The 66,069-nt window shown below is 45.4% G+C and overlaps 7 protein-coding genes, 1 long non-coding RNA gene, 1 other non-coding gene and 1 pseudogene across 19 annotated transcripts; 3 read left to right on the top strand and 7 right to left on the bottom strand.

The window, feature by feature from the left end:
- The first annotated feature begins 7,122 nt into the window (after nucleotides 1-7,122).
- Nucleotides 7,123-7,261, top strand: LOC112883676. Its single transcript, XR_003226930.1, has one exon. It is a non-coding gene; the product is annotated as a small nucleolar RNA Z247 (small nucleolar RNA).
- Nucleotides 7,262-13,929: 6,668 nt separating this feature from the next.
- Nucleotides 13,930-20,082, bottom strand: LOC112880717 (probable LRR receptor-like serine/threonine-protein kinase At4g20940). Its single transcript, XM_025945465.1, has 4 exons — nucleotides 19,791-20,082; nucleotides 18,086-19,384; nucleotides 14,848-16,392; nucleotides 13,930-14,680 (listed from the first exon to the last, which is right to left on the bottom strand). Exons 2-4 carry the CDS (start codon nucleotides 19,149-19,151, stop codon nucleotides 14,097-14,099), a joined length of 3,195 nt encoding a protein of 1,064 aa, XP_025801250.1. The 5' UTR covers nucleotides 19,152-19,384; nucleotides 19,791-20,082; the 3' UTR covers nucleotides 13,930-14,096.
- Nucleotides 20,083-25,143: 5,061 nt separating this feature from the next.
- LOC112880719 (photosystem II 10 kDa polypeptide, chloroplastic-like) lies at nucleotides 25,144-26,456 on the top strand. 2 transcript variants are annotated; one of them, XM_025945467.1, is made up of 5 exons: nucleotides 25,144-25,356; nucleotides 25,566-25,624; nucleotides 25,708-25,763; nucleotides 26,053-26,133; nucleotides 26,225-26,456. In XM_025945467.1, exons 1-4 carry the CDS (start codon nucleotides 25,200-25,202, stop codon nucleotides 26,123-26,125), a joined length of 345 nt encoding a protein of 114 aa, XP_025801252.1. In that variant the 5' UTR covers nucleotides 25,144-25,199; the 3' UTR covers nucleotides 26,126-26,133; nucleotides 26,225-26,456. The 2 variants fall into 2 exon arrangements, with proteins under 2 accessions (XP_025801252.1, XP_025801251.1); XM_025945466.1 differs by having other exon boundaries at nucleotides 26,053-26,105.
- An 85-nt stretch (nucleotides 26,457-26,541) lies between these two features.
- LOC112880718 lies at nucleotides 26,542-30,374 on the bottom strand (annotated as a pseudogene).
- Nucleotides 30,375-33,452: 3,078 nt separating this feature from the next.
- On the bottom strand, nucleotides 33,453-34,883 carry LOC112880393. The gene is made up of 3 exons (XR_003226309.1): nucleotides 34,753-34,883; nucleotides 34,067-34,133; nucleotides 33,453-33,942 (listed from the first exon to the last, which is right to left on the bottom strand). It is a non-coding gene; the product is annotated as an uncharacterized LOC112880393 (long non-coding RNA).
- Nucleotides 34,775-37,404, top strand: LOC112880392 (N-acetyl-D-glucosamine kinase-like). The gene is made up of 7 exons (XM_025944986.1): nucleotides 34,775-35,075; nucleotides 35,261-35,408; nucleotides 35,542-35,733; nucleotides 35,893-36,021; nucleotides 36,416-36,585; nucleotides 36,809-36,939; nucleotides 37,194-37,404. The coding sequence occupies exons 1-7, from the start codon at nucleotides 34,877-34,879 to the stop codon at nucleotides 37,275-37,277; spliced, it is 1,053 nt and encodes a 350-aa protein (XP_025800771.1). The 5' UTR covers nucleotides 34,775-34,876; the 3' UTR covers nucleotides 37,278-37,404.
- A 337-nt stretch (nucleotides 37,405-37,741) lies between these two features.
- Nucleotides 37,742-43,651, bottom strand: LOC112880390 (WPP domain-associated protein-like). Of its 5 annotated transcripts, XR_003226306.1 has the most exons (7): nucleotides 43,332-43,647; nucleotides 40,230-42,181; nucleotides 39,818-39,944; nucleotides 39,177-39,278; nucleotides 38,817-38,914; nucleotides 38,199-38,380; nucleotides 37,742-38,113 (listed from the first exon to the last, which is right to left on the bottom strand). XR_003226306.1 is itself a non-coding variant. In XM_025944984.1 (6 exons), the coding sequence occupies exons 1-5, from the start codon at nucleotides 43,347-43,349 to the stop codon at nucleotides 38,831-38,833; spliced, it is 2,283 nt and encodes a 760-aa protein (XP_025800769.1). In that variant the 5' UTR covers nucleotides 43,350-43,647; the 3' UTR covers nucleotides 37,742-38,380; nucleotides 38,817-38,830. The 5 variants fall into 5 exon arrangements, 2 of the variants coding, with proteins under 2 accessions (XP_025800769.1, XP_025800770.1); XM_025944984.1 differs by having other exon boundaries at nucleotides 37,742-38,380; XR_003226307.1 differs by lacking the exons at nucleotides 37,742-38,113; nucleotides 38,199-38,380 and having other exon boundaries at nucleotides 38,863-38,914; nucleotides 39,818-39,939; nucleotides 43,332-43,650.
- A 765-nt stretch (nucleotides 43,652-44,416) lies between these two features.
- Nucleotides 44,417-48,281, bottom strand: LOC112880011 (ferredoxin--NADP reductase, embryo isozyme, chloroplastic). 4 transcript variants are annotated; one of them, XM_025944461.1, is made up of 7 exons: nucleotides 48,119-48,281; nucleotides 47,968-48,030; nucleotides 46,912-47,244; nucleotides 46,208-46,427; nucleotides 45,667-45,907; nucleotides 45,188-45,486; nucleotides 44,417-44,678 (listed from the first exon to the last, which is right to left on the bottom strand). In XM_025944461.1, exons 1-6 carry the CDS (start codon nucleotides 48,143-48,145, stop codon nucleotides 45,228-45,230), a joined length of 1,143 nt encoding a protein of 380 aa, XP_025800246.1. In that variant the 5' UTR covers nucleotides 48,146-48,281; the 3' UTR covers nucleotides 44,417-44,678; nucleotides 45,188-45,227. The 4 variants fall into 4 exon arrangements, with proteins under 4 accessions (XP_025800246.1, XP_025800245.1, XP_025800244.1 ...); XM_025944460.1 differs by having other exon boundaries at nucleotides 44,417-44,689; XM_025944459.1 differs by lacking the exon at nucleotides 44,417-44,678 and adding an exon at nucleotides 44,689-44,709.
- Nucleotides 48,282-49,010: 729 nt separating this feature from the next.
- LOC112880012 (CCR4-NOT transcription complex subunit 9-like) lies at nucleotides 49,011-56,331 on the bottom strand. 3 transcript variants are annotated; one of them, XM_025944462.1, is made up of 9 exons: nucleotides 53,755-56,331; nucleotides 52,506-52,577; nucleotides 52,174-52,263; nucleotides 51,938-51,980; nucleotides 51,569-51,675; nucleotides 50,833-50,928; nucleotides 49,930-50,111; nucleotides 49,742-49,811; nucleotides 49,011-49,630 (listed from the first exon to the last, which is right to left on the bottom strand). In XM_025944462.1, exons 1-9 carry the CDS (start codon nucleotides 53,869-53,871, stop codon nucleotides 49,313-49,315), a joined length of 1,095 nt encoding a protein of 364 aa, XP_025800247.1. In that variant the 5' UTR covers nucleotides 53,872-56,331; the 3' UTR covers nucleotides 49,011-49,312. The 3 variants fall into 3 exon arrangements, with proteins under 3 accessions (XP_025800247.1, XP_025800248.1, XP_025800249.1); XM_025944463.1 differs by having other exon boundaries at nucleotides 55,937-56,329; XM_025944464.1 differs by lacking the exon at nucleotides 53,755-56,331 and adding an exon at nucleotides 52,664-52,738.
- A 266-nt stretch (nucleotides 56,332-56,597) lies between these two features.
- LOC112882075 (CCR4-NOT transcription complex subunit 9-like) lies at nucleotides 56,598-59,771 on the bottom strand. Its single transcript, XM_025947055.1, has 9 exons — nucleotides 59,726-59,771; nucleotides 59,185-59,257; nucleotides 58,938-59,027; nucleotides 58,709-58,751; nucleotides 58,326-58,432; nucleotides 57,748-57,843; nucleotides 57,271-57,461; nucleotides 57,094-57,163; nucleotides 56,598-56,978 (listed from the first exon to the last, which is right to left on the bottom strand). The coding sequence occupies exons 1-9, from the start codon at nucleotides 59,746-59,748 to the stop codon at nucleotides 56,772-56,774; spliced, it is 900 nt and encodes a 299-aa protein (XP_025802840.1). The 5' UTR covers nucleotides 59,749-59,771; the 3' UTR covers nucleotides 56,598-56,771.
- Between the last annotated feature and the right edge of the window lie 6,298 nt (nucleotides 59,772-66,069).

The raw sequence follows: 66,069 nt of genomic DNA on the forward strand, positions 1-66,069 counted from the left end.
ACTTTGTTGATAGTGACAATGAGGTTGAGCATAGAGATGATGATCTGTTTGTGGATTATGTTGATGATGATGTGGTAGATGAGGGAGTAGCTAAAGGCAACAGAATTGGGAGAAGAACTGTAGTAACACATGTTGAAGGAGAAAATGGATCAAGTGATGATGAAGGTCAGCACTTACCAGATGATGAAATGGAGGGTCAAGTTAATTTGAAATTCAAAAATTTTAGACAACAGGACTTGAGTAACCCTGCATTCAAGGTTGGGATGGTATTTGAGTAAGTAGAGTTATTGAGGAAGGCAATCACTGAGTATAGCATGAAGGATAGAGTTAACATAAAGATGCCAAGAAATTATCAGAGGAGAATTAGAGCACACTGTGCTGATGGTTGCCCCTGGAGTTTGTATGCTTCAAAAGATAGCAGGGTGAAGGCTTTCATGGTGAAGACATATTTTGGCCAACATAGCTGCCAAAACGAGTGGGTCTTGAAGAGGTGCACCTCAAATTGGCTGGCTGAGAAGTACCTAGACAATTTCAGAGCTGATGGCAAGATGAGTCTTGCCAACTTTGCAAGAATTGTGCAAAAAGAATGGAACCTAACTCCTTCTAGAAGCAAGTTGGCCAGAGCTAGGAGGCTTGCTCTAAAGAAGATATATGGAGATGAGAGTATGCAGTACAACCAGCTTTGGGACTATGGACATGAATTGAGGAGAAGTAAAACAGGCAGTACATTCTATCTAAACATTGTCAACGGTCACTTCTCTACTTGTTACATATCATTGGATGCTTGCAAGAGAGGGTTTGTTTCTGGGTGCAGACCTTTCATTTGTTTGGATGGCTGCCACATCAAGACCAAATTTGGTGGTCAGATCCTTACAGCAGTGGGCATAGATCCCAATGATTGCATTTACCCAATAGCAATGGGTGTGGTTGAAGTGGAGTCATTGGCCACATGAAAGTGGTTCTTGCAAACTCTGAAAGATGATTTGGGCATTGTAAATACTTATCCATGGACTGTCATAACTGACAAACAGAAGGTAATTTTTTGTAACACATTGTCTTTCTTATATTGTTTCCTTGATTGACACTAGTGTTATTTCAGGATCTTATTCCTGCAGTGGAGCAAGTATTTCCTGAGTTAGAGCACAGATTTTGTGTGAGGCATTTGTGGTCCAATTTTAGAGATGCAGGATTCAAGAGTGACATTTTGAAGAACCAACCATGGACTTGTGCAAGATCAAGCGTAGTGACCAGGTGGAATCACAATATGGAGAAAGTGAGGTCACTTGATTAGAAAACATTTGGGTGGTTAGAGAAGATGTCACCTAAGACTTGGGTAAGAGCCTTTTTTGCTGAATTTCCTAAATGTGATTTGCTCTTGAACAACAATTGTGAGGTTTTCAACAAGTATATCTTGGAGGCTAGGGAGATGCCTATCCTAAGTATGCTGCAGAGAATTAAACAACAACCGATGATTAGATACTATAGCAAACAACAAGAAGAAGTGGATTTTGTAGGCACCATTTGTCCCAAGATTAGGAAAAAAGTTGCAAAAAATGCACAGTATGCTAATGTTTGCTATGCACTTCCTACTGGACAAGGGATATTTCAAGTTGGTGAGAGAGAAAAGCAATATATTGTAGATATGAGGAAAAAGGAATGTGAGTGCAGAAGGTGGCAACTTACAGGCATCCCCTGTCAACATGCAATCTCAGGCCTGAGACATGAAAGGATCCCATCAGAGACTGTTGTTCACGAGTGTTACTCGGTGCAGTCTTTTCATAGAGCATATGAAACAATTATAATACCATGTAAAGATATGGCCACCTGGGAGAAAGTGAATGGCTCTCAAGTTTTGCCACCTGTATATGAGAAGAAAGTGGGCAGGCCACCTAAGTCTAGGAGAAAGCAACCACATGAAGTTTAGGAAACACATGGCTCAAAGATGACCAGACATGGAGTGATCATAAAATGTGTCTATTGCAAGGGTGAACGCCACAATTCAAAAGGTTGTTTCCTTAAGAAGATGGGAATAAGACCTGAAGACTACGTCCGTGATGTGCCTCCTATTGCTGCACAACACCCAGCTGAAAATGTCAACCTGCCTGAAGATGAGGTCCAGTTGCCTAAAATTGTCAACCTGCCTGAAGATAGGGTCCACATGCCTGAAGAGATCCCAATGAATGGCTTTGCAAGTTAGCCTTCTATGTTTACACAAGATAACCAGCAAGAGTCAAGTCAGCCTACAATGTTACTTTCACAGATGTCATCCACCATGCTTATGAGAATGATGGAAGAGGTACACCTAGTCTATTTTTAATTTTACAACCTCATTCATGCTCCACCAATTACTAACATGATTTTGTTTGCAGGGTGCACAGTCAGGCTACTCCAATCAACATGCTGGGCCTCTACCAGACTCTTACTTCATCAGCTCAAACGAACGAGTGCCAAGGCCAGAACCTCTGACAACTGCTACCAAGGAAGGGAAGGCAGCAACAAGAAAGAGAAAGGCTCCCAAGAAAGGCAAGGCTACACAGACTAGGGGAAAAAGCAACAAGGATTGATGGGAAGACATCTCCTCTTTTGTGAATTCAAGTGAAAGACCTTTTGTAAAGGCCACTTTTCTTTTGTGAATGGAAGTGCAAAACATAGTCACTCGTAGGACCATTAGAGATGTCGTTTATGATCTAGATATGTTATCTCCGAACACTTGGAGATGATATTTATGGTTTAAATATGTCCTCTCAGAACAATTGGAGATGATATTTATGGTATAAATATTTCCTCTCTGAGCTTTGTGTGCTTGTGCTTCCATTTGAAAATATATGCAGAACGAATGTGTCACAAATTGAGACGAAATCAGCCTTACTTAAACCACATATTGTCATTCAGTCTGCCCAGAACCATTACAGATTGAAAATACCTACAACCATTACATACTAAAGATGCCTACAACTATTACAGAATGTCATGCATTCTTACATAAACTCCACAGCATGACAATCCCAACAAAGGCAGATACCCACAAAATACATTTTAGCAACAGAATAATGTTTCTTCCTACTTCTTCAAAAGTGGTCATCTTCTGAAGAATCTAACCCGGCTCAGTTTGCATTGCCTTGGGGCTTCTTGCCACTTCATTTCCTCCCTATGCAACGATACCCCTATTCTGCACCAGTGGGAGATTGCTGGAGAAAATTGGTTGGTAGCTAGCTGGAACATGTCCCTTGGTCATCAAATACTGCTTGTACTCATCATCCCAGCGCCAAAACTGACATCCAGTTCCATCCCTCTGCACGCCATTCCACCTCAATCAGCGCAAAACTGAGCACAAAGAGAGGCAACCACAACAATGACTCACCTGGCGACTTGGGCAGACGAAGAAGAAGCGGCCAAAATTCTTCTCTGTCCTGGCCATCTTGCCCTTCAACATCCTACAGCGGCAGTCCGGGCACTGAATTAGAGGGAGGTCCGGCATCCCGTTCTTACGGCTTTCCCCAACGCTGCTCAAGCTCAAATCCATGGCCGCGGCTGAATTGGGGCAGAGGATAGGCGAATGGCAACAAGGGGGTGGCGATTCAATCCAAATCGCCATGGGTAGGGGGTGGGGGGGTATTTGATGGCGGCGAATGAATCACCGTCGGCACCTCTAGGGTTTGGCAAAAGGGGAATGGGCACGAGGAGGGAGGCGGCGAATGAGGAGGACAGGTCGAGCGGAAGGGGACACCTGGCTATTTAGCCATGCCAAGCCACGTCGGATCCCGCATGGAGGGCCACGTCGCCTTATGGGTTAGGCCGATGTAGGATCTAGGACACCGACTAGTGGGGGTGAATAGGCGGTTTGAACTAAAATCACAACACCAATAGAATTTGATTAGTAAAAATCCTATTTCTATTTATCTCAAATCTAGATGAAGGTTTGCAACCTAGGGTGACAAGTATCAATTCAATCTCTAAGAATCTAAATGCTCAAAGTAAGTTGCAAGAAATAGCTTGAGCAAGAGAAATAACCAAGCACACAAGAGACCAAATTTTTCCCGTGGTGTCAATGACTTGCCGGTCACCCCTAATCCATGTTGAGGTGGATTCAAAGCTCCAACCGCTCCTCTATCAAGTCACACTTGATGTATGAGCTGATTGGATCAATGAACCTCTCCAAACCTCGATTCCACTAGAGTTGCCCTTCACTGCTCCGGCGAGGTGAGCACAAGACCTCTCACAAGAACAACCGGGGCTCCTTCACAATCTCCTTGAAGGGCTCAATGGTTCCACATCTTCAAGCCGTCCAGGAGGCGGCAACCTCCAAGAGTAACAATTCGATGACGCTTGCTTGAAGACTCCCTAGTGCCACAAAGCTCAAACTCTTGATGCAATGCACTGTGATGCTCTTGATCTCACAAAGATGCAATCTCAAAGCCAAGTGAGTGAGAGAGAAGGAAGAAGGCTCAAATATGTCAAGAAAGCTTTTCAAAGTGCCAAGAGTTCTCACCCACGGCCGGGCATGAGGTATATATAGCTCCTTCCCCCGTGGCTAGCTGTTACAGTCAAATCCCATGAAAATAGAGCATTCGCGGACCATCCGCCTCACAAGGACCGGACGGTCCGCCTTTCAAACCAACAGCTATGTTCAAAGTCAAACTATGTCAGAAGTGACTGTTACAGCCCAGGCGGACCATCCGCCTCACAATCCGCGGACCGTCCGTAGTTCAATGAAGTTCCAACATAGAACAATCGAGTTTCTGTCATGATTCAAATTTTAGCCAGCTGACCGTCCGGCACCTAGGGCCGGACCATCCATCGTGCATGGTTAAAGAGCACATAGAAGCAACAAAGTTTCTGTCGTTGCGCAGCATCAGCCGGGTGACCGTCCGCCCCCTAGGGCCGGACCGTTCGCCGTTCACGGTCAAAAATTAGACAGAAACATTTGAATTTCTATCGACGCACAGCAAGACCAAGCGGACCGTCCGTCAGTACCAGGCGGACCATCCGCCATTCAACGTGAAAAGCCCACCCGAAACTTTGAAGTTTCTGTCGATTCACTCACATTAGCCGGCGGACCGTCTGCCCCCCAAGAGCCGGACCGTCCGCCATTGAAAACTTCGCCTCGACCAGACAACTCGAATTTTAGCTAAGTAATGGAACGGTCCACCGTACAAATGGCAGACCGTCCGCCTTTCAAGCGTAGTTAGCCATTTCCGACAAGCGTTTCCTCTCCGGTCTTTCCACTTTTTCAAATACGATTTTTCTATACGCATGCAATGCAATTGTTTGAGTAAAGTGGCACTATAGAACCATTAAGCAAATGAAATTGACCCCTCTTGATAGTACGGCTATCTAGCCTATTAATCCGGTCAAATATCATCCGTTAATCACCTCTTGACCGGTAAAATGGAAAAAACCTATCTTATACCTTTGCCTTGAGCCATCCATCATGCATTCATAAAGAATATCTCCATAGCACATATAGAGGCTCAAATCATCTCCGGGACAACCTTTGTCATTAATTATCAAAATCCAAATTAGGGATCTAGATGCTTTCAGCCGAGGCCCGTTTGGATGTCTGGTGGTACCCGAGCCAAGAATGTGGAGTAAATAATGCATTTTGAAAGTACAGAAACCTCGATGACACCACTTAACAAGTTTAGGGACCCACCATGAATTTTACTTCAAGAATAATATTTCATCTTGAAATAAAGCGTCTTTCATAGAAAAAATGATTTCACCATTGCCAAATTACACCGGGAATGGTCTCCAATGCTTAATTACTTGGTTTCTACTGCTAGAGGAGGGGGCTCGTGCTCCTAATGGTGGTTTGGGATGGCCGAACACTACAGTAAAGCTGATGGAACCAGGCTAGCCGTTAGAAAGAACGGTGAGTAGTGGTCAAGCGAGAGAAGATGATGTGGCTACCAATAATGGATATCGTGTGTGTGGCCAATCCATGCCTGAGATGCACTACATATTACTCACATCAGCTAACTTAGATTGCTTATGGTGGAATTTGCCCACTCGAGCTACGAGTCTTTGACTTAATATGGGTGTTCTCAATTACGATTAGTTATTTTCAGTAGCTTAGCTACATGTTTGTGAACAGCAAAAGCGCTTGTGGTAGCTTCTTTAGCTCATCTCAAAATTTTGCTAACCTAATTTCTTAGAGATGTTCATAAATAAGTACAAAGTACTGCCAAATAAATATGCTATATACTATAAGTTTGGTTAAAACTAGAAGAAAATTAGATCTAGAACAAAACCAAAGCATAAATTTGTGGATGAAGGTATATATGTGAAGTTTAGGAAAAAAGTTAGTCAAATTTTAAACTAAGTAGGTTGTTCTAAATGTTAAACATCTTGTAACTAAATATAGACATGTAACTGAACCAAATATGGAAGAGTCATGACCGGCTAAGGATTATAGATTGTCTAGGACTCTTGTTACTAAATTTAGTCTTTCCTAATTTTATCTCTAGCTGGTCATATCTCCTTCATATATATCTGTAACCGCACCATGTTGCGCATGCATCTAATTAACAAGTAGCCACCGTGATCTCTGAGTTTAGAGGCCGGTGTTCCACCCAAGGCTTCAAGTGCGACTCTGATTTAACATGGTATCAGAGCGTAGGTGATTCAAGAATCAAGATCTCCATGGCATCATCAAGCTCGACAACCAATCCTCTTCTCGGCGTTCAAGTCACCGGGAAGCTCACCCGCCAGAACCATGCGATGTGGTTAGCGCAGGTTCTCGCGACCTTACGAGGCGCGAGGCTGGAGCGTTATGTCAACGGCAAAGCCGTTGCTCCCTCTGAAGAAGTGAACGAGAAGACAACCGATGGCAAGGTTGTCACGGTCGTCAATCCAGCCTACGAGGAGTGGTTTGCCGCGGATCAGCAAGTCCTCGGCTTTCTCCTCGGTTCCCTATCTAGGGACATCTTGGCTCAAGTCGCCATCTCAAGGACCGCCGCTGAAGCATGGAAGGCGATCAGCGACATGTTCGCATCACACACGCGTGCCCGTACTACCAACGTACGTCTCGCCCTCGCCACGACGAAGAAGGAGAACATGACCGTAGCCCAGTACTACGGCAAGATGAAGGGGCTCGCAGACGAGATGGCTGCAGCAGGAAAGCCTCTTGATGATGAAGAATTGGTGATGTATATCTGCAATGGTCTAGATCCAGAGTTTAATCCTTTAGTCTCTGCTCTTATAACTAGGGTTGAACCTATCACCCCCACTGAATTATACTCACAATTACTAAGCTTTGAGACTAGATTAGAACTGCAGCTTGGCACAAGATCTTCATCAGCCAATTCGGCAGGAAGAGGAGGTGGTCGTGGCGGGAACCAGCAGTTGCGTGGTTCTGGCCGCGGTGCTCGTGGGCGTCCAAATTATGGTCGCGGCGCTAGCGGCCATGGGTCTGGTGGGCGCGGACAGCAGCAACAGCCACGCTACAACCAGCAAAACCAGCCGCGCAAAAGCTTTCCCACTGGTCCTACTGCAACCCACGACAACAATGGGCGCCCTATCTGCCAAGTCTGCTTCAAGACAGGACATACGGCGCTTGAATGCTGGCATCGTTTTGATGAGAACTACGTTCCAGAGGAACGACACATTGCTGCTGCTATGAGTCTCTACTCCATGGATCAAAACTGGTACATGGACACTGGTGCTACAGACAATATAACCAGTGATCTTGAGAAGCTCGCCGTTCGTGACAAGTACAACGGAGGCGACCAAATTCACACCGCAAGCGGTGCAGGTATGGAAATTAAACATATTGGTCATTCAATAGTTCATACCCCAACTCGTAATTTACATCTAAATAAAGTTCTCCACGTTCCAGAAGCTGCTAAAAATCCTGTTTCTGTTCATCGTCTTACTAAAGATAATTCAACTTTCCTTGAATTTCATCCTGATTATTTTTTGATCAAGGATCAGGTCATGAAGAACACCATACTTAGAGGGTCATGCCGCAGGGGCCTATATCCTCTTCCTCCTTCATCCATAATAAAGCAAGCTTTTGGAGTCATCAAGCCATCCTTTGAAAGGTGGCACAGTCATTTGGGCCATGCTTTTGCCCCCATTGTGTCTAAAATTTTAGTATGAACAATCTTCTGTGTTTAGGTGAATCAAATAAAGAGTCTGTGTGTGATGCTTGTCAAAAGGCAAAAAGTCATCAGCTTCCTTATCCAAAATCGCATAGCGTTTCCAGCCAACCTTTACAGCTTATTTTTTCTGATATTTGGGGACCTTCGCCCTTTTGTGTTGGAAGAAACAGATTCTATGTTAGTTTTATTGATGACTATAGCAAATTTGTGTGGCTTTATCCCCTTAAGCACAAATCTGAAGTTTTTCAGAAATTCCATGAGTTTCAAAATCTTGTTGAAAGACTCTTTAATCGAAAGATAATATCAATACAGACTGATTGGGGAGGCGAATATCAAAAATTGCATTCCTTTTTTGATCACATTGGCATATCCCATCTTGTCTCATGCCCTCATGCTCATCAGCAAAACGGGGCCGCCGAATGAAAGCATCGGCATATTGTTGAAGTTGGATTAGCTTTATTAGCTCATGCATCTATGCCTCTTAAGTTTTGGGAAGATGCTTTTATAGCCGCCACTTATTTGATTAATCGCACTCCCAGTCGAGTCATCAATTTTGAAACCCCTCTTGAGCGATTGTTTCAACAAAAACCAGATTATTCTTCTCTCAGAATTTTTGGCTGTGCTTGCTGGCCGAATCTTCGTCCCTATAATGCCCACAAATTTCAATTCCGATCCACAAGATGTGTTTTCCTTGGCTATAGTCCTTTGCACAAAGGATTTAAGTGTCTAGATCCTCCTACAGGGCGAGTTTATATCTCTCGGGATGTCACGTTTGACGAAAATATTTTTCCGTTAGCCCAACTTCATCCAAATGCAGGAGCACGTCTTCGTCATGAGATCTCTCTCCTTCCTTCTGATCTTAGGCCACCAACATCTGATCAAGGGGGAGAACTATCGAATGATCATATGTTTAATTCTAACAACTCATGTGATGAAGTGTGTGCAGAAAATAGGGTGGATGCAGCAAATTCTGAAGAGCCTCGCGAGGTGAATCCAGCAAATGGCGTTGGCACTGGTGCTGATGCCAATTTGGTTCCAGGACCGACCCTGTCACCATCTGGATCAAGCGGCATTGGCGCTGGCCCGCTCCAACCAGAGGCCGCCACGATGTCGACAGGAGAGGAGGAAGCCGGCGACGATTTGCCTACTCCAACCGGCACAAATCCCAGGGCGGAATCTCCTGCGCCGCATTCACCTGCCCCTGAATCCTCTGCTCCAATCAGTTCTGAACCTGCTGGTATGGCCCCTGCTGAGGAAATTACAACGCGTCCAAGAACACGACTACAGTCGGGGATACGAAAGCCGAAGGTATATACTGATGGCACAATTAAATACAGTTGCTTTACCTCATCAGGAGAACCACAAAATTTAAATGAAGCTTTTGGAAATAAACATTGGAAAGAAGCTATGGATTTAGAGTACTCTGCCTTGATGAAAAATAAGACATGGCATTTAGTACCTCCAAGAAAAGGAATTAATATCATTGATTCAAAGTGGGTCTATAAGATAAAAAGAAAAGCTGATGGAAGTCTTGACAGATACAAAGCTCGTTTAGTTGCAAAAGGTTTTAAGCAAAGATATGGTATAGATTATGAGGATACTTTTAGTCCTGTAGTAAAAGCAACAACAATCAGAGTCATTTTATCTGTGGCTGTGTCAAGAGGATGGAGTCTTCGTCAGTTAGATGTACAAAATGCCTTCTTACATGGAGTTTTGGAAGAAGAGGTATACATGAGACAGCCACCAGGATATGAGGATAAATCTTTGCCTAATTATGTTTGTAAACTTGATAAATCTTTGTATAGTCTTAAGCAAGCGCCAAGAGCGTGGTACTCTAGATTAAGTATGAAACTACAGAGTTTAGATTTTAAGTCATCACGAGCGGATACATCTTTATTCTTCTATAACAAGGGAAATATCAGCATGTTTGTTCTTATTTATGTTGATGATATTATTGTGGCAAGCTCAGTACCTAGTGCAACTACAGCTTTACTCAATGATCTTAATAAGGAGTTTGCTTTGAAAGATTTGGGTGATCTACATTATTTCCTTGGAATAGAAGTGAACAAAGCCTCTGATGGTATAGTTTTGTCTCAAGAAAAATATGCTTCAGATATTTTAAAGAGAGTTGGCATGAGTGATTGTAAACCGGTAAATACACCGATGTCAACCTCAGAAAAACTTTCAGTTCATGAAGGAGGTTTGCTTGGTCCTAGTGATGCGACACAATACAGAAGCATGGTTGGTGCTTTACAATATTTGACGTTGACAAGACCAGATATTTCTTTTGCAGTCAACAAGGTATGTCAATATTTACATGCTCCGACTACAGTTCATTGGTCAGCAGTTAAAAGGATTTTACGGTATATTAAACACACTATGAAGCTCGGCCTAAAAATTGGGAAGATGTCATCTCTGTTTGTTGGTTAGTGGCTTCAGTGATGCAGATTGGGCTGGATGTATTGATGATAGGCGCTCTACAGGAGGTTTTGCAATTTTCTTAGGTTCAAATCTGGTTTCCTGGAATGCACGCAAGCAGGCGACTGTATCAAGATCAAGTACAGAAGCAGAATATAAAGCGTTGGCCAATGCAACTGCAGAAATTATGTGGATTCAAATCTTGTTGTTGGAAATTGGAGTTCAAGCACCAAGAAAAGCAAAGCTATGGTGTGATAATATAGGAGCTAAATATCTCTCTGCAAATCCAGTTTTTCATGCAAGAACAAAGCATATTGAAGTGGACTATCACTTTGTTCGTGAAAGAGTTGCAAAAGGATTACTTGATATTGAACATGTGTCGACAAGGGACCAAGTGGCTGATGGATTTACAAAACCATTAGGTGCGCGACAATTGGAGATTTTCAAGGGCAAATACAGACAAGTAACCGAACCAAATATGGAAGAGTCATGACCGGCTAAGGATTATAGATTGTCTAGAACTCTTGTTACTAAATTTAGTCTTTCCTAGTTTTATCTCTAGCTGGTCATATCTCCTTCATATATATCTGTAACCGCACCATGTTGCACATGCATCTAATTAACAAGTAGCCACCATGATCTCTGAGTTTAGAGGCCGGTGTTCCACCCAAGGCTTCAAGTGCGCCTCTGATTTAACACTAAAGGGCATATATATATATATTAGTGAATGAAGGGGTATATATGTACACTTTGTTCCCAATACTGCTAGCGAGACAAGTAGCGAGATCTAAGACATGATGAACAAATTCCAACGTCCGTGCGCATGTAATATTATTATACAGAAAAGGATTTGACTAATGACCTTTCAGAAAAACGCTCGAGGTATGATTAGGAAAAAATTTCGAAAAAAGATGATTAGGAATTTCTACAAATAATAAACCGAAGGCACATCCTCTCTCTGCCCCAGTCCATTTTTGCTTGAGCTTGTTAACGGGCCTGTGAGATCCCAGATTTATTAACGGGCCAGCATCGGTCCAATTCGTAGAGCATTGGGCCATTGACGCCCTTTTCCTCCTCCGCTGCGTTTACCACCAGGTTGAACTGGGCTTGCGTTGGGCTGTGTCATTGGGCTTGGCTACTGCAGAGGATCCCTCCCTCCTCCCTGGCCCGGAAAAAAAAAAAGAAAACCCCCCTCCTCTTCCTCGTCCGCGTCTCCCGCACGAACTCGCGAAGGCAGCAGAGCGGTAATGGTCGCTTCCGCCGCCGCTCTCCGTGCCCTTCGCCGTCTCCGAGCAGTGGGGCCGGCTCCGGCACTGAGTTCTTCATCCGCCAAGGTTCGGCAATCTCTCCTTCGTGCTAGTAACTACCAAGCGTCACGGTGATCGTATCGCTCGGAAAAAAGATTCCTTTTCCTTCCGTCTCCAGGTTCCCGCCGCCGCCGCCGCAGCGGGCAGCCTCCTCGGTGCGCCCCGCGCGAGCCTCTCATCGCCCACGGCGCCGTCGCTGTTCCGCTGCTACCGGAGCGAGGTAAAGATTGCAGCTTGTGCTTGCTTGTGCGTTTCTCCGCCTATCTTCGCTGACAGAAGTTGCCGGCCGCATTGCTAGGGGCATGCCGCCGCCTTCCTCCCGGGTGCGCCCCACTAAGGCCTGGTCTCACCGCGCTCAGCGCCGTCCATGCTCCACCAGTACTTGAGCGAGGTAAAGCTTGCAACTTGTTATTGATGCGGGCATTTCTGTGTTTTTTTAAGGAAATTTCTGTGTTTACTAACTATCAATAATCGAAGTCGCTGACCCCACTGTTAGGGGGCCTGCCACCACCACCCCTGCCAAGGAACGCTTGGAGCTGCACCCTTTTCTCCTGGTGCGTTGATCGCACCTCCCCCTCTCAAATATGATTCTATTGGGTAAAATTGTAACTATGTAGCAGCATTCCCATTCATAGTCCGGTTCAGATCCTGTGATGCATAATATAATCATGGGTTGCAACTGCACACCTTTAGAGTCCTGAGCATGAAACATGTTCTTTTACTGCATCATTTTCCACATGAGACATGAACCATGTTGCCACTTCAGAAAAGAAAAGCATGTAAATTTTCTCATCGCACAAACTAATACCAAGATGAGTTCTTTTCTTTATAACTAAGGATGGATTTGTTACTGTCTTCTGTTAAAGTGTCTGATTGTAGCCTTTGGTTCATTTTAGTTTGAATTAGGACTATGGTGCTATCTGTGGTCCATGTCATGTCAAGTTTCTTTAGTATCGTCCAAACAAGCTGGATATGTATATTGTTCATTTGTAGGAGAGTTTTGAGAACCTAAAGCAGACCATAGAGGATGACATTCAACAGGCCAAGAATGACCAAGCAAGGCTAAGGAGAGAATTGGATGAACTCAACATGGAAATGAGGTAATGACTAAGGTTGTTACAGCTTAATTTTCTTTGTAGTATAGTATGTTTCATTAACACAGGTTCTTTTTTTTCCCTTCTCAGAAGGCGTGAGCTTCAGGACCTAGCAAGGAGAGTTGAGATGATTGCGGACATCACCTGTGCGGTCATACTAGTCGCTCAACTCATCTTGGTTATTGGGCACTAGATTTTGGTTTATCTGTTGGATGCAAGGAGAGGAACCAACCAAGCAAAAGTTTGATCCTTGTTTCTGTTGTAATTTACTCTAAAATAATCTTCATGTGGATAATATGATGTTTCATACACTTCTGTTGTTCCCAGTTGAACTAGACTTCTGTTGCTCCCAGTTAAACTAGAGGATGTTGGTATGAGCATCTCAGTGAGAGTTTTAAACATACTTTTCTTTTGCAGTAACAGAGTTCTTATTATGTGACTAGTATAATACTACTATCTTGCAGTACTCTTCACTGCTTTTATCCAGTTCCTTTATTGATCTTTGTTAGCACAGTAGAACTCTGTTAGCATGTCCCAATTCTTATCTTCAAAGTTCTCTAGCGTCTGTCAGTTGTTGTAGACTGACTTTGTGTTTATAACTTAGCAACCGAGAGTGCACACCTCTCAATATCTGTTTAAGTAATTAGCACACCTGATTTCGTAATTGACATGCATCCTATCATGCTACGTCTTGTTTTGGTGTTCAGAGAAACCTTGAAATTTAACCGTCCTAAGATCTAGTAAAGCGCACATTATTACGCCATACGCCATGCATCCACCATCCAATTTGCTCTCCCACCGTCCATATAAAACAAAGCACACAGGGACTTCTAAAAATCTTTAAAAAATTTAAGTAGATTCTACAAATCAACAACGATCCATTTTTTAAAAAGTTTACTTGCTTAGATGCTTTTGAGGGAGACCTAAATTGGCTCTCCACACCTAACAAGATTTGCCTTGCCAAACCTTGACAAGCAAGGCTAGTATGGGCATTATGGCACAATAAAATGAAACAGAAGAACACTTTGGCAACCAATGACATTCCATTTGAAATTGCTGGCATCAAGACGAGGCCAATACACTTGGATTTCCCTGCTACAGCAGTACTTAAGAGTTTCAGACAACACACGCGCTAACACACAGACTGTTAATCTAGCACTAGTGAATGCGCCCAGCTAGATTGAGGAAAGATCCTCATACACAGACTTGATCCCTGGCCTCTCGGAGACCGGCCGAATGCACCTCAGTGCAATGCCCAGGGCCTCCTTCATGCCCTTCACAGCCTGCGGGTTCTCAGAATCTGAGGCCATGGCTGAGTCAAAGCAGTCTGATCCCCGGCCTTCCGCCACACGCAACCGGACCCAATCGGTGAGGTCGACGCCACCCTCGGACCCCGACACGACATCCCCTGCGCACCTGCCGGTCAGGAGCTCCAGCAGCACGACGCCGAAGGCATACACGTCGGACTTGAACGAGGGGGATGGTTTCTTGGAAGCTGCCAGCTCAGGGGCACGGTAGCCCAGCACGCCCAGGTCGAGGATCTGCTCCACCACGCCGGCCTGGGTCATCAGGCGGTGCAAGCAGTAGTCAGCGACACGGGCGTTGAGGTCCAAACCATCCAGCAGGATGTTGGTGGCCTTGAGGTTTCCATGGGGCATTGCGCGGTCGAAATGGAGGTAATTCAGGCCACGGGCAACGTCGACAGCAATCTTCAGCCGCTGTGCCCAGGTCAATGGAGGGCCTCTCCTGCCCGGTCGATCTGCACATTCAGAGAAACATCTCAGCAGAGTTAGTGACTGAACTTATTTTTTTCTCTGATGAGTGTGAGGAAACTGCTAGTGTGATATGCAGATGAAGCTTATACAAGAACTCTTTAGTCAGATGTAGGTATCTGCAGAAACGGTAATCAGTAGATGATGGCATTACCGTATAAGAAGCTAGCAAGACTTCCTGGCGCAACATAATCTGACAGTATCAATTTCTCATGCGGTGTTGGACCCCAGTAGTAACCCCGCAACCCAACCACATTTGGATGACGGATGTTTGCGAATTTCTTGGCCTCCTTTGCAAACTCCTTTTTGGGCCTTGCAACACCTTCCCTCAGCCATTTCACAGTTAGGAACACACCATTCTCCAGTGTAGCCCTGTACGAAGTTCCATGGCTGCTCCTGCCTAGAACTTCAGCAGGCGCCCTTGAAAGTTCCTCTGGTGTAAGTGTGATTGTTTCGTCCAAGAAATGCAACTCCCCTGCTAGCCTGTCAGGTGATCTAACATCCAACCGTGCCAATCCTTCCTGACCATACGCCTCTCCAGAATCCGGTGACCAAGAGTAGCGGCTGCCCTTTGACGGTGAAAAGCCCCCAACAGCTGATTTCTCTTCTTGGCTAAGTGCTTCAGATGTAGAGCCCTTTCGAGGAGTTACAAGCTCATCTGCTGAGATTAAACCACCTTTGTTGTCCTTTCCTTTCATACTTGCAGAGTCTTTAGTAACCCTGTGGAGGTTCTTATCTGAAACCTTTTCTGAGCTAGGAAACTGCCTTGAGATCCGTTTGTAATGGCATATGATAGCAACAAGGATAAGGATGACAAGAATAACAATGCTAGCTGCTACAATTCCTATTTTAGCACCAGTACTGAGTGATTTGCCACCTCCAGAACCAGATGGAGAGTTTCCAGATCCAGATGAGCTAGCAGGATATTCTAGTTTTGAGTTCCCAGGATGGAAAGAAGATTCTGGAAACTTCCTCAAGTTCTCTGGCACGACACCAGAAAGGTCATTATAGGACGCATTGAAGGATAGGAGCTTATCTGGAAGATCCTCAGGTAATGGCCCGGTGAACTGATTTGTTGACATGTCAAGATCAGTAAGCGCCCCAAGCTTACTGACAGTAGCAGGTAATGAACCAGAGAAATTGTTTGTCGATATATCAAGAACTCGGAGGCCAGATAAAGAGGCAATATCATCAGGGAGGCTTCCATTGAAGTGATTTCCAGAAATATCAAGCACTTGAAGACTCAAATTTTTGGATGAGGAACCAGGAAAAGATAGGCCACCAAAAAGCATGTTATCTTGGATGTAGAGCTCTTGTAGCATGGATGAAGTGAGTAGATCAGCAGGAATAGGACCACGTAATTGATTGGAGCTCAGGTCAAGTACGGTAAGTTTGGGGTATTGAACAACAGCTTCAGGGATGGTGTCAGATAGAGCATTATGGGAAAGATTTAGGTAGTTTAGGCGAAGGAACTGAGAGCTCACATCAGGAATTGTCCCAGTTAGGTTGTTCTGACTAAGGTCAACATATTCCAACTCGCTGGTCCATTTGGCAATTACTGATAAATTCCCTCTAAACTTGTTATTTGATAGATCTAACACAGTGCAGCTCCCAGCAAGCAATGGAAGATCCCCAAAAAGAGCATTGGAGGACAGGTTAAGGATTTGCAACGTTGTTGATGTGATCATATTGATATGCCCTGCATAGTAAAGAAAATACAAAAGATAAGTTTGAATAGGTTTGTACCGTCATCACAGAGAATGTCATGCTAGGAAATGAAATATGCAAATGCTAGTAAATGCATTAGCGCACTTAATATATTGCTTAATATCCATGCTCTATGCATAGTTATTATTTTTACTCAAAGTAAGCCAGTGATTTGCAAGGCATCATATACTAATACCATACTATGAGATGCAACAGTTTCCAATCATAGCTTATACAGCTGCACCTGCTAGTCCTGTTACTTGCTGATGTTAGAAAGGAGTCCACACCATTTAAAGCCTAGTAAACATAAGGTGCTAGAGGAGGACAGGGCAACAACATGGCAAGATGTCCTAGTTTTTTTTTTTTTTTACTTTGTAGGACAGGGTAATTTTGAGAAGCTTAGAGTAGTGTAAGGTTCTAGTGGAGGACTGAAGGTACATGGCACTGCAACTCTATAGGACTATTACAGAAGAGAGTAAATGGAACAGCAACATGTCACATTCACATGTTACTTCCATGCATTATGTACTATATAAAGAACAGAAATTCGTAATACAGTTTAACTGAACATGACACTTATATGGTGTGCCTGTTGCATTATCTGCTTTCATCACTAAGAAATCTTGCCATCAGGATATATTCCTCAGCTCCAGAGCTCAACACAGAAATGTGTATCATCTCCACTTAACAGAACCTTTTATTTGTGTTGGCTGTTGAGTGATCTCCTTTCATTTATCAATTCTCAATCATGCTACTCCATAAAAATAATCTGTAGTTTCACTGCATCTGTAACTACAGTATCAAGCTTGCCATAACCAAACATTTAGATAAGACCCGATTCATTAGTTGCAGTGGAGAAGTTAATTAAGTTTTAGGCAATGCCACAGTAGGCCATATTATGAGCCCAGATTTGCAAAGAATCTTTTATACCGAATGGAAGCTCTACATAGAACTTAAAGGGGAAGAAACAGAATAAGCTAACTGGTTTGGCACATGCTTAATTTTTATTGGCTAGCAGTACTTTAAAGCCAATCACATGGCAGGATGGCCTAGTTCTTTACTTTGTAGGCCACGACAGGGTACTGAGTTTGAGAAGCTTGGAGTGTAGTGGGGTACTGTAATTAAAATGGTGGAGATACATTTCACTAGAGAATTAGTACGGAAGAGTAAATAAAAACAGCTACACATCACATATTCACATACTATTTTCATATGTTGTGTACTAGTACAACAAACAGATCAGTGAGAAATCTTGCATTCAGTATACATATCCCAACTCAAGTACTAAACAGAGAAGTGCATAAAACAGAACTTTTCACATTTCCTTCAATTCATCAATTCTTGATCATGCTACTGCATATAACTAGCCTGCCGCAGAATTAGCTAACTGGTGCAAACTCAACCAAATATCATCCAGTTCATATTTTTAGGAGTAATCAGCAGCTCAAATCATCATTTGCATCAGATAAATAAAACAACATAAAGGATCAAGTAAACAAAGTGCTAGATAAGAATTTATGTTCGATGTTTTTCACAAGAAGTGTTGACTAGCCTTACTTTTTGTCCTTGTTATTCTGAGAAAAGGAAGACATCAATATCACTAAATCTTCAACATGGGCATTACATGGCATTCAGGAAAAGGGAACAGGAGGACTGAAAGAACGATTGTTAAGTGGTGTTAATACCTGTCAGGTTATTAGCACTTAGGTCCAGCTCGCTTAGGACAAGAGAATCCCCCTTCAGAAGACCACTAGGTACAAATCCAGTGAATCCATTGTTTGCAAGTCGCAAAACTTCAAGATCATAAACATAATTGAACCCCGGCAGGTCACCAGATAACTGATTGTTGCTCAAATCGAGCACCTTCAGTCTCCCAAAAGTAGAGAGTTCAACCCCATCGATCAGTGACCCAGTCAGCTTGTTGTTGCTTAGGTTCAGATATAGAACTGTCTCTGAAATATCAGCTAGAAACTTGAGCTCTTTGGGGGTAGTGCTGGTGAGCAAGTTCCCGCTGAAATCAACATGAGCAACAGCTGATTCAATCAAGAACTTCCAATCAACACCACCATCCAATTGGTTCCAGCTCAGATCCAAAAACTGCAGGTTCACAAGGAGACCGAGCCCAGCAGGAATACCCTTTGTGAAGGCATTGCGGGACAGGTTCAGAGCAACTAAGCTCTTCAGACCTTTCAAACCTGCAGGCAATGGGCCAGACAAAGAGTTGCCGCTCACATCCAGCGACTGAAGCGACATAAGCCCGTCGATGGAGTCTGGCAGAGGCCCTGAGAAGTTGTTCCCAGCAAGTGACAGGTTCTGCAGGCTGCGAAGGTTGCCAATACCTTCAGGGATTGGCCCCGAGAACTGATTGTTCGAGATATCCATGAACTTCAAGCTCTTCAGACTGCCTACATTGCTCGGGAGGCTCCCTGAGAGGTTGTTGTTGGCCATAGTGAGCTTTACAAGCATGGTGAGGTTGGCGAACACAGAGATATCAGCAATGCCAGAGATCCCATGGCTGTCGAGCACGACCCCCGCGACGCTGGCGCCATTGCACACAATGCCGTTCCAGGACGCCGGGCATCCATTGAAGTCGATGGACTCGTCGTTCCAGGAGTCGGTGATGTAGCCGGAAGGGTCATGCGTGATGCCCTTCTTGAAGGCGAGGAGCGCGAGGATGTCCTGCGAAGGCAGCTGGCCAAGTACAGGGGACGCTAGCAGAAGCAACACGAAGAAACCCCCAAGAAGCCCCATCAGTCACTCACTCGCCTCCCACGGGTAGATTGGGTTGGGAGGCTACTAGGACTCAAGAACACAGCACCTGATGCATTTGCTGGAGGAAAAATGGAGTGAGCGTGCGTGCAGGGTAGCTATCACACAGCTGCTAGTGGACACTGCTACTAATATCCGGCCACAACACTTGTCCCTTTCACCTGATCTCACTTCGCCATAAAACGCCAGATTCCTTCGTTTCAACGCCTTTGGGCCTGAAATAAGCACAGAAATGTCAAAATAAAGACAGATTCCAGATTCAACAAACACCCCTAACGACCGAATCTTTGAGCACCGAGAGACTAGCGGCAAAAATGTAGGATAAATAACACAGAAAAAAGCGTGCCTTTCTGACAAAACAAAAATCGTCTTTCAGGACAAAAACAGTTAAACCCCTCTCCTTTAAGTTTAATCCCACAACAACGCCGGTAAAAGCGGTACCTTTGCCCACGGAAACAGCCACCCACCCCGCGGCTCGAACGCATAAACGCAGCACAAAAGCACGCGCCTTTTTCAGCTCTGTGAACCCACCCAACCAAGAACCCAAGAAGGCAAGAAACATCCAAGGAACCGAAGATGTAATATGGGAACGGAAGTCCAAATGCAATCTTTTCCCCTTACCAAGCAGTGAGACCGGGCGTTTAAGCGCAGCACCCACCGCTGCCGCCGCTCTTGGCAGCAGGGCAGGCAACCACCCTCGGAGCAAGTTGAATGAAGAATGGCTCTGCGTTGAGCCGGGTTGCAGTGGGGGAAGGGAAAGGCAACGTGATGCAATGGGGTCCGGCAGGGCGCCCTGGGGAAGACGGCAGATGCAGAACCCTAGCCCTAGCTAGCTAGGGATGGGCTGGGCTCCCGGCAGCTGCTGTGCGGCGGCGGCGAGGAGGGGAGGGGAGGCGGAGTCAGCAGGGGAATGGAGTGGGGAGTGGGGAGTGTGGAGGTGGGAGGCTGCCGCGGGGGGGGGGATGGGCGTGGGGTTTTCCCTGTCCTTGGTCCGCCGTCGCCTTTTGGTTTCGCGTCGCGGGTTTTTTATTTGCCTTTTTCGCGTCCTGGTCCTTTGGAGAAGCAGTAATTCCGGATTTTTCTACAGCGGGCGTAGCACTTACTACGACTAGCTTTGGATTTTTCGTGGTCAAACCGAGCTTTGGCTGGCTGAGAATGAGATTTTGCAGCGTGTTAATCCGTCTACTGTTCTGGTCTGCTCGGAGGGCTTTGTATTGCTGAGACTGAGATTTTGCAGCAGCATCCAATCCCCCAGCCGTGTGCACGGATCTTAAAGCAGCCTCGTACCCACGGGCGGATGGTGATGGAGGCGGAACTGGACATTGGCCCCCGCTTTCTCCACGCGCTGCTCCATCTCAACTCGCCTCTGCTCGATTTGGCTTCAGGCTCCGCAACTGCTCGTACCGGTCGGAGCAGCCCGACCCGTAGGCGTACCGGACCATACCAACCAGACGTCCAGGCCTGGCGGTGGCACGGGCGTACATGCACGCCAAGAAGAAACAAAGCAGAAGGCATCATGCGGTCGTGCGCGTACGGCGTCCAGGAAACCGGACCGGTCGAGGAGAATGTAAATACAGGACTCGGCAGGGGTGGGCGCACAAAACAGCAGTGTAGGGGGGCCCACTCTAGTCTGCTCCCGGTCCTTGGCGCCCCGCTAGGAGGGAGGGAGGGTTCTGTAAATTCTTTTTTCTTTGCCGGCGTTTCCCGCGAATTTCTTCTGCCGCCCGCCAAAACGGGGCAGCAGCGGACCCCGTCCCCAGGCCGGCGGCTCACTCCCCCCCGTGCCCGCCTGCCCCTCGTCGCGTCGAGGTCCCACCCCCACTAGGCGGGGCGGGGGCCCACGGAGCAGCGAGAGAGGAGCGGGCGGGCGGGCCGCGTGCGCGTCGCCCAGCCTGGCGGTGTGGTGGGCGGCCCGACCCGACCGGTCTCCGCGGTGGCCGGGGCTTGTTTAATGGTGGGCCCGGGGTCGCAGCCTCGTGCGCCGCGCCGAGAAACCTTCGCGCCACCCAGCCCACAGCCGGCGGGGGCGCCCACCCCAACGAAACGGAACAGCCAGCCCGGCGGGGGAGAGAGGGAGAGAGAGGGGGGGTCATATTGACCTCATCGGATCCCCTGAATCCCCAACTGTATCCGTATCCCTCCACCTGCCCTGCCTCAGCATCAATACCAAGTACATGCTGTACCATCCAGTATTCCAGTCTTTGGATCATTAGAACTCACATTCATTGGGTCACCTTCAACCTTATTTCTCCAAATAAATGAAAGTGTGTTTCTTCGCCAAATCTTTTGAAATAGGGATAAAAAGCTCAACATTCGGGTGGCACTTTCAATCTTTTCACAGAAAGAACCTCAGACTCGCTCTGAGCCACCTTTGCCTCCCTTCTCCCTTCAATTTTCTTAAACAAACGGGTACTCATCTTTGTGGCATCCAGTAAAGTTGGCCATGTGTGCTTTGACCTTCCTTCCACAGTTAACTCACAGCCCTTTGCGGCCCTTCCCAGCACAGCAGCTGCTACACAGATTCCTGCTGCTACATCTCAAAGATACTACGCTACCGCCCCCCTACAGCCAGTGGTAGTCTACAAGTGCATGATTTGAGATGTGAGATGAAGTGTGATTGAAACAAAATTTAATGGAAGGAATGGACCACCCTCATCCATCCTTTTGCAATGCCAATGGATGCCAGATCTTCATCCTGCAATTGCTAGCCTGCCCTGGAGACCAGTCCAGAGAGGAGGTGGTTAGGCCTTTGTAAGAAGGGTCAAAGGGCTCCTCAGCTCAGCAGCATCCCAAGCTCAAGGCTGTGCAGGCTTCAGGAGCTTCTCTCTCTCTCTCTCTCTCTCTCTCTCTCTCTCTCTCTCTCTCTCTCTCTCTCTCTCTCTCTCTCTCTCTCTCTCTCTCTCTCTCTCTCTCTCCCCCCAACTGAGAAGCCGTGGGTCATGATTGTCCACTGCACACTCACTGCTGGCATGCAGAAATGCAGTGCAGTGCAGGGCTGGCCCAAAGTTTGTTGAGCTGCTGCTTTAGAGGAAATGCCCCGCCACTTTTTCCCCAACTTTTGTTTTGAAGCTTTGGCCAAGCTTTCTAGGTGAATTCAACAGTAATTACCTAGCTTTAGGCACTTCTTTAAGCTCGGTCTGGATCCCGTAAGGGCGAGCCTTACTTTTACAGTTTTACTACCCCTGCCTCTGCATGCTATATCACAAGTCAGCAAGTGTTAGTCGGTGTGGTCAATTGAGTGCCCATCATGAGGGCCGTGAACCCTGTACAATCTTCTTGTCTCCTGGCAGAACTGACGGGAAAAGAAATGCGAATACTGCACAGTGACCTGTGAGCATCTGTAGTCTTATGTGTCACGGCTACAACAAATTCAGTAAAACAAAGAGCACACCATTTTTGTCCTAATGGCCGGATCTACTCAACTTCTAACATAGTAATTCTGAGAGATGATTGGTAACTGGTTAGGACAAGAGTGAGCTGTTGTTTATTGCTGACTTTACACGAGCGCATGCATGCTGCAGTTGTCTTTACTCTTTACAGCGAAGAGAGGACGCCAAATGTCCTGGCTTTGGGTATCAACAGTTTGCACGTACCAGTAAGCTAAGATGCGTGGTTAAAGTTGAGCAAGAAAGTATATGTGTTAAAGATGCGTGGTTACCAAAGCTCAGAAGGCAATACTTTCTTGCTCAACTTTTGTTTAGAAGGTATAAATTTTAACTCTGTTGTTGCTAAACTTGCTAAACTTTTTGTTTAGCAACAAGGAGTTGACTGCATATTAGGCTCAAGAAAGAAGAAAAAATAACTTATCTGAACACAAAAGGGTCCAGCATTGCTCACTGAAAGACCTATTGATTGGCAAAGAACTAAAAGATTATTATCATTTTATGCCATTCTTTTCTGTAAACTGTACTTTTCACAGACACCCGCCAACCTAATTCACATGTTGCAACTTGAACCAGTTCTACTAGCACATCCAACCACACCTTTTTTGTGTGTGTTCATGCTTGCCACACTTGCAACAGAAGATACATTCTGATCCATGCACGGGGCAATGGTCAAGCAAAACAATGATGGAAACCACAACAACCTCCAAATAGTATCGCTTTTCTCTTCACCTCTGCTGGCCACGTTGCCAAATAGATATTCTTCTTTTAGCAGAGCACGAATTGCAACCTTTCCAAAATAGAAATGCAAGATGCCAACCGTCTCATCACTACTAGCCCAAGGCTACCACCAAGCAAGGTTGGATAGGCACTAACGATTTTGTGTGCGGATTTTCTACTATGATTCTTGTATCTAGTCCCTAACCTAAGGGGCCAGGGAGATCATGAGCATTAAGTTGACAGTGCTTGAATGGTACACCGTGCGGTCCGACGAGCATCCTCAGGTAACTTCCCTATGACCTACACCACTACAAAATCGGTAATCCCGGTTTCTAACATTTTTGAGTGCCGGTTCATAGCACTGATCGGAACTAAATAGTGATACTTTAGTTTCTGTTGGTAACACCAACTATTAAAGAGAGGTTTTTAGTTTTAGTTGGAGGCTCCAACCGGTACTAACGTTCTTCCAGCTCCCTAACTTTTAGACTCGGGACTAATGCCAATATTATTGATGTCCCCTTCTGTAGTGGTGCTAGTCGCTGACAAGTGGGCCGGACAGCCGTGGGACCCAGATGTCAGGACCATGTCTGAGGATCCGGTTCCGGTGCAGTCAAGCACGAACCCTGACTAGGCTTGAACCTAGTGGACATCAGAGCTTCAGTCATCATTTTTCGACAAAAAGATAGTAAAAGGCAATGATCCAATAGAGTTTCGGTTAGGGGTAGTGATTAGGGCTTAGACAAGTTGGTTAATCTGATGGACCTCAGCACTCTACCGGGAGACAGAATCAGTAGCTAGCAATGGAGTGATTCATGATCGCCCTGCCCTGCCCCATCAGCACCACCACAAGACCTGCACAAAACACACCCGTGCCTGCACAGTCCATGCAGAAGAAAGATGCAGCTCCCGAACAAATCTCTGCCATTGATTTTTGGCTTTCTTGCACTGGTGAGAATCCTCACCGTATGTCCATGATTGCAAATGAAGACTAGAGTTTGTTGAGCTCATGATGATGCCCTCCATTTTTGTTCTCCAGGAAAGCTTGCCACCTATGCAATTTTTTTCGCATTACAACTTGTTTTTTCTATACTCTCGCATTACAACTTGTTGGAGTTGTTGCAAGATGCTAGCAGCTAGTGCCTGGTCAGTAGCATTTCGTTGCACGTGAGAAGAGGCTGCCATACTAAGCTGCAATCATGGATCTTCTGTTGGACCTGGTGGTGATGAATGGTTCAGGCCCAAATAGCCCAACAACACTTAAGAGTCATTTTGTTTCTTTGACCAATTTTTTTTGTTCAAGTTCAATTTTTTACATGCACCTAGTTGATCGTATGCTCTATTTTATCCATGTTTTTGTTAGCATTTTCATGCATATCTAGATACGTGTTTTCCACGCGATGACATGGTCAAAACTCAAAAACCAAACATTCTGGATTGCTTCACGGAGATTCAGGATTTTGATCCCTGCAGGCTGCGAGCCTACGACAACGTAACGGAACTGAAGGCAACAAACTGTTGAAATGAATGTATGAAATTGATTCTATGGTATAGATGTTCAGAAAACTTTCATTTAACAAAACTGACTCACAAAAGAACAAATAACATTTCCCAATCACTGGAGAAACCAAGCAGAGTCTCGGGATTATCCGATCACCAGCTAGACGTTTCCTTCAGATTCCACCATCTTCAGTCAGTCATGTGAAGGACAAAGACTGATCAAACACAGTGGCCCATGGGTCCACGGCACCGCTCAGCAACTGACACTTGTCAGACCGAGCTTAGTCACTGGTCACTTGCTGCTACCTCTAACCTGCCTTCGTGCTGTATTTAAAGCAAGAGCTGCATACAAGTTTGCCAAAGAAAGAGACTGACAGCAAAACGAAGGGAGTGATCTTGAGCCATTCATACAATCATTGAATCATACAACATGGAAGCCTCTGTCATGGCCTCTTTGGCCCTGAAACCATCTCCATCTCCATTCTTGGATCGATCGAGGTTCCCAGGCGTCAAGCCATCAGCAAGATCTTCAGCCTTCAGAGTAATGGCGAAGAAAGCAAAGAAGATCCAAACTTCTCAGCCTTTCGGTCAGTACATGCATGAAACAGAGTCTAGCATTTGGAACTAAATTACAGATGTTGACCTGAAGTACCTGCCATATTTTTTTTCCTTTACCCCCTTGATACGTTTCATGCATGCCCACACCATTATTAAAAGTCAAACTTTAAAGGATATTACAGGATGAACTAAACATTTGTACTGGAATTGAATACTAACAAGTTTTTTTAACATACAGGGCCTGCAGGAGGATTGAACTTAAAGGATGGTGTTGATGCATCTGGAAGGCCAGCCAAGGTAAGTGTTGAGGTTGCAAGAAAAAAAGAGAACATTAACAGAAAAGACGTCGCAGTCAGTTATTATGTTCCAATTTTGATCAGGGTAAGGGTGTCTACCAGTTCGCCAGCAAATATGGAGCAAATGTTGATGGGTACAGGTAAAAATGTAAAATTCACCCCAGACCAATAACCAACGCCACCAGCTTCTCTAGTTAGTTTTAAACTCTATGAACACAACCCTGATGTTATTGCTAGAAAATTACTCAATCTATAAAAAGTAGAAAGACAAGATTGTACAGATCTGGTAAAAAGAGAACTGTACTTTTCAGTAAGAAATAGTGACTAGAACAACGTTAAAACGAATAAAAATACTGAAAATGGACCAGAACAACATTCATAATTCATTTGTGGACTTTGAGTTTAACGAGACTAATCTTTTTCCTGTAGCCCAATATATAACCCAGAAGAATGGTCTCCAAGCGGCGACGTTTATGTTGGAGGTATGCACAGAAAAGACTAATCTTTTCAGTAAGAAATGCTCACTAATACTTCAAAATTTCAGATGTTTCAGTTTTCAAGGCACATTTTTTTAATAACCTTCCTTCCTTGATTCATGCAGGAAAGACAGGGTTGGTGCTCTGGGCACTCTCTCTTGCTGGAGTTTTGCTGGGTGGTGCTCTTCTTGTCTACAATACTAGCGCCTTGGCTTCTTGAAGCCTGGCTTCAGAAAATATAAACTATGGACCATGCAGTGTCGTTTAGTTTAGATATTTCTGTATTCAGCTATGTCACCCGTAGGAAATGTGAATGAAAAATCCTTAAATAAGTAATGTTATAAATAAGTAATGTTATGTGTTGTGGCAAAGAAAATAGCTGACACTTATGAAGTTTATAGATTTGAAACTCGATCGATGAAAGAATAGAATGATTAATTCCACGCAGAAATCTCTCAAGTAATGCTTACCATTGCATTTCTTTCCAGAACATTACAAAAGAATCAATCAAATTGACATAATTTAGCACTTTCTACATCAGCATAAGAACAAGTGAAAAGAAAAGAAAGAATCAACCCCACTGAACAAAAAAGAATTTCAGTATATTGTTGGGGTAACCATATATGGTGTTTACAGTACTGCAGATGGCAGTGCAGCTGAGCATGTTGTTAATTGGACACTCACCCTATTCAGTTGATTGAGATCAGCAATTCAAACAGCCCCTGGCACCTCAATTTTTATATCAACTGCTTGCCCATCTGCATCCTGACAGTCTGAGCAGATTCTTCTTCTTCTTTCATGCGCCGCATATTAGTTGATGAATTAGAGAGCTTCAGTTCATGTCCTGATAGACCATCAGCAGTTGCACTTTGCAGATGCGCTTGGTGCAACTGCAAAGCACTCTCTAGGTGCCACAGGACTTCACCCATTGATGGCCGGCTCCTCCCCTCATCTGCAAGGCATTTTTCTGCAATCTCACTGAATTGCCTGACGGACTCCAGTGTGTAATTTCCATCTAATCGAGGGTCAATTATAGTCTCAAGCAAGTTTTGCCTTTTCCACTTCAAAGCCCACTCAGGAAGGTTTATCTGATCCCTTGGCAAGGTCGGGTTGATGACTGGTCTAGCGCATAGCACTTCAAACAACACAACACCAAAAGAGTACACATCTGAGCTCTGTGTTAACTGTTGTCTCATAAAGTACTCTGGATCAAGGTAACCAAAACTCCCTTTCACAGCAGTACTAACATGAGTATGATCCAATGGTGGACCATCTTTTGAGATACCGAAATCTGCCATCTTCGCGACAAAATTATCATCCAGCAAAATATTGGTAGTCTTGACATCCCTGTGGATTATGCCCCTCTCAAGACCAGTGTGAAGGTAGTGAAGCCCCCTTGCCGCACCAATGCAAATTTCAAGCCTTTGCTTCCATGTAAGAGCAGGAAGGTCACTTCCATAAAGGTGGCTCCTCAAGGTGCCATTTGCCATGTGCTCATAAACTAAGATCATCTCATTTTGTTCATCACAATAGCCAATCAAGGACACAAGGTGCCGGTGTCGCAGCCTTGAGAGCATCTCAATCTCAGTTTCAAACTCCTTGACACCCTGCTGAGATTGTGCATGTCCCCTCTTGATTGCCACTGGAGTGCCATTTTCAGTTTCACCCTTGTAGACCTTGCCAAAACCCCCAACTCCAATCACCAAAGACTCATCAAAGTTCATGGTGGCCGCTTTGATTTCTGCAATACTGAATTGCCTGCCCATCCTGCAGCTACCAAATGTTCCAGTTGTGCGAAGAGTCGAGGAGGCTCGAGCATTTGTAGCCATTGGTGTAGCAGGCGGGTTGTCCTTGGTTTTGTTAGCTGGGGTATTTTTCTTCCGTCGCAGATAAAAACAGAAATAAACAGCACCAGCAGTTGAGATAAAAATCACCAAACCAGCAGCAGCACCAATTAGTACCCACTTGGGGCTACGCTTCGGTTTCACCATGCCACCACTCATACCCCCAATTCTAATTGTTGGATGGCCAAGATTTCCATCCCGGCTGACCTTAAAGATTTCCATGCCATTCAAAAGTGCATCACTAGCTGCAGCGCTTGTTGCAGAGGACTCGGAACCCAACTGAACCCAGAGGGTGTCCGTCTGCAACGAGGCATCATCAAGAAAATCCTCATGAAAAGCCTTGTTCTTGCCCCCAGCTTTTGCAAACACATCATAGTTCTCTGCAGCAATCTTGCTATTTATGTAGATCTTGAACTTGCGCTGCTCCGCCTTTTCATACTCCAGCTCACAGAAATGCAGCCGGACCAAGTAATCAAAGCCAGGGTCTATATTGAACCTCCATGAGACATTGAACTTCTTATCCACGACGAATGTCTCCTCCGTTACCCTGGCCGTCTCATAGAGCCTTAGAGGCGCAGAGGTTGAATCATCACCTGATACATAGCTTATGTTGGATGTGTTTTTGATAGCATGAGCAGCATTCAGAGAGAATATGTAGTGCTCATCTGAATCCCACTTCCTCCATAAGCGAGGGTCCTCCTTCCTCTCAATTTTGCCGCCTCCCACGCACACCCTGTACATGGTCTCGATGCCGCTGTCTCCAAGGCTGAAAGGGCCCTTCAACCCAACACCACCCACCTTGTTAACCGAATCGAAGACCGAGCTGCCGGGCACAGGCACAACCTCCATTGCATTGATGAAGGCGAACGACCCAGCATCAGGAGCAAACTCAACCTCCAGCTTCCCAGAGGTGACATTCAGAAGGTACTCCTTCACGATGACATTGCTGGTGGAGTTGACCTTGGAGTTCCTCCAGTAGACCTCTCCAGGGACACTGAGCTTGGAAATCAGCTTCAGGCCATTGGCCGTGACATCGAAAACCGATTCCTTGGAGCTGAGATTGCTGAAGAGCTGGCTGAAATGGAGCCGGAGGATGTAGCTTCCGGCGGCAACACTGAACCTGTAGCTGGACGACGCGTTGAAGACGCGGGCAGTCCTGTAGAGATCCCCATACACATCCTCCCCACCAGCAGCTTTCGGAGCCGGGGCAATGGCGCCTGGTGAACTGACAGTGAAGTTGGCGCCGTCAGGACGGGAGTCCCCCACCCATGTCCTGCCGTCGACATCGGTGCTGGCATCCGAGCCGCAGTTGATCAGGAGCGGCTTGGGTTGTGCTCGCGCATTACCCAGGATCAGGAACACCACCGGAATCAGCAGCAGATGCGGGAAAGATCTCATCTTTCCCGTCGTGCCGCAATTTCGAGGGATTAAACCCAGGCAGAATAACCAGGATCTCCCCAACGCCAAGAAAATGCAGCCTGCGAGAGTAAGCAGATGCGCATTGTCCTCTAAGGTAAGAAAGATTGAACAAGACATTGCAATAACAGGACGTGAGAGGAGGGTGAAGAACAGAAACAAAGGGTGGAAACAAAAATTCCTCTGAATAAAACTAGAAGAGTGAATAAGAATAAAACTAGAAGAGTGAATAAGAAGAAGAGATTTCCACTGACCTGACGGATTCTGCAGACGCCTTGTAGATTCCTCCACGACTCGGAGAGCTTCCTCTCTCAGCAGGAACCAGGGTTGAGCGCCGCCGCCGCCAGAAGAACTAGAAGCACTAAGCAAGAAGGAAGCACCAGACCGGTCACACAAGAGTCCAGCAGGGAAATTTAGGAGCGGAGGGTTGCGTTAGCCGGGTAGGCTTGAGCTCAACAAATGGCAGCTCCCTGGCGAGCTACGGAGCAGTTCGGCCTGGAGATGGACCCGAGGAAGAAGAAAACAGATAGCGCTACAGTGCGGCGTAGGCCCGCGGCCGACTGATTAATCGGGGAGGACAGACAGCGAGAGGTATCTGCAGCGGGGATCGCGAATTGGGAGATCGGCGGACCCGATTTTGCAATCTCCCCACATGACATGAGGTGTGGGCTCTGCGCCTCTGCCCCCTGTGTGAAACGGGACGAGATGATCAGACGAGCTGATGAGCTGCTGGTAGCTGGACGACGGACTGGGATTTCATCAGCAAGGTCCAGCTGAATCAGCTGATTGGTTGCATTGCAGCTGTCCGATGGAGGGAGAAAAGGTTTTAAATAAAAAAATGTTCGAGCTGGAAAGCGAGGCCCGGGGCAGCACATGGCGCTGTCCCCGGGTCCCGGGCGCGCCGGCAACGACCGCCGGACGGGGACGACGCCCAGCCCGTGGACGCTAGTAGCTCGTCTGCTACAGTAGGACGCCGTCCCGTCCCGTCCCGTCGGCAGGTCCGCGGGTCAGTATCGCCGCCGTCGGCAGTGATGATGATCCGTCAAGGGAGACGCACCGCCGGCCGCACCTGCGGGTACAGTAGGCCGTGGGCGTGCACTGTGCGGATCGGATTGGATTGTAGCGACAGTGGCGTCTCAGGAAGCAATGGGGTCGATCTTGAGCGTGAGGAGATTGATTGATTGCGGTTTTCAGAAAACAAAAGGAGGTTGATTGGGGCAAGAAGCAAGCAACGGGGTATGGGCGGTTCGTCCGTGACAGTGCTTGTTTATTCAGGCTAAGGGGTTGTTTAGGCTAAAATTTAGTCGGATGTTTAACATTAATTAAAAATTTTAAATTAAAAATAACTATAAAACTAGTTGCATATAGAGGCTAATTCACGATACAAATCTATTAAACCTTTAGTAGCATAATATAATTAAATTATAAATTAATTAGATTTAATAAATTCATCTCGCAAATTAGTCTCCATTTATATAATTAATCTTATTAATAATTAATTAATAACGATGTGACGGGACCAGTTTAGCTCCCTCCTTCCAAACAGCGACTAAGGCTGTCTCCAACAGGCGAGCTATTCGGCTAGACAAAGACAAAATGGCTACTGTGGAAGCACTGTGGCACCAGGCATCCATCTCCAATAGAGTAGGCATAAAGGCAAGACATTTTGGCTAGTAGGGGAGAGGGAAGTTAAAATGCATGCTCTGCCAGGCCAAGCCATCCGTGGCTCGACCAACGGTCAGTTGGGCGGGATGAGAGAGAAGGTTGTGCGGCAAGGGAGACTCGCCGGTTCAGGAGAAGAGAGATTTATTGCCGCCGGCCGGAGCCAACTACCGGTGGAATGCAGTATATTTTTTGCCTATGCTATCGGAGGTTAGAAAAAATACCTATCATAGCTACTTTTTAACTGATAGGCAAAAGGTATATTTGGCTGCTCCTAGCGGCTTTATCTGGAGACAGCCACGCCGGGCGATCTGGAAAAGGAGATGAGGCGAACGGCTAGGTTCCCGAGGCGAGGCCGATCGATCCGGCCACCGGCATGTTGCTTGCGGTAATGTTTGGGTCGCAACGGACAAGCGCGGATTCTGTCTAGTTTGGAGCCGAGCGCCGGGCAAGCAAATGCCACAGATTAGCAGATGGGATCAGCCTAGGGGGATAAAAAAAGTACTCCGAGATTAGTAGGGGAGTACCAGCAGCGTGCATCACCGTCACCGCCGGCCGCCGGACACGGCGCAGCGCGAGGTCGGGAAACGACAGGGAGCATCTCGGTTCGATCACGAGACGCGGGCGGTGTCAGCGAGCGCATGCATGTGATGAGCTAGCTGATGACGCGGCGGCCGCCGGGCAGGGCAACGGCAGCCGAGGACCAGGACGTGTTCAGCAGCGGCACTGGCGCTGGGGCCCGGCAACGAAACCGCATGCGAGGTGCGGCGTGGCGGTGAGGGCGGCGGACTATGGGTGGACTCTGGGTGGCTGCAGACGAAGCCGTGAAGGAGGGCGGCCTCTGCTCCTTTTTCCTGTGCGTCAACGCGGCGTACGGCACGCGCGCACGGGTGCGGCGAGGTGAGAGGAGATCCGATCATCCGAGCTGTGACGCAGCAGCGACGACGACGAGCGGACTTTACTGCCAAAAGCCAACGGAACCAGCTGCTCTGCCTGGCTGTGGGAGTGAGAGCCAACCAAAACCAAGGAAGGCCGCCGCCGCCTCCGTCAAGGCGTCAACAACATCGGTTGGACTTGCACACTGCTTCAAACAACGAGGAAAATCGCGTCACGACACCTCGAAAGTTGCTCAGAGGGCATTCTTTTTCCTTTTCTCTCTTTTGTGCTAAATAAAAGAAATAAGCAAAATTAACAAAGCAGTGTGAACGAAGGTTCCTTGCCTCGCCGGCAAGAACGTTGTTAGGAATTGCAAAGCGCTGCTGCTACGGGTGTGATTGGTTACTTATTTATTTCTAACCTGGCTAGGAGTTATACAGGCCAGTTTAAGCTAAATTTACGTGGTATTTTGTGAATTTATTTGGTTAGCTGCATATCTTATCTTGGTCAGTATAAGATTTTATTGAATGGCTACATTGCTCCATGAGCTGCACTGTTATAGTTAGGCTATGCAGCTTGCACAATCGAAAACGAGCCTCATTTGTATTTTCCACTATGTAGGCTGTACAAAGCTATTTGCGTAACCGAAGTTTTGCTAACTAATCTATCGAAACTACCGAACATCCAAACCTGTACTATGCAAATCTGGATAGACTCAAATGCAACCTGCTCATCACAACCTACACTGCATGGACACGGAGCCGCGCGCAGGACGACGCAAAGAAAGAAAGCAGCGGACAGGTCCACCGCGCATGTGCACCAGTCGTCAGTGCACGTGCAGTGCCGCGCGAGCTTCGCGCCCGCCGCGCCACGTGGCGACACATGGCAGGCTGGGGCGCGGCGGCTGCTGCTGCCGGGGAGCGGGAGCTGTACGAGCTCGGCTGGGTGCAGTGCACCGCATGAATGCACGTACAGTACGTACGTGTGAACAAGCATGTTGGTGTCAGCTTTATTTTCCTTTTGCGCCATCGCCATGCACGCATGCGCTGCAGCTGCTGTTTGGTTTTTATTCCCCTTCTTTTTATTTGTTTGACACAGAGGGGCCGGGTGAATTTCTTCTCGAAATCAAACGTTTAACCCACGCTCAAAAGTTTCGACTCCGCGTTACCCGTAACAAACCATTTCGGTCGATTTACGCGTAAAATGTTCGACTGGATTCTTCAGAAATGCCGAATTCGTTTTATCCGATGGCTGAACCACGTACCAGAAACCACTGAATATGTGATGCCAAATTGTTGAATTAGGTCTAACATTTTTATCAATTATTTCCATTTTCTAGTGCGTGCGTGCGTGCGTGTGTGTTTGAGGAGCACAAAAGTCGTAAAACCAACAAATATGTGCTCCGTGGGCCGAGGCTTTCCCTCTCGCTGGGCAGGCCGTACGCCTGAGGCCCAACCCTTGGGTCTTGCACACCCACGACGCCACAGGCCCACAGCACGCGATGAGAAAACCCGGTTCTTTGTTTGTTTGGAAACATGGCAGCACAAGCGGCCACCGAGGTATGAGGAAGCATGCGTTAGCGATGGAGCCATCTGGATGGACATCAATCCATCAGGTCGCCAACACCTATCCAGAACAACAGCAAAATTTCAGACGACCTACCACTCCCAGATCGCCAGGACAAGTTTCTTTTTTTCCTCCCTCCCTCCCTTGGTTGTTAGGATGCAAACCGGAGTCTCCCGATGTCACCAGTCCACTGTCCGCTTCTGAACGTCGCGTAGCTCCGCCTTGCCAGGATTCAGACGTATGGCGGGAGCAGAGGTCTTCAGGGGATCAGACCAAACAAATGGAGGGAGGCAACAAGGACCAAAGCTTATTATACTGCGTGTCGAGTAAAGAATCATTGGGAGATAGTGTAATCGTGGTGAAAGGGGCCGCGTGCCGACTGCCGAGCGCGGTAGGGCAGGGGGAAGTTTGTCCGTCACCGGTGGCAGCGTGTATCGGACCCATGGCGTGACCAAAGAGTAAACGGGCGTTGAACACACCTGCAGAAGCTCGACATTTGGAGCACAAAATGGTTTAGTTTAGGTTTGTGGAGATAACGGAACGAGCGCATGCCATCTGAAGCCTGAGTAAACTGCAGTGCTCAGTCTAGAATTGGGACCTGACCTGATGATCATGCTGTTAGGCCAGGCAACTCTGAAGCAGCACTGAAACGTCCGTCACCTGTGTGCACCTAAAAAATTCCCATGTAAAATCAACACGAGCTGGGAATAGATTCTGGGTTTGTTGCAATGTGCAAGGTGAATCTAGCAATACAATGATTGTTTAACCTGTCTAGCGTTCATGTCAGTTTCTACCGGGCTTGTCTGCAACACCTAGTTGCTTCATTGCTTGTGATATCTCCACACGTGTGATCAAGGGAACGCAGCTGCCAACACAGAGAGTCCAAAAGCCGCAGTAGATATAGAATGCCCACAAATTAAAATCGCCCAGTAAAAAAAGAACACCCAGAAGCTCGAAACCAAAATGTGCACGGCTCAGTTCTTACCAGTGCTGTCAGTAACATCATGAGCGCACGTATCCGGAACGGCAGTAACACGGCCCAGCAGCCGTGAAGAAACAGACATTTCTCTTGCTCTCACCAAGCGGCTAGACAAGCAAACAAACGCAAGCAGGCTGGAAGCGGAGAGGCCTCCGGCGAAACCAAGTAAACAACTCTGCCGTCGCGCCATTGGCCGCGCGTGCGGACAGCCGCCCTCCGAATTGCCCCTCCGTCGTCTTCCTTTCCTCCCCGTCCCTTTCGCCTCGACTAGACATCCCTAATACGTACATATATATGGAGCGGAGCTCACCTCAGCTGCAGACTAGCAGTTGGTGGCCGGAGAAGATACCTCTCCTCCTCCTCCTATCCTCCCCCTCCTCCTTCAGGGGGTCCTTCTCCTTCGAGTGTCCGGGGGAGTGAAGTGTTAGCTGAGGATGCAGCGGCACACGGGGCGGGACATGTGGGACGCGGAGGAGTGCCAGAGCCCGCGCATGGGCAGCGTCATCCTCGGCGTCGACGGCGGCGCCAGCAACACCGTCTGCGTCTGCATCCCCGCCGCCATGCCCTTCAACGACCCGCTGCCCGTCCTCTCCCGCACCGTCGCGGGATGCTCCAACCACAACTCCGTCGGAGGTAATAGCATCTGAACTCACTTCAAGGATCACAGCTGCTTCTGCACAAGTTTCCTGCAGCGATGATCAGTGATCGTGATGAGCAAATCAGTAAACAGTTCTGTGCAAGTTTCATTGCTGGTTAAAAAAGATGGACAAGTAGTAAAAAAAGGTTGCTGTTTCCTTTTTCTTGTTTCGATTGTTCAGAGGACAGGGCAAGGGAGACCCTGGAGAGAGTGATGTCGCAGGCGCTGCTCAAGGCGCGCCGAAGACGATCAAACGTCTGCGCCGTTTGCTTGGCCGTAGCAGGCGTCAACCATCCAATTGATCAGCAGAGAATGCTGGATTGGCTCAGGTCTGTCCAGCTCCAGCATGTATATCCAATCTAACAAACTTAATTCAGTCAGCTGTCAGCTGAAACCTGCAGTCCTGCTTAAGTAGTAACTCTGAAACTGAATGTGATCGACGAAACACTTCTTTTTTTCCAGGGAGATCTTTCCAAGCCATGTCAAGCTGTTTGTCGAGAACGACGCGGTGGCAGCATTAGCAAGTGGAACCATGGGCAAGCTCCACGGATGCGTGCTGATTGCAGGGACGGGGACGATAGCTTATGGGTTCACCAGGGACGGCAGGGAAGCCCGAGCAGCAGGTGCAGGGCCGGTTCTAGGTGACTGGGGCAGGTAAGTCAGAAGGGATTATGTTTTCTAATGTATGACAGTAACTTTAATGCAAGAGAACTGAATTGGTTTGTGGAAGCTGATTCATATCTATCTACTCTATGTGGCTGCTATTGGTGAATTTGTGTTGACTGACTGGTTTATGTGGCATTTCATATGCAGCGGGTATGGGATTTCTGCACAGGCAATGACAGCAGTGGTCAGAGCTTATGATGGCAGGGGTCCTGAAACGGTGCTTACAAACAACATCCTTGATTTTCTTGGGCTGGCATCACCAGACGAATTGATAGGGTAATCCAATTCGGCTTACCAGTTTATGATTTATCAGTTTCACTTCATGTGGAAAGAGCATACTTTACTAGCATAGTTTGTTCAGTAAATTGAAATGGGTCAACTTAAAATAAAGCAATTTGCAATAGTTTGGATAACAAACCTAAACACTGCCTGAATTACATCATCGACCTACCTGTGGGGTATTTTCAGAAGATGAATTAATAGGTTAATTTATTTTGACTACTTACTGGTCCTACTTTACGTAAAGGAGTATATTCATAAACAAGTGAGGTGATTCAGTGGCTTAGGTTTAGTCACGTCAATAAGAACTTGTCAAGTTACGATAGCGTCTGTGTTACTAATTAAGTGTAAATGACAACTTCTACTTACCTGTTCATTCTTCCAATGACAGATGGACATACGAAGACCAATCGTGGGCTCGCATTGCTGACCTTCTTCCGGTTGTGGTAGAATCTGCTGAGAGTGGTGATGTGGTGGCAAACAAGATCCTACACAATTCAGTTGGTGAACTAGCTTCCAGTGTCAAAGCTGTAGTGCAAAGGCTTGAGCTTGGCGGTGAAGGTAACACAACAATCCTCTCTGATTATCTTCCTGGATACATGTATAATATGTATATATCGAATGTATTGAGTTATCTAAGGTACAAAAAGAAAAATGACTTTTGGGAAAGAAAGCAGTGGTCTCACATAATACTAAACAAGTGTACAAGACCCTCGAAGTTGCATTTATCCATTTATGAGACTACTTCATGGAAGAAATTTCTTAATACGTTTCTCCTTCGCAGATGGCAAATATCCATTTCCACTTGTTATGGTTGGTAAAGTCCTTGAGGCAAACAAGAGGTGGGACATTGGGAAAGAAGTGATAGATTGTGTCACAAAACATTACCCCGGTGCTTATCCAATACACCCCAAGGTGAGCATAGAATCTAAGAAACATTCTTCAGATTATGCAATCTTAAACAAATAAGTAGCTGAACACTGGAAACAAATACCAAATATGTAGGAGAAGATTTTATTGACAAGATGAAGCAAAACTTGAGCTGTGTAAATGGCTATATGCTTGAAAAATACCGAATAAACACAGTTTACAAACTGACACATCTTCAGACCCTACCATGAAATTTCGTAATTTAATATCCATGCACTCATATCTGATTGTACATGCAGGTGGAGCCAGCAGTTGGTGCAGCATTATTAGCATGGAATGCTATAGCAAGCGAATTAGATGGCGGTATTAGAAATGTTCAATAATGAAACTTTCTACACATTATTGTATATTATGTTAGCGTAAAACTTTCACCTAGCATTATCCATTGGCTGTAACAGATTGCATGAAAAGCTTGTAACCTTGTCAAGAAAAGAAAGTTTTACTAAGAAATCTGGTTTAATGGAAGTTTATTTGACAAACTAAGAGTGACAGAAAGAACATGTGTGCTTATGGGAGACTTTGCTCGAGTAAAATTTGGAAACTGTGATAGCAAGCATGCTCAGAAATATGATGCTCTAGAAGGTAGCAGTAAGCAAAGCAGCTGCACTTACCACAATTTCAGTCATCTGCTGCTCATGCAAACAACCAAGCAATGAACATAGTAGCTATAGCAGTCAGCCATGAATACATCGCTCAGATACTCAATCACCATGGAATTTCAATAATTTTTGAGAAACAAATGTAAATTAGGTCATAATTTTGGATCAAGCAAGTTGAGATAACTCTGTATCCAAAATAAAAAATTATTGCCCTGGAGAAGTTTTTGCTTCCTCGAAAAATGAACAAATGTAGTACATAAGAATATCATGTAGACGTTCATAAGACCATTAATACAAACCAGGACTATAAAATTTATAAGGAGAAAAAAATAACTATAATCTAGTAAAGGTACCTTAAAGTAGTGAATGCTTACAATACGACTATGGCTTGTATAAGAGTGAAATCATTTCTATACATGCTGCTGACAAAAATGCTATCACTCTCGCAGTTATGAACTGAACTATCATAATTTGTACATTAGAAGGTGTATTCACTTCTATATACACCATAAAGGATGTGAATCTAACAAATCCTCGCGGAGTGAGCAGCGAAGGTACAACTGCATCCATTACCAATGATGTTTAGACAAACGCATTACTACAATTCAGAAAGATATTGCAGTGCAATTGCCTCGACATTCATACCCTTAGTTTTCAAAATTCAGTCCAATGGACCACCTCAGCTTCATTGTGGCTGCAGATTTGCAGGGTCCATTTGGCCATGGATCGATCTCATAGTCTTGTGACAGTATGCTGTTCCTCCACCAGGAAATTAATACCTCGCTAGTGGCTCTTAAGCCACTCAACTAATTCTGGGCCTAAATTTTCTGTAAAAAGACAAATGTTAATCAGCAGTAAGCACCATTCAACGGCATTTCATAAAAATAATCTGTTCTAATGAAAGCATGAAAAATAAAACATAGTATTGAAGATTGATAGGGTGCGAGTCATACATTCACATACGTTTTGTGACAAATGCATATTCCTGATGGAGAATTCCAATGTGTACTAGGTGGTTACGATTAACTCCTTTTGTTTTCCTCTAAGTTACGTAGTGATGATGTGAGATGAATAAATAGAATCTAACGTCACGATAATTTGTAATGGACATTTAGCAAAAGAAGAGTTGCAAAGTCATGATGTGATACGTAATATAGGAGTTAAGATCACAGTACTTCGTGGTCAAGATTTAGCAATATCAGAAATCCAACCAACTGGGTTGGAGCCTGGCTTCTATGATTGATAAACAAAATGCCAGCTTACCTAGCTGCTCCAAATTATGTTGTATCTTGTAATTCCTCTTTTTGCCTGCTTCTTATACCTGCAACAAGCTTGCATGTCTTCAAGAAAGCATCCAGTAACTGCATACACAGCATCAATTATGAATTACCCTTCTGGCTATCAATGATTCATCGTAAGGGACCATGTACAAGCATTTCATTATGAACAGAAAAATCATATTGTGAGTTCTCAAGTATAATAAAGACAAAAGAAAGAACAGGTACAAAATTTTCAAAAAAAAAAAGAGGCAATTCACATGTAAGAAGCACCAGCTCGTGGTGTAGAATGATTAAGAACTAGGTAAGATAGAAGAAATTAACACAGGGCACTTGAGATAATTACCACAGGATGATGCTGGAAAACAGAAGAGTAGTGCTCAAGAGTTACGTATATCTTTTGAACAAGGCTTAAGAGTGCATTGACCTTGTTTCCCAAAATATCAACCTGAATCAAACAGAAAAAAAACATTTAAAGAGGTTGCAAGAAGGATTTGGAATGGCATGTGTTGATTTAGTCAAATAGAAGCATACTCTAACAAAAACCTATTATGAATAAATACTAAAGCAGAAGGGGTTCATATCAGCAGTGCCTCACTTCCATGCTATCAGAAATGTCTATAAACAATATTTTGCTTGTCAGTTAGTAATTTCCAAGCTCAGTGAAAATATAAAGAGCATTCATTATTCTGAATAGACATCTATGAGAATTACTTTATAATGTGAACAAAATGTCTAAGAGATAATAACATTAGAAAAAAAAAGGCTTAGAAGGAACCAAATCAATTTGATTGTCTGCAGTCCTGTATCCTGTATCCTAACTCCTAAATGCAGTTGTTTGACACATAAATGATCATGAATCTTCAGTAAATATCCTTGAATGTTTGTATGCACGATTACAACAGAGCAAAATCACTTTGTCCTGAAATGTAAGCAAAAAAAAAAGAAGCGCAAAGCATCTGATTTGAGCAGACTCGGAAAACATACCTCAGATTCAGCTTTTTGAAGCTCAGAACGTCTTGTGTCAATCATTTGCTTGTACCATAGGCCTTTCTTTGTCAATACAATGGCCTGTTGTACCATATGGTTGCATCGATCATTCAGGATTTCTGTCCTGAATTCAACAACATTTATCAGTTTGTGCTAGCATCAATGGAATGGATTATTCCACAAACAAATGACTATGGACTATATATTGATGAAATCTTATATTACAAATTATCTTCATAGTAAGGATTTTTACAAGCATTATTTTTCATCCAATTTTCCAGAAACAACAAGTGTTGTTGGGTTCTAAAAAATCATTAAGCATACCACTCAATCATAAAAAAAACATGCTGAAATGTATTGATTTATGTTCAGAGAGAGGGATTGAGATTCAGAAGATAGATGCACATACTTTTTCTCATTTCCTTTTATATCTTCTGACATTTTATATTCAATCTCCACAAATTCTTTTGATAAACCCATGATTGATACCAGAATGCAGTCTAGCTGCTCTTCTTGCTCTCTTTTACCTAGGATATCACTGTAATCTAACGTTTTTGTTTCAACTTCTTTTAAGGTGGTTGAGGCAACCTCTAAAGTCTGATTCAGCTTGATGAGCTCCTCATATGGCATGGCCTGATCAGAAATCTCATATGATCTTTGTGGTGCCACATGAGGCTCCATCTCAATATCACGAAGTATCATTTCCTCACTCTCTTCCTTGTTTAGCTCTGGATCTTGCTGGTTATATTGGATAAAATGCTCCTTTTCTAGTGTTGACAACTTTTCCTTTAGCTTCTGATTTTCTTCATTAGATAAACACAAGGCCTTGTCCTTTTCTGAGAGTGCAGCTTCATATGAGGACAGTTTTGCATGAAAGTTTTGGGCAGTATCCACCAAGATGTTCCTATGACTATCAATCAATTTTCTTATAACGGTTTGGTAAATTTCATTTCTGATAGTGTTTTCAACATAAAGATCCTCATACTCTTCTTTAGTGTTGTTGACTTGTCTCAAAAGTTGTTTTTCTAGAGAATATTGAAGTGACATTTTCCTACTGGCATCAGATACCTGGCGTGATAATTCCTGAACATTCTTCGTCTTCTCTGCAAGCAAACACCGAAGATGCTGGTTGTCATGGTATAGTGAATCAATTCTACTATTCAATCTGCTTCTTTCATCAAGTGCATCACTAGTACTGCAGGTTGTAGGTGCTGTCATTCCATTAGACATGATTTGGTCAAATCTTGAAATGACCTCAGGGAATTTCTTCCTTAAAGGCTCGAATTCTACATCATACTTAAGAGCCAATGACCATTTCTCTCGTTTGAATTTGAACAGCTCTTCTGTTTTCTCTTGCAAATCCAACTCATGCAGCCTTTTTAATTTACTGATCTCAGATCTGAAGTAGTTAAGCATTTCTTGTCTATTCATACCCTTCAGATGTCGGAAATCAGATTTTTCTGAAATAACTTCACTGGAACTTATAGATTTCTGTGTCGCGGAATTTTGGTTTTGCTCGGAGGAAGATAGAGAGTGATCCTGGTGTGTTCTCTTTCTGAAAAAGCTGAACTTCCATCTGTCGCTCCAGTTACCCAAACTTTCATGCCTACAAAGGGGAATATGGGGTTCCTCTTCTGAAGGTAATAGTATATCAGAAATAGCAATCAGGTCTTCACGGATGGAAGCACACTGAACCACAGTTTCCTGCCAGTTTTTCCTTAGACTCCTCACTATGGAACTTTGCTCATACAACTTCCTCTCTAGCTCGTCCTGAAGACCTCTAATGCGGTCTCCAATAATAATGCCAGTAAGCTCTAACTGTAATTCATGTTCGCACTGAAGATCACGAATCGAAGCATTGACCAATGTGAGCATCTCTCTAATTTGTTGGAACACCACAACCAGCAACACCTTCAAGCAGTTGAACCCCTCATCTATCTCGGTTAGCTTCCCGACATGGCAAGCTGTAGAGCATGAACCATTTGCATCATATTTATGGGTCAAGTTATAGCTTTTAAAGACCCTTATATCCTCGGTGAGCTTATTAAGCCGCTGATCAATTTCTACTTTCATCAAATCTAAGTACTCTGTATAAGTAACTTCAACATTTGCATCCAGAAGGTGTTGACGCAACCACGACGCTACCGTTGCAAATGGTTCAAAGCTGTTTGGGACATCAGATGGCATAGTTGTATCCTTGAACTCGATAAAACTGTTGTTAAGCTCTGCAGAAGAAATCCTAGCGTCAGGGAAAGGCCCATTGAACAAGGACAGGCCACTCTGAGTAGTACACCATGATTGGTCAATGGTGGTTGGTCTAGTCAATCTACCAAGAAATGGGTCCATTCTTTCATCCAGAACCTGCAATATTTATTATATAAGAAAGATTAGGCAGCTGATGGCAAACTCAGAACGCCAATTAGTTGCTGCAGCAGGAATTTAGAATTGATGCAAATAAACTCGATGGCTTTCATGAAAACAAGAGATACTTCATTTCTAGGAAATGAGACTAGCAACTTAACCATGCAAGTTTCTGTCTTCGTTAAAAGTTTAGTTCCTGATAGTACAAACACAGTAGATCTACCAGAGGTAATATGCAGGAAACACGTATTCATCACGAACGTTATCCACTCAACAATACTCAAAAAGTCAAATGGGCTTAGAAAAATGTTGATGATAGAACGATGCCTCAAGCTGATCTTATTAACAAGATGCAGGTGTCAGATTGGCATGTTACCATCCCCTACTCCCCTAGCATGTACTAAGGTATTTATACCAAAGGAAAAACAAGAAAACCTCATCTATGCTACACGCTTCAGCAGAACACCCAAAATGTACAGCCCGATGCTGAATACATTAAGCGACCTACAACTCTAGTTGATCGAAATTTCAAACGCGTCACTGTTCTCAAATTTATTGGCCGGTAGCATCCACCCTTAACCCTTTGGTTATCAAACACCAATTCCGTTACTATCCAGTAATAAAGTAATAATAACGCAAAGCAGATGACCTGTGGTGAAGGATGCGGAGTAATAGCCAACAGCGACAGTAGCAGGACGGGAACGGAAGGGCAGTACTATGGACAACTATTGCATTCCCCTCCGCGCTCAGCCACACCAACAACCAGCCAGTTGCGGTAAACATGCGCCGGAGTAACCAACGGCAGTGAACTACCGGACACTGCAAGGTGAGCACTGAGCAGAGCAATTCACCCCCACCCCCCCCCCCCCCCCCCCCCCGCCCTGCTCGCCTCCCGCACCAAAAGCAGAGCGCGCATGAAGCCACTGGGTTCGCGCATCCACTTCGATTCCCCCAAAACGGCCAAAAACCCAAGCGAAAACACCCTCGAAGCGTCCCAAACTGCAGCCACGAACCACGGCCACGCCAGTCACCATCGAACAACCCGATTCGAACCGCACCCGCCAATTCGAGCAACCCAAAAGCCCCAGAACGGCAGAATCACCGCGCACAACCCGAGCAGCACGAGCGCGGCGGCACCGGAGACACTTACAGGCTGGATCCGCGCCATTGGCAGGAGCCGGAGCAGCCGCTTCAGCGACCCCTACGCCGCGGGGCGGGGTTTTCAGCCGCTCCCCCAGGAGCCCTCCGCGGGTGGCCGGCGCTGCCCCACGCTGGGGCTTCGGGATAACGGCCGCAGGCCCGCGGCGGGAGGGGAGGGGTGGTGGTGGTGGATCGGAGCCCGCCCGGCCGTCGCGAATTGGTTTGGATTCGAGCGGCGATCGCGGCGAGGATTCACGAGGAAGACGACGACGCGGCCGCTCGCTCTCTCGCTCGCGACCAAAGCTGCCAGAGGAACGGACAACGGGGGAACGGGCCGGGAGAGGGGAGGGTAGAAATGGCACCGGCCCGGGCGCGGAGTAGCGGGCCCGCCACGTAGGCGGTGGCCTCCTCGTATGGAGCGGCCGCCGGTCGGTGGGCCCGCAGGAACATGGGCCCTCGAGGCGGTGGGAGTAATGCGTGATGGGCGCGGGAGTGGGAGCGCGTGGGGCGCTGAGCTGGACGGCTCGGGGGGGGGGGGGGGGGGCGCCTCGAGATGCGCGCGGGATTTGAGGGTGGCCGTCGGATCGGATGGGGCCTGGCCGGCTGCAGTAGCCGCCGAGCCCGGGCTTTCCCGGGACAAGTGGCCAGAGCTGGTTTTTGTTGCTTGCTTGGCGTTTTACATGGCTTTCTTCTTCTCTCCCGAAAATGACGAGACAAAAAACTTCAAAAATCAATCTCAAGAGCTTCAAATTTCAGAGTAAAATGTTCGTGTGGAAACGGAGCTGAGGAACAACACAGATCTCAACTACCACACTACTACTTGGCAAGCAAGCGGAGCAGAAGCATGCACACGATATGGGAGTTGGGATCTGATTTGTTTTAGCTATTCTAGTAGCAGCGGATCACTCGATCTGGAGGCTTTGGCACTTAGCACGTTTGCATCGGCTGATTGAACCCTCCTAGCAGAACAGATGTGACAGGAAGCTAACCACGTGGCCTCTTTAATTGCGCAAAATGAAGAGAATGTACGCGGTTTCTGTCACCAGGTGAGAGGTGATGAGTTTGATTCCAACTTGCAAGGTTAAAAAACTTAAGAGTCACAACTATGTCACTAAATTCCTTGGTGAGATAAACATTTGAAAGAAGTAACATTGGGTGCTGTTCACAAATTTGCTTGATAACTACTCGTGTTACAGGTCATGGATACCACGAGGAGTGTGAAAGCATCAGGTGAAACCAGCTCTTCTTTTTGTCACATCTCCGTCGCCGCATCCCAACTTCGGTTGCAGTCGTCCGTAGCAGCAGCGGAAAAGGGTGGCGGAAAGGCGGGGAGTTCGCTGAACGTTCCCTCTTTTCCCTTATTTTTACCTGAAACTGCTGCTGGTGATCTGGGAAGGACCAGACAAGGAACCATAAAATAAACCGGCAATCATGCAGGAATGCAGGACCATAGAATTAGCATTAGTGTAATATTGATTCTTCTCCCCAGCAGAATAAAGCGAGGCCCAGTGGAGATGGTAGCCTTTGCTTTCTCTGAAAAACGATTATGTCCTCTGATGTGGGGGCCAGAGTTGACTATGCTAGGATAGTTAATAGACCACAATGGATAGTACAGTTCAATAATGCATCACAGGTGGACAGTCAAAATATGCAGAAAGCATGAGGAGATGCCCTTGAAAATAGCTTAGCAACCGATGTGAAATGAGCAAGGAAAGCTGGTACTGGTAGTGCTCTTCAAGAAATAGCAACACCAACTCAAAAGCATGTGCTTCATTTTATTCAACATTTGGAGCAGAAGCTTATGAATAAGATCCACAATTTTACATTGCAACAAGAATCGTTTCAATTATATGTCCAGTTTCTCACCTTGTCGCGAAACAATCATAGTCTGTGGCATTTTCACAACCTAGTAAACCTCCACGTGCCACTGCTTGTTCTTTTTCAGCTGGGACAGCTTCTGGTCCCAGCTCTCTCCTCTCTGCTCGGCCACCCTCTTCAGCGTGTCCTGGATCCCCGGCATCATCCCCTTCAAACCACAGAAGTAGATGTGTGCTCCGCTGTCCAGGAGCTTGAAGATTTCATCGCTGTACTCCTCAATCTTGTCCTGCACGTACATCTTGCCACCGTTCTTGTTCTTCTGCTCCCTGCTTAGTGCTTTGTCATACCTGCAACGCCGACACTTGGATCAGTTCAGCAAGAACCATTCAGCTATACTTCAGCCAATTGAACTATGGAAGTATGTAGCCACCACAGTGAAATAAACAAAGCATTAGATTGTAGCATTCTCAGTTATATCATTAGGATAGAATGACAGAAGACGATTAAGCTTGAAGAACACTCAAAACCTGAAATTGTCTGGATACTGCTGAAGGTAGTTAGTGAACTCTTCATCATAGAGAAGGCTGTCAGAGTTAGCAACACCAAGGAAGAGCCACGCCAGACCACTGAATTTAAAAGTTGGGACATCTTCCATGAACATACGACGTAGGTAGCCACGGTAAGGAGCAACACCAGTGCCAGTGGCAATCATGATATGAGTTGCATTTGGATCATCCTCCGGAAGAAGCATAATTTTGCCTGAGGGGCCTGCATGAAGAGAAACCATTATGAGATGCTTAGGACAGGAATAACCAGCATATGCCTTGAATGATACAATGAGTACAGTATCGATTATAAAAAAGGACAAAATAAAAGATAATCAAGCTAAGTATATCCTCTATATGTGATCATACAGAACAGATTTCAGTAACATAGTTTACGACTCCATGTCTCCATGAACTCAAGGAAATGTTGAAAGGGCTATTTTTGCGGTTAGAAGCTACCATTTATTGTTGGAAAACACATAACAATGCTTTTATACATGACATCCAAGATAAATTTCTGTACCTGTGATCTGCACTTTGTCCCCTGGTTTTGAGTCACACAGGAAGTTACTGCAGATACCTTTCTTCGAGGGGTCTTCCTTTCCAGTTTCGGGATCATAGTAAACAGCACGGCGAACACATAAGCTTGCTGTCTTTCCATCAAAAGAATCACCATACCTAGTAGAAGCAATAGAATAGAGCCTAACAGTATTTGGAGATCCAGGTTTCTTCGGATTCTCTCCCTGGCAACAAATATATGAGGCCATATGAGAAAGGTATTATATGTAGGAAATGCTGGTTCAGAAAAGAAAGTAGATGCAGATAACAATGAAATTAAAATTAAATTTGGGGTGTTAACTAGTCATTTGCACAAAAGGCCTAAATTACCGGTCTTGTTAACAGAAACTGAGCTTGAATTCTGACAAAGCTTTACAAGTAAATTTTAAGTTTTAATATTATTTGTCACATTATCAGCAATCGGAGAATTGAAAATACTGGATACACTTTCTCCAGGTTTTTAACAATAATTTCTGGCAATAGATTTAACCATAATATTGACAACATATATTTAAATAATATCTTATTATACCAACAATGAATAAATAATCTTTTGAAAATCCAATTACACACTGGCAAAAAAATGGAAGGAAAATGTGTAAAGTCCATAAAGGAAAACAAAACTACAGAGGTGCTGCATTATGCTTAGCAGAACAAGGAAGTACTTACCGGAGGAATGACACCATAACTCTGTCCTTCCCAGTATGGAACATTGCCACCATGGTCAATGACAATGTGGCATGTTTCACCAGGAGCTTTAGGGCCTACAAGCCTCTCAACTGAGACAATCGTGGCTGTGTAAGGTTCCTTTGGTTTGTATAAGTTAAGTGGTGGCTCCTTTGCATTCTCCAATTCAACAGGCTTAACAGCAACTTTGCTTTTGCTTGCTTGTTGAACAGACATGCAGAAGACCTTGTTCAAATGCCTCGAATGCTGGGTCTTTTCCCATGCTAAGCTCTTCCCAACCCATGGTTTTCTCCGGAAGTTTAGACTACCATTACCCTGAACATAACAATCGAATCCTGTAAGGCTAATATCATATAGCATCAAGTAGGAAAAGCCGAAAATGCAGGAAATTCATCGTCCGCTACCTACTCAAGCAGGAATATTGCAATATTAAATGTATAACTATAATGTTCATCCTACAAACTTCCCCTGGAAATTCCTAGGGTCCTATAGTCATGCTCCGGGAGAAAATGCAGTGGTTTCTGCCCTGAGTCATGTCCAATACCACTTTACCCTTACCCAGATGATCTGAACAATTAGCACACTAGTGCGAAAGAACACTTAGTAGGCATCGGCTACTTCATACATAGGTTGGCACTGGCTGAAAACAACTAAAATACATTCAAACTCTTCCGCGCCTAATTTAGCTACTTCACTAAATAACAGTACGGTAGGTAATCTGGGTACTGGTCGCAAATCAAACTAACAGTATCACCGAACAAAATCCAACAAAAGTTCTAGCAAGCTACTTATATCTTTAGCAACCAAGGAAGACCATCCTGACATGCATTTCACTCCAAATCGTATTAGTATAGCTACTGCCCGTCTGCCCCCCAGAACTACATGAACAGAATTGAGAAGTTCCGCCTCTCTGAACTAGTGTTCTACAGTGCCAAGTGCCAACCACGCTGACCCAGCCCCGAGATTCCCCAACAGACACCCCAAAAATGAGAGCAAGTTCTAGCCTCAGTACGCAACCAACCCATCCAATCCAAGTACCTTGAGCGACGAGCCCTTGCGGAAACCGTCCGAGCCGACGGGCGCCAAGGCTGCTGCAGCAACCTGCATGGGACCAAACCTCAAATCAGCACCGCACGCGGCGAAAAGATGAGCCCGGCATCGCGCGGCGCGCGGCGGGGGGTGCACGCACCTGAGCTCCGAGCGCGGCGGAAGCCATCACCGGCCGACCGGGCCGCGAGGGGGGAGGGGTTTGGTAGGGTTTTGATCCGCCGGAGGGGAGGCGAGGCGAGCGACGGGGAGGAGAGGGACGGGTTTGGCAGTTTGGAGAAGAGAATGCTGAAGAAAGGATGGGAAGGCTCTTCGCACCCACTCTGACAGTGACTGCCGAATTTGTGGTGCTCTGGCTCTGCTGCTGCTGACGGCTACAGCATTGCCACTTCTGCTACGTCCATTGTTCGTTAGCTTCATCAGAATCTTTCAAGCGGCTTCACGTTTGTTCAAAATTATAGATCGGCCTGAGATTTATGGAAATTTGATCAGTTTGTGTCAAATCTCGTAAAATTCGTAAACATCTTGCAAGTATTTGCTTCTTCCGAACACAACATTGAGGCAGAATGATTGAAGCAAAATGTTGACTTCCGCCGCACAAGAAATGCAGCAGCCATTTCTTCCACGGTCTTCAGTATGTCCACGGCGTGTTCCAAAAGAAGGAACATGTGCGAGAGAATGGTAGCAATAGCAACAGCAGCAGCTGATTCGTGCTCAGAATGTCAAAGTTCGTGGCCACGCGCCACGACCAATGAATTTAGCAGTGCTGCATCAGTGTGGCAAGCTCTGGCAGTTTTCTCAACCTGCTCTCTGCAGAGTGCAGACCAACCAGGTCCAATCTAAAGTCAAACCCAAATTATACTACTCCTTTTCTGCTAGTTAAGCCGGTCAGCAGCAGATCGTCATTCGCCGGCTTCTCAGGCCATTGCAGAATTCCATACTTCACAACACATTTCACAGTGTTACCCTGAAGAAGCTGTCCAGCATGCTCCGCATGTAAATCATACCAAACATCCAAAAGGGGGTGGGGGAACTGGCAACCAAGGCATCATATGAGGAGCTTCATATAAAAGGGTACTCTCCCTAGGTTTGTTCCGTCTTTATTTTGGGTGTCCAAAATACCAAAATGCATAAAGCAGTACTGGTGCAGGTGCTGCAAACGTTTGCAGCGCTTACTATTACAACATACAGGGTTCAGTTTTCGTTGAAACTGCAATAAACGGCATCATAGCGTTCTATTCCAGAGACGCACAGGGTTCTCCGCTAGCTGTAGTTCACAGAAGGATATTCCATAATTGCGGTGAACTCTGAATTGCAGCGACTGCATCGGCTCACATCAACGGCGCCTGCGTCTCGGCCCTGCCTGAGAGGATCCTCCCGGTCTTCCACCCGCCACAGGGCCTGGGCCGGCATGTGGTGCACCAACCTCTGTGGGAGCTGGGCTTGGATGAGCGCTACTCGGCGAAGATCCTCCAGGGCTTGCACCTGCCACAGGGCCTGGGCCAGGATGTGGAGCACCACCTGCCGCAGGAGCCAGGACTGGATGAGTTACCCCAGCTGCTGCAGGATCTGGGACTGGAGGAGGTGCTCCACCCGCAGGCACAGCCAGATTATCCAGCAGTTGTTGGAGGTAGCGCCTTGCAACAGCATCATCCTGTGTTTGCAGTAACAAAGATATGGTTAGTACTCGATTGAAACCTTCAATCTAGGGTAAGTGGGGTAATGGTCGATTAGAGGCAGCTGACGAATCGAGAGCAAGACTCACCCTAAGGCCGTTGTCAAATGTCCCATCTCTCAGAGCCTCAGGAAGATGAATTTGCAGTGCACTACGGGCCCTGCAACAGAGTAAGAGATGAGCATCTTTTTTTTTTGAAAAGGAAGAGATTAACATCGTTGTGTGGGAAGAAATGCTGCATGTTATAAAGTAAGTTCCCAGTAGAAATGACAGCACACCTGGGATCATCTGTCAGCCTGAGGTAGCAGCGGACAATGTGCTTCAGCAATCTGGTCGAGGGCTCTTCAGCTACCATTCTTGCTAAAACAACAGCTATCCCAAAAAAACATTCCGGGGTGGCACAGATGTACTGTAACCCAGCTTCATCTATAATGATCTTTTGGACAATGAAAGTGGCCACCTGCATATGCATTTGACTGATTAGTGAATTAAAGCAATGGCTATCAGATTAGTAGTTTACATTAACTCCACTTGCAAAGAGAGACCTAGGCTCCTACTCAACTTCTTGCGGTTTTTGGAGAAGAGATGTTAAAAAGAGGTTAGAAGTATTTATCTGCCAACCAATATAGCAGGTGCCATCTCTTGCTGTTCTCCTTAGAGAAATACATAGAACTTGGTTGGCAGATATATATGCTACTGAAATTAGCAGCAAAAGATAGTTGCTGAAAAAGCAACAATTTTGAACAGTTTTAGAACCTCCTTTCATAAGCCTCATTTTATGCTTCGAAGTTGTAAGTTGATTGGTGACTTGCTTGGCTACATTTTAGAACATACAGTCCACCTCATCTAAACAACATGTAAACTATATGATATGTTGGAAGAAGGTAGCATACTTGTACCATGCGAGGTAAGCTACTCAAGATATGGGCAACACATGGCTAGCAAAGCCAGTAGATGGACATTACAGTGAAGAATCATCTCAATTAACAAAGCTGTAATTATGTATATCATGTCAATATCTACGTGACTGTTGGAGAATGTGAACTTACGCCAGGTGATTGAAGATTGTGTTTCATGCAAATTTTAGACAGCCTAGCATACTAAGGAATATAACATGATATGGCATGGATGAGCAGAGGTAAAAGACGGTGACATTCCACGCAAAAGATGATATGACATACTGTTTTTGAAAGTTCACTGCCTGTCTCCATGATTCGCAAGCATAGAGGAATGATGTCACCATTAAGCAGGGTACTGACAACATCAGTATCATCTATCTGCATGTATCACAAGGCAAAGAAGCTTCTCTCTCATTTGCAGAATTAGTGTTTGATAAAAAAACAACAAATGGACCTTGACCGTGAATTTATCGCTGTTAGGGTAACAGCTCCTATTGTTACCAAAATAGCAAGATTGAACATGAGAAATGTTCCCACTGAAAGAAACCTGACAAACGTTCCACGAATCCTTAAGCATTCTTGCATGTGGGGCATGTTGTCTTTTTCTTTTTTGAAAAAACTAGTGGGGCATGTTGTCATGTGTGCCTTCTGAATATCACAATTTACATGGCATTGCTTTCGAGTAGCCATTCTTGATTTCGTGGTATCTAGATGGATTAAGGGCATTCTGCTAAAACCATGACAAATCATTCAAGAAATGGAGCAGGGAAACATTAAAGGTTTACAGTAAACCTGCTTGATAAAGTTAAAGAGTTAGTTATCTTTTACTTCCGCAAGGAACAAAAATGGTTGCCTCAGAACTTTCATGGCCATCTAAAGAAGCTGGGGAATATGAACATGGATCCTCACTGATTATTGCATTGCATGTTTAGTGAAGCAAATCCAGGCTTCTTTACTCATGTGTTGGAGGGAATGTAACAAATCTTCTCAGTTGTGTAAAATTCTATGTATAAATTACCTTAACAAGAGCACCAAACACACCAAGTGTGGTGAGGCGCAGGTACTCGAAAGATCTGGCATTGCTGGTAGTGTTCAAGAATGGGTATAAGTACTCAGTAATTTCAGCTGCAAAAACAAAGGATCAAATGAGAGGGAGTGAATAACTAATGATAACATAACCAGGAAACAAAGTTCCATAATAAAAAGTAAAAAAAAATCCAAAAATACTTCAGAATATTTACTACAGCAGCTAACATAAACCAAACTTGTATCAACCACTACATGATAATGTGAAAAACCCTGAGAGAGAACATAGGATAACTAGCAAAGCACAGCTTCAGTGCATTTTAGCTTCAACATACAAAGGATAATGATAATTAGTCGTTACCTTTTAAAAAGGGAATCCTGGTCTCAGGGTGTGATGCAACAGACTGCAACAAGTTTAGGAGAGGAGATGAATAGAACATACGGTACGAAATCTAAAGTAGGTAGCTTAAAATGATCAACAAGAAACAGAAGAAAATGCCCTTTGCAGTAAATTATTGCGATGTCATGGGATGGTAAATGGTTGCAACCAGCAGCCAACTTTTCTGCTATGAAACCCAACTTTTTCTAAAACCATACCTGAAGAAGTGCAAGAACGTTGCAGGCTCTGTTCGATACACTTGCAGATAACGTAGGGGGTGAAAGTGCAGGGTAGACTGACACAATTTCCTGTTTTTCCAAGTAGCCAGACATACTAATTAAGACCAAAAGGCTGACCTATGAGATTGGTTTCAACTTCACAAACATATATTAAGAAAACTGATATAGCCATGAACTCGAGGATTGAATCGGGAATGACTAACATAACAGACTGATCATGGAAACAGAACATGACAGAATACAGTCAAAGCTCCTATTAAGCTTGATCATACTATAAGTATGCATAGAAGAGCACAAGGGTTGTAACATACCTGCAGCAGCACAATCATTGTGCCAAAAGAGTGCCACATTAGTGGAGCCAAATCTGGAAGCATCTCCCTTTTCTGAAAAATAGTTGCAAAAAAAAACATTACATACTAAATTTGTTGCCTCCATAAACGATGTGCCGTGCTAATGACTGAACATGCACCTACTACTGTCACTGCTGAATAGATCAGCTACAGAATGACTAACGATTTACTTTGGAATGACTCCATACCCTTCACACCTTAGAAAAGCAATAATAGCATGCAACTCAGCATTCAGCATGTTAATATGCATATAAAGGGAAATAATACTTGTTTGGCAAATCTACTAAAGGTATTTTGTAAAACAAAACACATCCATTCTGCAAACAAACTCTTAAATTGCAACTGAAATGTTGTCAAGTAGACGCAATGAACCACCAGCACTTCAAGATTTTCCATCATTATCATGTGCGGTAAGCTACAGCCATCTGAACAAAAGGTATCAAATAAGACTCTCAAATTTTCTACTTACAAATACACTAACTCTGTTCAAAGTACAAATACTACTCCTTGTCATACATAAACATCATGTCAGCCGCTGCATATGAATGTGTCGAAACTTGCTTTACTACTTGTCACACAAACAACTAAATAAAAGATGAAAACATTTTTTATCCTAATCAAACATAATGATAGATTCCACACCAGAAGACCATTAACACAGATCAAATCGTCACTGTTGTTAGTCAAAATGTATCAGATATCATGGATATGAAACAGGTAGTGTATGTACAGCAATCCACCTCAGATAAACTCAAAACTGGACGAGAAAACCAATTCTCAGGATAAAACAACGCACACACCAGAAGTCCAGCTATGTACCAAACTTAAGACATCACATATAAAATATACCTAAATTTTTTTTATTTCCAGATGTAGCAGTCAGAATGAATCAAAAGATGGAAATCACACAATATAACCATTGATCCTCATGATAAAATTCCGCAAGAGATCAAACAGTGTACTCTTTGGAAACCAAGAACCAATCGGAGAGGAATGCTGTTAAATCGCCACAATTATACGCCAACCCCCATACCCAATCAATAAAACAGAACCATCCTAATCCTGGAAAACCACACAGCATCACAAGATGCGGACTCTTACTGCTGCGGCAACAAGAATTCCTGGCGAGCAACCTCGCTAGAGATCGAAAAGGCCAGATCTTTAATCACAGATGTATAATCTGCAGATGGGGAAAAGGCACAGGAGTGACCTTGGAGAGCTCAACGAGGGCATTTCCACGCAACTCAGGGTTGCAGAGGTTGAGCACAAGCTGCTCCTCCAGCTTCATCTTAATGTCAGGCACCACGGCGTCGCATCTTCCTGCCATGGAGGGAGACGGAGGCAGCGCCTTGGGGAGGAATGGGGTGTGTACAAGGAAGATCGAAGATTTTCCATTTCAAAGAGGCCAGATTCAGCGTTCTACTTAAAGACCATTATGCCCTTTTCCCCTTGTTCTTGTAACGTAAAAATAAATGCACCCTTATATTTACCCTTTCCTTTTGGGTTAGTTTCTCTAATAACTTATCATTTGTTTTAGCTTTTGTATCTTTTGTATTTGGAATGTTTTTTAGACTCCTTTTTGAATGATATCGTGTTTTGAGTATTTATTATTGTTGTTAGGAAATAGTCTCTGTGATTTTGGATGCAATCAAGTCTATGTTATGTAATTGTCTTTACAACAATAGCAATACACCATTCACATCTTCTAAGCTAGACAGTACTGGTCTTTCAAGTACGGATTTAAGGTGATAAGATTGACATTTCAAAGTTAAGCAACGTGTAACAAGCTAATGCTTATGCACACAATTTTATCTGTAGTGATGAGCCATCTCAACCCATGACTTTTATTTTCAAGAAAAAAAACTCATGATTTTTTTTGTCATTAATGACTCTTGAAGAAAAGAAACATGCATATTTCAAGTGTCTGTTTGGTAAGTTAGGCCTTGTAAGCTGTAAATTGTTTCATGAGCTTCATTTTGACGATAAATCTTCCGATTTTGTTTAAGAGAATCCTTTGTGCAGTGTGCACTCAACTTTGGGCTGATGTGGTGCTTGACTCATTTGGGTTGTCTGATATTTACCCTGAAGATGTAGAGAATTTGCACATATGTTTTATGTAAATAGTTTCTCTTTTAGTATGATCTCTGAATGCATTAGGAAGAGCATGTCCCTAGCACATGTGGCTTTTTTTTTATTCTCGAAAAAAAGGAAATTGAAAACGAATGATATTTACTTTATAATCAAAAGGTAAATCCAGATTAAATGCGGAGAAGAAAGGTAGTCCTAATGGGAGAAACACAACACACTGTTGTGTTATATGAAGCACAGTCTAAACTGGCTCAACATATATCTATAGGAATTGAAGTTTATTTATAACTGGAGGAATTTTTGTATTATTCCAAATGTTAAGAAAATAGAAATAAACTGGTGATTATGGTACTTTATAAATTTAAAAAGCAAAGATAACTAAACTTACAATCTTTCAGTAAGCATATCTACCTAACGTTTTCCGCATTTATATTAAGTGATCAAGCACCAAGATTCGCAAATAAGTTAATCAGATACTACTTAATAGAAAATAGAAGATATATCATTACATCCCAATTTATAAAGATATATTACAGAAAGTCTTGTCTAAATTGGTAAAAGACAGCGTCTGACTATATCATGCTATCATAGGCAATCTCTGTTGGAAACAACTCAGTGGCAATTATATTATTTTTGTGGTATAATGCGGAATGAATAAGAGTTGATGAAATAGACAGTCTAGATGACAAATAGAATTATCTAACTGGGAAAGGCCAAGTGATGTTTTGGATCTAACAAATCAACAAGATATGCCACAAGTTTATGGTCTTTAGGAATAGGAGCATCTATGTTCTCATATTGTGACGCAGATCCAACAATCCTAAATTGCTTCTAAAAGAACAGAGTGAGACACCATTGGGCGATGGGTTTAAATAACTGCAGGGATAGATGCCGTGCATGAAAGAACACAACGACAATTCACATGTTTCTCCACTGGCATCCAGAACAACAGATAGACACTATCAACTCGCACCGCTACTTCATCGACAAGTGTTCATTCTACTGCGGACTGCCACTTTAATGAGGTGTGCACAGACTATTAGCTTCAAGATCAAGACCAGTGTGCGTTTTCTTATAAGGAAGTTAGCCCCTTGTGAAAAATAAATAGATCACTTTGAGTTGCTCCGCGATCCTTGCTAAAAAGCTAGAAACACCGCGGCCTAGTAACGCAGTCAGGTTCACGAACAGTGAACTGGTGGAAGATGCATACGCAAGACTAAAAATTTAATCAATTGGTACAGCGCCAGCAATTAATTTGGTAATTCTGAGACGGGCACGGTGACAGCCCCTGGAGAGAGACTTGCCTGGAACGGAGCCTCCCCGGAAGCTGCCAAGCCCAGGCGCCGGAGGCAACGGGGCCCACGCCTCCCGGCTCCTCCTCCATGGCAGTTACCGGTCGAGCCGCGCGACGCCGCGGCATGGCCCGCTCAACCCTCCGCGCCGCGTGACCCGCGCTCGCCGAAACGGACGAAGCCGCCCCCGCCGCCTGCCGCCCGACGCAACAGCGGGACTGGACGGGGGTTCCCTCCTCCACCAAAAATCGGATCAGATGCCGCCGCCGCCGAGAAACGCTGCCCCGCGCGAGCCGCCGCCCACTCGCCGCATTGGCGCGCCACCGCTCGCCACCCATCCGTTTCGACCGGAGGAAGGAGGTGGGTGGGTTTCAGACTCTGCCACCTGCGCTCCATGATCCCACCCCAGTGTCAATGACACGTGGGTCCCATCATGTCTTCCGTTTTTAGGAGAGGTCCTCATACTTGCCACGAGCCACGCAGCAAAGAACATGAACCAACAATGGTGAACTCCATTTTCTCAGCCTGCTTGCAACAAAAGAGAAAAACTCAGTCCTAGTCCTAAGAAGCCAAAATCATGTTGTTTTTTTGGGGTCAAGAAACCATGGTCACGAGGAGCTTCTCAAAACCGAAATATCAAACGCTGGAAGCAGCACGGGTGTAGTCACTGCAAATCTTTGCAGTGCTCATTATTACAACACCACACTGGTTCTGTTCTTTACTGAAAAGATCACAAACTTCAGAATAACACTTCTTTAGACATTCTCCTAAAAAACACTTCTTTAGACACGCGCGGAAACAGGGTCTTCCACGGCAGTCTTGCAGTGAGTTCTGCAACCGGATCAGTTTACATCCACGGTGCGCGGCTCGGGCCTGCCTGAGACGACGATCCACCTCCGCGGCTTCCACGCGCCGCAGGGCCCGGCCCAGGATGACGTGCTCCACCTCCAGCCGCCGCAGATCCTCCGGCGCCTGGACGAGGTGCTCCGCCGCCCGCAGGAGCACCCAGATTGTCCAGCAGCTGTTGGAGACAGCACCTTGTGGCAGGGTCATCCTGCAGCGTTTGCAGTAACAAGATGTGGTCAGCATTTGATCGCAGCCTTTGATGATACGGTTTAACTGGAGCAACGGCCGATTACTGACAGTTGACAAACTGGGAGAGGACTAACCTGAAGGCAGTTGTCGAACGCCCCATCCTTCAGAGGCTTAGGAAGGCAGATCTGCAGCGCGGCACGGGCCCTGCAGCAGTGAGGTGACGATCGAGAAGAACGTCATCGTTTGATCGGGAAGAGATCGATCTGTACATGCTGGAGACAAGTTCCTGGCATGCAGATGACAGCGCGTACCTGGGGTTATCCGTCAGCCTGAGGTAGCAGCGGACGACATGCTTCAGCAGCCTGGCTGAGGGCTGCTCGGCCAGTGCGTTCACCATGGTCGCCAAAGCCATGGCTGCCTGGAAGAAACGGTCCGCGGTGGCGCAGATGTACTGCAACCCGAACTCGTCTAGCATGATCCTTTTGACGATGGAAGTGGCCACCTGCATGTGTGCACCTAGCTGATTAGTCATTTATCAAATTGGCATTCATTCAGTAAGCTTTGATTCTAGGTGAATAAACGGAGGGGGTAAAAGCCAGTAGATGGGCATTACAGCGACCAAGCATGCCAGCATCTGCATGACCGTACCCACGGAGACTCTGAACAACTGCCAGGTGGTTGCAAGTTTTCATTCCCGTATGCGAACTTCAGAAGGCGAAAGCATGCTAACGAATAGGATTAACATAATGTGCCATGGCTGGGCAGATGCAAAAGATGGCATGACATACGAGTTTCGGAAGCTCACTGTCTGTCTCCATGATTCGCAAGCACAGAGGGATTACTTGACTTGTCACCAGGAAATTGACAGCTTCTGTATCATCTACCTGCATGTATCACCAGACAAAGAAGCTTCTCTCTCAGTTGCAGAAATTGTTTTTTGATAAAAATAAAAATAAAAAGATGGATCTTGACATGAATCTGCTGTTCTTAGGGTTATTTCTGTTATACCAGTAGGAATTGAACATGACAAATGTTCACAAACGTTCCAAAAATTCATAAATACTCTCTCATATGGGGGCATTGTTGCCATGTGTAAACTGTGTTCAGTGCATTCTCCTAAAAACATGAGAAGTCATTCAAGAAACCTGAATTTAATGTTAAAGAGTCACTTATCGTTTACTTCCACAGGGAACAAAGATGCGCTTCAAAAATTTCATGGCCAGCTAAAGAAGCTGGGAATGTGAGAGGTTAATCTTCATTGATGGTTGCAATGCATGTTTAGTGAAATAAATCTAGTACTTTTACTTCAGTATTGAAGACAATGTGACCAATCTTCTCAGGCATGTAAAATCCTAAGCATAAATACCTTAACAAGAGCGTCGATGACATTAAGGCTAGCGAGGCGCAAGTACTCATAAGATTTGGCCTTGCTGGTAGTGTTCAGGAATGGGTATAAGTACAGGGGAATTCGAGCTGCAAAAATAAAGGATGAAAAGAGAGGGTGAATGGGTAATTAATAGCAAGATATTCAGAAACACAAAATTCGTTATATTAGTACCATACATGTAAACAATTTCTGTATACTTTAGAGCTTTTACTATAGATGCTAGACATAAACCGAACACATGTAAATGTACCACTACACAATAGTGTAGCAAAACCTTGAATTGACATAATGTAGGATAGCTAAGAAACATAGCTTCAATGCATGTCGGCTTTGCGCTCAACTGCTCAGTAATTAGACATTACCTGCCAAAAGGGGGGTCCTGGTCACAGGGTGTGCTGCAACAGTCTGGAAAAAATTTATGAGAGGGTGAACAAAATATATGATGCAAAGTCCAATGTTGGAACTTGGAAAGATATAAAGATTAACAACGAACAGAAGAGTAAAAAAACTTTTGCAGTACAGTGTCATGGGATGGTTGCAGCCATTAGCCAATTTTTCTGCTATTATCCCCATTGCGTACTAAAACAGCACCTGAAGAAGTCCAAGTGCATTGCAGACTCGGCTCGACGCATTTGCTGATAATGTAGGGGATGAAAGTGTAGGGTAGACTAACACAACTTCCTGTTTTTTTCAATTAATCAAGCATACCAAGTGAGATCAAAGGCTGATGATCACTTCAATACAAGATCGGCTTAAACTTCAAGAATATATATTAAAAAAACTGTTAACACCTTCAAAACACAAACACAACAGAGTACACTCAAAGCTCCTACTATACCTGGAGTAGTGCAGCCATTGTGCCAAAAGAGTACCAAAGCATTGGAGCCAAATCCTTAAACATCCCCCTTTTTCTGAAAATAGTTGAAAATTATATGCCAAATTTGTTGCCTTCATCAATGATGTGGCATGCTGATGAGTGAACATACATTGAAAAGTTCAAACCAGCCCCCATTACTGACAATCTACAGAATAACAGTATGCAACTTGATCCAAGCATGTAATACACATACATAGGGAAATAATAGTTTGAAAAATTTAGAGCATCTCGATCACAGAATTTAACCACTTATATAAACAGTATTGTAAAAATAAGCTGATCTCTTACTACTTAATAAAAAAGGAAATATACTATTACATCATTATTTATAATAGATAGATTATAGACAGCCTGGTCTAAATTGCCCAAAGACAACTTCTGACTTTATCATGCTATCATAAGAAATCTGAGCTTGAAAAACTAAGTGTCAGTCACTTTTGAGATATTATATCAAATGAATAGGAGGTGATGAAATTGATGATATAGAGGAGAAAAACATTACCTTGCGTAACTCGGAAAGGGCATTCACCTTTTCTTGTGGATCACACAGATCTAGGACAAGAGATTCAACAAGTTCTAGGTCTTTAGAACTATGGAACTCGATGATCGACATTGTTGAGGGAGGAAACAGATTGAACAATCCTAAATTTTTCTTCTACAAAAATGGCATGCAGCACCAGTGGGCTATGGGGTTTAAATAGCTGTAGCGATCAATGCCGTGCACGGAATGACACTGCAAAACCTCACATGTGTCTTCACTGGAATCCAAAATGATCCGTGGACACTACCTAACCCCGCTGCTATTTCATCAGACAAGTGTTTATCATGCTGTCGACTTCCACTTTAACGAGTTATATAGACGTTGTTTTGTATATAAAGAAAACTAAAGACCTCAAATACCGTAAAAGGGTGCCCATAAGTTTAAATCTCATCTGTCGTATTTGGCTCGAGTCATTCAGATGATAAGTATCAGGCTTACATGGCTTTTACATGTCACACTTGTGCCATTGCGTGTGAGCAATAAGCCGGCAACATATACGTCCTCTTTCTTGTTGTTTGTAATTCCATACCATGAAACTATGTGCGGTGCGGGTAATAGCGGTATATATAGGAGCAGCCTAAGTTGTTAGTAATGTTCACACTTACATTTCCAGTTTGATTTACAGATCAAGAATGTTTTTCTCAGTTTGCTCTGACCACTGAAACAAAAGGCTCTTGCAGCGTCTCGGATGCATCTCCGGATCGAGCTCGCCATGGCCGGAAACGAGCTGAGATGTGTTCAGGAGAGGGAAGATTGAACAAAACGCATCCAATTAGCCCGGAAGCAATTGCGATTTCCCGGCCGGATCGAACCCACACGGCCACACCGGCTCGTGCACGCAATGCTCGGGAGCTCGCCGGAGGCCGGCGAGGCAGCGCCGCGGGGGCGCGGGCAGCCCCGTTCGCTTCGCTGGAGTCCGAATCGGGTGTATCCTGGCCGTCGGTTGCGGATCGGAGGGTCCACGGCTGCCCAGGGGGTGGATGGTAAATGAAATACCGTCCGTCGCGCCGTGCGTGCGTGCGTGCGTGCTCTGAGCGGTGGAGTGGAGGGAGAAGTAGGCGGCGGCGGCGACGTTTGACGAGCGGGCTCAAGGGACGGCGTGGCTGCAGGCTGCCTGCTGGTGTCAGGCTGGTCTGGTGAGGGCGTGAGGCGGGCCATCGCCGGGCGTGTCCGTGTTGTGGTGACTGGCGACGTGGGAGGCAACGCAGAGCTCGGCGGCTTCGGGTTGGGCGGCATGGCGCTTTCTTGCTCGATCAGTCGATCTCCTCTTCTTCAGCTTCAGGGTGAAGACAGACATTTGCCACTTGCAGTGTAAGTAAGCCATGGCTATGCACAGGGTATCAGATCCCAGTTAACAAAAGTGTAACATCATCCTGAATCCCATGGGGTAAAAAGGAAAGGAAATTCCCGGTTTCAGATATGTAGGATCTTGTAGAGACATTATGCCTTGAGACAGAGAGAGAGAGAGGCCTTATGTGGCACTGCAAATCAAATTCAATTGATAAACAGAATAAAGTCATTTAAAAAGTTTTTCCATGGTACTATTGACATGTTCCACCCAGCGTGTATGTGGTACATCACGGCTACAATAAACGCATGAAGCACACATCCATGTTAACCCTCTAATTCTTTTGTGAAACTGTAAATCACTTTCTTGGCCAAGTCACTGTAAATCACTTTTGTGAAATTGGGAGTATCCAGTCACACTCACACGGGCCTGCTGGGCCTGCATTGGGTGGGCCATGTAGACTTGAAACTTGGGCCCCCGCCTTGGCGTTTGGGCTACATTCCTACATCAAACGACGCCTAAACCTTGTTAGTTGGTGAGCCAGCCACTTCAGTACAAAGCCAGGGGCTCGAGTGACTCGTATTATAGTTTAAAGGATTTTCCCAGAGAGAGAGAGAGAGAGAGAGAGAGAGAGAGAGAGAGAGAGAGAGCACCTTGATTTGTGAGTTGCAGCATGACCTCATGAGTTGGGCACCTACAAATAAAACCAAAGGAGAAAGATTTCGCAGCTATACCATACGATATTTGCGGATGCACGTAGGGTGGATTAGAGCATTGTTGGACGACGGTCGCTGCAACGTCCAACTCAGGAGGCCCCCATCTAGAAACTCTCTCTCTCTTTTGGCCCTGGCAAGGAAGCGACTGGCTGGCCAGCTGATGTGTTTGCGCCTGATGGTTACCAGCGTCCTACCGCCGGCCTTTGCAGTTCGCACCATCTTTTGTCTGCTTTATTTCCCCTCCCTCCTGTAATAGAAAAGGATACTTCTTCCGTTCCAAATTGTAGATTGTTTTGCTAATATCTAGATTTTAATATACATCTAGACATACATTGTGTCTACGTACATAGGTATCTTAATTTGATAAAACGAACTACAATTTGAAAGTTGTAACGGATGGAGTATAAAATTAAATAATCATACTCTCTCCCTCTCTCTCTCTGCACCTTTTGTCTGTCTTTGTTGCTTTCCCTGTCGATTCCCTCTCTCTCGCGATCTTTCTCAAAGGGAAATCTTGAGTAGATTTATTTGACCTCACACTCCTTTTTTTCCTTCCTCTGTTTTGGGCCCTCCGAATGACCCCCTTTACCTTTTTTTTATGCTTGTTGATTGATGCTGCTGCATTTTTATGCTTGTTGATGGATGCTGCTGCATTGTTTCGGTGTGTAGGGCCTGCACTTTCGAGGAGATGATGATGACGATGATGATTAGTTCAGAGGATCGATCCTTGCACACTTGACGGGCCAGCTTTAGCCTTTCTGCTATCATGAGCCACTGCCTAGTCCGATTTGTCAAAATAATAATTCAGCCCCACAAATTGCACTGGCCGGCACGCAGTGTCTGTCACAAGGCATGCCGGGTGTTTCATCAGTCACAACACGAGCCGGTGGTACGGTACCAAATGCACCCTAAGAGACCCCTGCTCATCTCATTCATTCTGATTTTGTGGAGTTTAGATGGGAATAATGATGACTTTGGTTCGAAGGAAAGAATATAGAGCGCGATGGGGATTCTGCAAATGGCAGTTGCATAATGTTGCCATGAACAAAATTGCAAAAACCACTGTTTTTTTTTGTTGTGCCACTATCATTGTCTATTCTCCTTCATAAAAAAAACTATCACAACAGTGTTCATCTCCTCCTCCGGCCAGCTCAACCGCCGGAACGAGGATGATGGCGAATCATAGCTACAGGTACCTGTGGGCTGTAGTATGATTCTCTAGCTAGAGACACGGGACAGCGTAGAGGATGGCGTCCTGCAGTTCTGCTAGCAGCGATGCTGCAAGATTAGTGACCTAATCAGGGACCATTAGTGGTTACTGGTGAGTCCATTCAGCAACTGAAAATTCAGCGCGAAGATTGATTCGGTGGACCCTTATCCTGATCCAACGCATCGCTCTGCCAACGTACGCACAGCGCAGTGTCGGCGGCCACCCGCTCGCCGCGCCGCCGCCGCTGGATGACTCGTGGGGCCCGGCCGCCGGCACGTCACGTCGCTGGCTGGCCGGAACCGGCGGCGACGCCTCCGATCCGATCCGATCCTCCGTCTCACCGACCGACCAACCACCCCGTGGCTGCCTCCTCTATCTCATCTTATTAACCCGACGATTAAGCAACTCCGGTATACTAATCCCGGGCGTCTCCATCTTGCTCAAGCCACCCTCCGGAAAGCTTGAATTACCGGTACCGACGCTGCAGTGTCTGGAAACTCGGGACTCGGGGCATCCTTCTCTTTTGGCTCCATGCCTGCTCTGCTCTGCTCCATCATGCCTCCTCATGGTCCTCGTGCGCGTGCAAGCATTTACAGTATCTCGCTGCCGGGTGGGCCACCAATGCCCACAGTTCAAGAAGAAGAACTAGGAAACATGCCAGTGCCACGGTGCAAGGAGATCATGCGTCGTCAGGCCAGGGCTTGGAGCTTCCTTGGCTTGTCCTGCTCGGACTCTTGCTTCCGTGACCCGGGGGGGTAGACGAGATGGCTCACACGAAACCAGGAGGGCATCATGCCAGTACTGAAAACGAGGGATTCCGCCGGCTGGCCTGGCCCCCACGATGACAACAATATGTGGTGGCTAGTACTGCCTCCGATTCATTTTATTTGTCGTTTCTGGTTTCCAACAAGCAAAATGGTAGCCAAAATTCCTGTCCGCAACGTCAAAAATATACCACTGCCATAGTAAGTAGCACTGCAATTTACCACTGCCATCGCCGCACAATTTCAGAAAATACAAGGGCACGTATGTGAAAACAGTTCAAAAGCTACTCAAGTAGTAGGGTCTTAGACCAAACCTTCTGATCTTTGATGGCTCATCATTTGTGCTTTTATTTGCTTCGACCTTCTTTCCTTTTATTTTAGCACAAATGTTAGCTTTGAGCAGCGCCGGAAAACTTCGATTTTGCACTACGTATTCATTAAATGAGTTGTCAATGGCATAGGAAGTAAACGCTGACAGCAACCGTTGAGGAGGCCCTTGCGGCGAGTCAGCGAGACGTTTCAACTTACGTTTACAATGAGCTAAGCACCTTATTTTGTCTTCAACAATGGGTTCAAATTTTGTTACACGTCAAAAGCCCTGCATTTGAACAAGAACAACGCTGTGGGCATCACTCCAACCGATTCTATGCCATTGAATTTTCTCGTTGCCCTGGTCATAGAATAGTTCACCGAGAAAAGAAAAACCTACAAAATGGACAAATGATTCAAACGGTGAAGTCACCCTTACACGGCGATCAACTCAATTGGCTTGTCGGTTAAGTAGTTAACAGTCAGGGTCAAGAAAAAAAGGTGCTAGGCGAGGTGCCAAGCAGCTACTGGAGCCGAGAAGGCATTGACACGGATGGTAGCCCAGTCTTATCGCCGACGGCCATGCGCCCATGCCGGAGCGACATAAGGAGAGGACCAGGGGCAAAGCCGTACTTCAATGCAAGCTCGGGTCGGGCGGCGGCGGGCCCAAATCAAACCGAGAAAGCGGGGGTGGGACCTCAGAAGATGGTGTTTTTCGCAGTTATGCGAACAGCCCCCTAGAGCACCAAGATATTACCGTTTGCACCCTTTGCCCATTGGATACCTCACCCCGTGCGTTTTGTTTTCCCCTTTCCTCCCCGCCCTCCCCCGTCTGCCCGCCTGGCTCCCCCACTCTGCCGCTGTCAGACCCGGAACTACGGGACTATATACATAACGTAGTTTAAACAGTGTTAGAAGATAAGATTTGTCTTATCTCTTATTTATTTATGTTGTTCTCTACTCGTATGAGAGTAGGACTAGTCGGTACAGAAGGAAACTACTCGAGTTGTATTCGGGTACGATTCCTTAGCTGGTATTGGACTAGAATTCATGTAACTCTGTCCTCTGGATATATGGGGGGCAGGGACCCCCTCAAAACATAACATCAGCACCCAAGACAATACAAACCACCATACAGAACGTATGACATTACGCACATCGCGGCCCGAACCTGTCTAAATCTTGTGTTCCTTGCACCTTCAAGTTCCTGATCTCGGCGTCTCCTCACCTAAACTTACCATCTCGGGTATACTCCTCGGTTGGCAGCCGGCAAAACACCGACATCTAGCACGCTAGATAGGGGAGCGCATCGAAGATCCACCGGCGAACTCGATGGCATCTTTCCAGTTCACCAGGTCAGTACTCTCTCAGGGCACGACGTTTATTTTTGGCTCGTGGGTCTGCGTCGCAAATGGTGCGGGTAGTTTCCGTCGATTCCTCATCGACATCAAGCCTAAAACTCCCGCGGCGAGTTTTCATAGCGACCTCGACAAGTTTGTCGATAATTTCGACGACTTGTCAATTCATGGATCCGCTACAAGGATCGAGGAGGAGTCTGCTTTCGGTGCGACTCCATCCAGCGCTGCAACAACCTTGCTTGGGTTGGACTCGTTTCAATCTGAGGTCTCACGTAGCCGATCACGACTCGGTCTACGCAATTTGGCCACTGATCTTCAGGAGGCCAACATCTCCGAGTCCCTCTCCACATTAGAGAAGGACTTGGACTCTCTACTCCAACCCGGAAAGCTCGAAGCCACCGCACGTCGGGGGGCTGCGGGTTGTTTTGGTGCCAACGGTTTGATGATCACCTCCTCTCCAGAGGGGCGTTTCGTGCATTGGAAGGGCATAAAGCTTTCTGATCTACTCGAGGCCGAAGACCGGCTTGTGGCGCACCTTGAGCCCTTGCCTTTTCAGGAGGGCAGGCTATTAGCCACCATGGCAGAGGAGTCGACCGAACTAGTCGACGCGAGCTCTGATGAGCTCATCTCACGCCAGGTGCTGATGGCGAAAGAAGGCGA

The sequence above is a fragment of the Panicum hallii genome, chromosome 2, assembly GCF_002211085.1.
Source record: "Panicum hallii strain FIL2 chromosome 2, PHallii_v3.1, whole genome shotgun sequence".
NCBI classification, from domain to species: domain Eukaryota; kingdom Viridiplantae; phylum Streptophyta; class Magnoliopsida; order Poales; family Poaceae; genus Panicum; species Panicum hallii.

What these genes read in the sequence shown, in the direction of transcription:
- LOC112880717 (XM_025945465.1), bottom strand. Translation starts at nt 19,151, where the DNA reads ATGGGGCTTCTTGGGGGTTTCTTCGTGTTGCTTCTGCTAGCGTCCCCT. An exon ending in AAGTGCTAATAACCTGACAG is followed by an intron (nt 16,393 to 18,085) that starts GTATTAACACCA and finishes TTTACTATGCAG; the next exon opens with GGCATATCAATATGATCACA. An exon ending in TCTTGCTAGCTTCTTATACG is followed by an intron (nt 14,681 to 14,847) that starts GTAATGCCATCA and finishes CTGAATGTGCAG; the next exon opens with ATCGACCGGGCAGGAGAGGC.
- LOC112880719 (XM_025945466.1), top strand. Translation starts at nt 25,200, where the DNA reads ATGGAAGCCTCTGTCATGGCCTCTTTGGCCCTGAAACCATCTCCATCT. An exon ending in CATCTGGAAGGCCAGCCAAG is followed by an intron (nt 25,625 to 25,707) that starts GTAAGTGTTGAG and finishes AATTTTGATCAG; the next exon opens with GGTAAGGGTGTCTACCAGTT. An exon ending in GCAAATGTTGATGGGTACAG is followed by an intron (nt 25,764 to 26,052) that starts GTAAAAATGTAA and finishes TTTTTCCTGTAG; the next exon opens with CCCAATATATAACCCAGAAG.
- LOC112880392 (XM_025944986.1), top strand. Translation starts at nt 34,877, where the DNA reads ATGCAGCGGCACACGGGGCGGGACATGTGGGACGCGGAGGAGTGCCAG. An exon ending in AGAATGCTGGATTGGCTCAG is followed by an intron (nt 35,409 to 35,541) that starts GTCTGTCCAGCT and finishes CTTTTTTTCCAG; the next exon opens with GGAGATCTTTCCAAGCCATG. An exon ending in CTTATCCAATACACCCCAAG is followed by an intron (nt 36,940 to 37,193) that starts GTGAGCATAGAA and finishes TTGTACATGCAG; the next exon opens with GTGGAGCCAGCAGTTGGTGC.
- LOC112880390 (XM_025944984.1), bottom strand. An exon ending in TTCAAAAAGCTGAATCTGAG is followed by an intron (nt 39,279 to 39,817) that starts GTATGTTTTCCG and finishes TGTTTGATTCAG; the next exon opens with GTTGATATTTTGGGAAACAA. An exon ending in TTTTCCAGCATCATCCTGTG is followed by an intron (nt 38,915 to 39,176) that starts GTAATTATCTCA and finishes CTGTGTATGCAG; the next exon opens with TTACTGGATGCTTTCTTGAA.
- LOC112880011 (XM_025944461.1), bottom strand. Translation starts at nt 48,145, where the DNA reads ATGGCTTCCGCCGCGCTCGGAGCTCAG. An exon ending in CCGCCGCGCTCGGAGCTCAG is followed by an intron (nt 48,031 to 48,118) that starts GTGCGTGCACCC and finishes GGTCCCATGCAG; the next exon opens with GTTGCTGCAGCAGCCTTGGC. An exon ending in CAGTATCCAGACAATTTCAG is followed by an intron (nt 45,487 to 45,666) that starts GTTTTGAGTGTT and finishes TCGGCGTTGCAG; the next exon opens with GTATGACAAAGCACTAAGCA.
- LOC112880012 (XM_025944462.1), bottom strand. Translation starts at nt 53,871, where the DNA reads ATGGCAGGAAGATGCGACGCCGTGGTGCCTGACATTAAGATGAAGCTG. An exon ending in CCCTCGTTGAGCTCTCCAAG is followed by an intron (nt 52,578 to 53,754) that starts GTCACTCCTGTG and finishes ACTATTTTTCAG; the next exon opens with AAAAGGGAGATGCTTCCAGA. An exon ending in AGGCTGACAGATGATCCCAG is followed by an intron (nt 49,812 to 49,929) that starts GTGTGCTGTCAT and finishes ACTCTGTTGCAG; the next exon opens with GGCCCGTAGTGCACTGCAAA.
- LOC112882075 (XM_025947055.1), bottom strand. Translation starts at nt 59,748, where the DNA reads ATGCCCTTTCCGAGTTACGCAAG. An exon ending in CAGGACCCCCCTTTTGGCAG is followed by an intron (nt 58,433 to 58,708) that starts GTAATGTCTAAT and finishes TTATTTTTGCAG; the next exon opens with CTCGAATTCCCCTGTACTTA. An exon ending in CGTTCGACAACTGCCTTCAG is followed by an intron (nt 56,979 to 57,093) that starts GTTAGTCCTCTC and finishes CAAACGCTGCAG; the next exon opens with GATGACCCTGCCACAAGGTG.